At 36.2% G+C, this 71832-nt stretch overlaps 5 protein-coding genes across 5 annotated transcripts; 4 read left to right on the top strand and 1 right to left on the bottom strand.

Annotated features, from left to right (window-relative positions):
• Positions 1-21206: 21206 nt before the first annotated feature.
• Positions 21207-25478, bottom strand: LOC104107196 (probable LRR receptor-like serine/threonine-protein kinase At3g47570). Its single transcript, XM_009615932.4, has 2 exons — positions 22720-25478; positions 21207-21698 (listed from the first exon to the last, which is right to left on the bottom strand). Exons 1-2 carry the CDS (start codon positions 25394-25396, stop codon positions 21307-21309), a joined length of 3069 nt encoding a protein of 1022 aa, XP_009614227.1. The 5' UTR covers positions 25397-25478; the 3' UTR covers positions 21207-21306.
• A 4767-nt stretch (positions 25479-30245) lies between these two features.
• LOC104107197 (ubiquitin C-terminal hydrolase 12-like) lies at positions 30246-49427 on the top strand. Its single transcript, XM_009615933.4, has 32 exons — positions 30246-30426; positions 30722-30788; positions 31387-31534; positions 31630-31787; positions 34025-34290; positions 34365-34583; positions 34700-34808; positions 34918-35033; positions 35512-35610; positions 36641-36750; positions 38377-38451; positions 38765-38843; positions 38939-39085; positions 39166-39246; positions 39336-39455; positions 41072-41194; positions 43325-43402; positions 43526-43614; positions 44099-44207; positions 44307-44375; positions 44501-44611; positions 44912-44967; positions 45046-45223; positions 45350-45451; positions 45556-45627; positions 45955-46020; positions 46340-46405; positions 47494-47580; positions 47694-47810; positions 47947-48021; positions 48138-48224; positions 48756-49427. The coding sequence occupies exons 1-32, from the start codon at positions 30397-30399 to the stop codon at positions 48795-48797; spliced, it is 3351 nt and encodes a 1116-aa protein (XP_009614228.1). The 5' UTR covers positions 30246-30396; the 3' UTR covers positions 48798-49427.
• A 1285-nt stretch (positions 49428-50712) lies between these two features.
• Positions 50713-53815, top strand: LOC104107198 (protein GAMETE EXPRESSED 1). The gene is made up of 6 exons (XM_009615934.4): positions 50713-51287; positions 51561-52148; positions 52607-52733; positions 52838-53024; positions 53114-53261; positions 53467-53815. The coding sequence occupies exons 1-6, from the start codon at positions 50782-50784 to the stop codon at positions 53741-53743; spliced, it is 1833 nt and encodes a 610-aa protein (XP_009614229.1). The 5' UTR covers positions 50713-50781; the 3' UTR covers positions 53744-53815.
• Positions 53816-55368: 1553 nt separating this feature from the next.
• LOC104107199 (uncharacterized) lies at positions 55369-58264 on the top strand. The gene is made up of 2 exons (XM_009615935.4): positions 55369-55759; positions 57668-58264. The coding sequence occupies exons 1-2, from the start codon at positions 55430-55432 to the stop codon at positions 58136-58138; spliced, it is 801 nt and encodes a 266-aa protein (XP_009614230.1). The 5' UTR covers positions 55369-55429; the 3' UTR covers positions 58139-58264.
• A 1487-nt stretch (positions 58265-59751) lies between these two features.
• Positions 59752-60834, top strand: LOC104107201 (steroid 5-alpha-reductase DET2-like). The gene is made up of 2 exons (XM_009615936.4): positions 59752-60169; positions 60295-60834. Exons 1-2 carry the CDS (start codon positions 59837-59839, stop codon positions 60763-60765), a joined length of 804 nt encoding a protein of 267 aa, XP_009614231.1. The 5' UTR covers positions 59752-59836; the 3' UTR covers positions 60766-60834.
• The last annotated feature ends 10998 nt before the right edge of the window (positions 60835-71832 follow it).

The following is a 71832-nucleotide window of genomic DNA, read 5'->3' as shown; positions in this document are numbered from 1 at the left end:
GCTTGCGCGAGTTGATTCTCCAGGAGGCTCACAATTCATGGTACTCTATTCATCCGGGTGTAGCAAAGATGTATCAGTACTTGAGACATCATTATTGGTGGATGCGGATGAAGAAAGGCATAATGGAGTATGTAGCTCAGTGTCTAAATTGTCAACAGGTAAAATATGAGCATCAACGATCAGGTGGATTGTTTCAAAAGTTAGAGATTCCATAATAGAAATGGGAGAGAATCACTATGGATTTCGCTGTTGGTCTCCCACATACTCAGAGAAAGTTCGATGCAACTTGGGTGATTGTGGATAGATTAACCAAGTCAGCTCATTTCATTCCCGTGATGACTACCTACTCTTCCGAGCAGTTGGCTCAAATCTATATTCGCGAGATTGTCAGATTTCACGGTGTACCAATATCTATCATCTCTGACCGGGGTACGTAGTTTACATCTCGGTTCTGGAGGGCAGTACAACGTGAGTTGGGTACTAGGGTAGAGTTGAGTACAATATTTCACCCCAGACGGACGGGTAGTCCGAATTCACTATTCAGATATTGGAGGATATGCTTCGTGCGTGTGTGATAAATTTGGGAGGTTCTTGGGATCAGTTCTTACCACTTGCGGAGTTTCTTACAACAACAGTTATCAGTCGAGCATTCAGATAGCTCCGTATGAAGCCTTGTATGGTAGGCGGTGCTGGTCTCCAGTGGGTTGGTTCGAACCAAGGGAGGCTAGACTATTGGGTACAGACTTGGTTCAGGATGCCTTGGAAAAAGGTTAAGTTGATTCAGGATCGGCTTCGTATAGCCCAATCTAGACAGAAGAGTTATGCAGATCGGATGGTTCGTGATGTTGCATTCATGGTTGGTGAGCGGGTATTGCTCCGAGTTTCGCCTATGAAGGGTGTGATGAGGCTCGGGAAGAAGGGCAAGTTTAGCCCTAGGTATGTTGGGCCTTTTGAGATTCTTGAGAAAGTTGGAGAGGTGGCTTACATACTTGCACTATCACCTAGTCTCTCTACAGTTCATCCGGTATTTCATGTTTCTATGCTTTGGAAATATCACGGCGATCCGTCTTATGTGTTAGACTTCAGTTCGGTTCAATTAGACAAGGATCTATATTATGTTGAAGAACCAATGGCTATTTTAGATAGACAGGTTCGAAAACTGAGGTCAAAGAACATTGCTTCCGTGAAGGTTCAGTGGAGGGGTCATCTGATCGAAGAGGCGACTTGGGAGACCGAGCAACTATTATCCACACTTATTCACCAGCTCAAGTACTTTTAATAACTCCGTTCGAGGATGAACGTTTGTTTTAGAGGTGGAGAATGTGATGAGCCAAAATGTCATCTTTAAATTTAATAAATAATTATGTGTTCTAATACCTCGAAACACATTATTTAGCATTCCTCGACTTGCATGCCTAGTCCGAAAAATTTTCCAGAAAGTTTTTAGGTGAAAACAATGGATTAAAATATGAATTAGAGCTTTAAAACTCAACTGAGTTGACTTGGTCAATATTTTTAGCAAACAGACTCGGATCATTGTTTTGACAGTTCTCATAGATCCGTATCGTGATTTGGGATTTGGGTGTATGCGTGGAATCAAATTCCGAGGTCTCTAGCCCGAGATATGGAATTTTGATAAAAATTGAAAAGTTTACGTTCAAATAGTGATCGGATGTCGAATTATGTGCAAACGACCCCATAATAGAATTTTTATGATTCCAACAGCCCCGTATGGTGATTTTGGACTTAGGAGCATGATCGAAATTTTATTTGGAAGTCCGTAGTGAAATTAGGCTTGAAATGACTAAAATAGGAATTTAAGTTTGGAAGTTTCACGGGAGAGTTGACTTTTTGATATCGGGGTTGGAATCCAATTCTGAAAATTTTCACACCTCAGTTATGTTATTTATGACTTGTGTTCAAAATTTGAGGTCAATTAGACTTGATTTGATAGGTTTCGACATCGAATGTAGTAGTTGGAAATTCTTGAGTTTCATTAAGCTTGAATTGGGGTGTGATTTGTGATTTAAGCATTGTTTGATTTGATTTGAGGTTTCAAATAAGTTCGAATGATGTTTTAGGACTTATTGGTGTATTGTGTTGAGGCCCTGAGGGCCTCGGGTGAGTTTCGGATGGTTAACGTATCAAAAGTGGGACTTAGCTACTGCAAAAGCTATTACAATATTTCTGTTGGAAATGCTGTCAAAATCGTTCTGCCAGTCAAAACCGGGTTGCATGTCAAAATCGGACTCCCTGTCAAAATTGGAATCCATGTCAAAATCGGGCTCCCTCACAAATCGAGCTCCTTGACAAATTGAACTCCGTGACAAATCGGGCTCCCTGACAAATCGAGTACCGTGACAAATCGAGGTCCCTCACAAATCGGGCTCCCTGACAAATCAAGCTCCCTCACAAATCGGTCTCCCTCACAAATCTGTAAGTTATAAAAACAGGGGGCTTCGCCCCATTTGTCATTTTTGACGAATTGGAGCTTGAGGAGAGGCGACTTTGATATATTTTTCAAAGAAAAATATTGAGGTAAGTGATTATAACTCGGATTTGGTCAATATACATGAATATATCATTATTTTCACCATTTAATTAGTGTTTTGAGATAGAAATTTTGGATTTTTTTTAGAAATCTCATAAAAATAATTTTTGTGAGATTTTGATGTCGATCCGGAGTCGGATTTGATTGAAACTGGTATGGTTGGACTCGTAATTGAATGGGTTGTCGTATCGCCGGATTCCGAGATGTGGGCCCCAAGGGTAATTTTTGAACTAATTTCGGAATTTATTGAAAATGTAATATTTTCTTATGAAATTGATTCCTATAATTTTTGTTAACTGAATCGAATTAATTTTGACTAGATACGAATCGGTCGGAGTCGAAAAATCGAGGAAAAGACATAATACTTGGTTAAATTGGAGCAACTCGAGGTAAGTGACTTGTCTAACCTTGTGGTGAGGGGGGAGGGGGGGAATTTTCCCTATGATTGGTATTGATATGATTATTGGAATGTGTTGAAAGTCGTGTACACGAGGTGACAAGTGTGTACACGGGCTAAATGTGAAATATTATATTTTTAAATTGTGTAGATCACTATTGCGCATTTATTAAAAAAAGTTTTCTTGTTATATTATTCATCATTGATCTGAAATATATACATTAAGTTTGTTTGACCTTTTCGTGTTAATTGTTTAACATGTTTAGTTGAAACTTGGTTTCTTTTATTATGTGCATTATTTGAAGGTTTATTTTCTTTAAATTAAATATTATTAATATGAAGTATTTGACAAATTTTAAATTTGATATTGAAGCAACGTATTAAAGATTTTGAAATATTATTTTCCTGAATATTTTTGTAAGATTTTCGTACTCATTGTGATGGAGTCGTGAGCTCTTTATTGTAAAAAAATATTATTGGTGATTTATTTTGGCATGAGTCGTGAGCTCTTTATTGTGAAAAACTATATTGTGATATTGATACGCATGCAGTGGTATAAGGTATAGGTATTGAAACGCATGCGGTGAGATAAGGGTGGCTTGATACGCGTGGCTAGTAGGGGAAACTACTAGAAGTCATGCGGTGTGATAAGGGTGGCTAAAATGCGGGTTACTATTTCGGAAAAAATATTTTCTTTCAAATAAATTGTGAAGGCTCCCGCGGTGAGATAAGGAAATGAGATATTGTGAATTTATTTATGATTTGGGACTACGATGCGGTACCTCGGGAGTGCCCTTGTTGATATTGATTTATGGCTGCAGTTGCCTTTGATTATATGTTGTTATTTTCTTGAAGTTGAAAGGAAATTTTGTTTTGTTTCCACGAGATATTAATTGTCATTATTTGGTGTAGTTAAATGTGACATACTACTTGATTTATTTTTATTGTCATTTTATCTTATTATATTGTTTAAATATTTTACCATGTCATTATTTATTCTCTAGTAGGGCCTAACCTGACCTCATCACTATTCTACCGAGGTTAGGCTTGTCACTTACTGGGTACCGCTGTGGTGTACTCATACTACGCTTCTGCACATCTTTTTGTGCAGATCCAGGTACATCTTATCAGACCAGGCATCAGTAAACTAAATGTACGAGGAGACTTCGAGGTATATCTGCCAGCGTCTGTAGACTCCGGAGTCTCCTTCTATCATTATTATGTTGCTTTCTTATTTTTCTTTAGATCTTGATATATAGAGACATTGAGGATAAAATTCTTAGAAGCTTGTGACTTATTTCTACCGGGTTTTGGGAGTTGAAATTATTTGAATTGTGGTTTAATTATTTTAGATATTTATTATTATTCCGCATTGATAGGCTTACTTAGTCTTAGAGACTAGGTGCCATCACGACATTCTGCAGAGGGAATTTGGGATCGTGACAACTTTGTTACGCAAAATTTTGCATTTATCTTACACCTGCAACTAAAATCACAAATTGGGGTTAAATATATCAATTTAAATGAATTCAAATAAGAAAATATAAACTTATGAGTAATGAACGTGCATATATAAAAACAAAGTGGAGATAATGAAGTTTTTTTTCTAGAATAAAGATGTAAAGTTACATAGGTAGATGAATTCAAATCCGAAAAATATAAATTCTTGAGTACTAAACTTACATAGAGGAAAGAATGAATAGAAGCTTTTACCATAAATGAGAGGTATAACTACGATGTAAACGATTATGAAGATCAGTCAATTAAGAAGGTGTTTTGCTAAGTTTTCAAACGGAACGAATAATTATGAGTGTTCTTGCAATTTAATGTGATTTAAAAAGCATAATAAAAGTAGGATGGCATAAGTCAAAACAATATACTTATCAATATATAACCATAAGCACGTAGTTAAGTATGTTGGTACCAAGTAAAGTATGTTTGACTCTTCGAGCATGACTTAATTAGGTCTTTTTACTCCTTACTACTACTATTATTACCTAAACACCAAAAATAGACTCAGTCCCTTAAGAAGGTTGTCACGCCATCCATCGTTGGGAAAAGTCACCCGGTTCACACAATAACCACCCTTGGAAAGAATTGTGGCATTAAGAAAACTAAAAATTTATTATCTACTAAAACATAAAAAGAAACTACTAAATCCAAAGGAAGCTACTAAATTAAACACTAACCAATAAGAAAATAAACATAAAGAATCTACAGAGCAAAAGCTATCGAAAGCATAACGAATATACATAATGAGGTAGAAGGAGAAGATATATACATAATGAGAGAAGAAGAAAATAGTATCAAGTTATTATAAGCCAAATGTCTCAGAATCAACAAATAAGATCAAATAAATTTCACCCCCTTTAATAAAAATAAGCATTGTCCCCAATGCATAACAAAATAAGAGTAAAGGAAGGGTAAGAGTGAAGAAGAACTCCCTATGGCTCCTTGGACATCTATGTGTCCCCAGCAAATGTCACCACCCTCGGGGTTTCCCAACTGGATCTCATCATCCTCAACCCTGAGAGTGACTAGGTTGGTGAACATCTGATGCACTACCTCGGCAGTGTCGGCAATATAGTCTAGCTCCTCAGACTGGCCAGCTGGTGCAATCAATGTTGTTGGTGCTGTAGGATCTGGGCCTGGATGGTGTGGGTCAATCAGCATGTCAAATGGAATATCTCTGGATGCAGCAAGCTTGGAGGCCTGGGATTTTCTCATCTTCTTTACTTCTTTCCCAGCTCTTCGATCACTGACCCTTGTTGTACCAATGTAGCCATGATGATGTTCTGGTTCTCCAGGAGCTTCTTCAATATTTCTTCCACTGATGGGGGAATCTGAGGTGTTGGGATAGAAGATTGTGCTGCAATAGTAATGGATAAGTAAGACAACTTTACAATGGTTGTCTGCATCCAATTGTTGAGACTCGCCAATATCTTGGAGATCCAACTCGCAGCGCAGAAAGTGGAGCAGTAGGCATATGCACCAGCTTCAAAGCCGAGGTGAAACTTGTGACAGGAACTGCTGAAGGAACTGAGGATGGTGGTGGAGGCATAGCTGCGACATTAGCTGAAGGCTCGACCGAGGTGAATGGAACATCAACGACCTCTGCAACTACCACCGATGGCTCACCAGACTGGCCTGTAGTGGTAGACGGTTGACCATTTTTCTTAGGGTTGTGTGCATCCATCAGTGAGTACCATGAGAAAGGCTTCTTCGGCCGCACCATTTTATTAAAGTCCCTCGGCTCTACCTTTGCATCCGTGAGATACTCTGTAATTGTAGGACGTGTCAACTTGGCGAGCGACCACATAGATGTTTGCCTACATCATGACACCCACATTTATTAGGTACTCGGTCGTGATGGAAGCAATTAGAACTGCCCGAGGGTCAGAAGATATGTCTCATTATAGCATGGGTCTAGTCTGCTGCATACAAAAGTTTGACACCTCTTTGCCTCAAAGCTCAGAGTACTCCTATGAATAGAAACCCCTGTTGTGATCCATGGTGGTGGTGGCCCAAGAGCTACTAGGATCTCTGTTAGCCATAGACGAGCTGCATCCCCAAATGTATCAAATCCCAAGTAGGTGTTCAATGTGTGCTAATCAAATCGCACATTGATGTTTCTCACTTTCGTCACCTTTGTACCTTTCTTGATATGTGCCACATTGGCGTAGAATTTCCGGACAAGGTACTCCTTATCATCCACTACGCTCTAGGTAAACCACATCCTCCATTTGTATTCTCTATACTGTCTCAACACTGCCAGGTTATACCTCTCAAGATATTTCAACTGAAACTGTCTTTCAAGAGTGAGCGACCTTACTGGCCACCACTCACGGAAGTTGGTGAAGGCGGCCAAACTGACAAAACGGTTCTCCCATAGCTCTTTCTTCTTCGACCTCTCGAGACCGGTAATAGTAACATCTCCCCCTCTACCATCATCAGGGATGTTCTGCACTGATGTCTCTAGTGCCTCATGGGCAGGTGTATTAGATGGCTCAAAATCCTAACTAGCACTTTTCGAGCCCTCGGAAGTGCTATCAGATGTGGATGACTCGTCCGTGAGCTGATACCTCTTTGGCGACCGTGACTGGACAACCAGCTGCTAATGTACAAAGGCATAGTTGCCCTATGATGCTTCCCTAGATGGGCCATAAGAACTAGTCTCGGAAAGGTCTGCACATCTCCCTCTACTGACTGTTGTTTTCTTTCTGATTTCATGTTGTTGGGCACTAGGTAAGGGTCTCTTCCTTCGTCCCCGAGAAGGGTCACCCATTCCTTTCAAAGTGTCGCCTCTTCCTCTAGATCGTACCATTTTCTGTACCAAGCAAAGGTGATTGTTAGTTGCAGTTCAAGTTCAAACAAGCAATGAGATATGTAAGGACACATCAGAAGACACAGTGAGGAACCACAGTTGAAACTGTGGTCCACACATTTTTCATTGCGGCCGCAGATTGGGCCTTGCGAACACAAAATTTTCTCTTGCGGTCGCAGATGAGGAATGCGGTCCGCACATTTTATATTGCGGCCGCAAAGCAAAGACCTAAATTATGCCAACTCATTGATGACAGAGAATTGGATGATGTGTGGTCGCTACATGTTTTCTACGGACCGCACATTTTGGTCTTGCGGTCGCACATTGAAGTACTAACATGCACATTCTCTTAAGATAGTAAAATAGTTGCTTTGCGGCCGCAATGGAAATTCTGCGATCCGCACAATTTTCCTTGCGGCCGCAGACTCATGCTTGACTACAGGTGTAACGACCCGGCCGATTGTTTCGAGTATTATAACCACGTCTCCTCATTTACTATTCAAATTATGCTTTACATTTGTTATTTGACTTGCGAGGGTAATTAGTTCGGGTCCGGTGAGACTTGGAATGATTTGGAACACTTAGTTCTAAGGTTTAAAACTTAAGTTGAAAAAGGTGATCGGATGTTGACTTATGTGTAATGACCTCGGAAAATATTTGCTAAGGAATTAAGGTTTCGTGGTGCCGAACTAGGCTCGGACCTTTTGGGTTGAACAATACGCCGAAGAGTAAAGGAAATTTTTTGCCAAAAAAAGGTCATTTCTGCAGCCCACTATGCGGGCACATAATCACTCTGCACACCACATAATGGCCGCAGAGTGAATCGGAAGGGGGGCAAGTTTGGAGATCAGGTTTGCGGTGCATTATGCGACCGCAGACCAGTTTTACGGTGCATTATGCGACCGCATAACAAGTATGCAGGTTGCATAATGACCGCATACTAAAGCAGTGATGCCCAGTTCCAGAGGGCCTTTTGCGACCCATTATGCGGGCCACATAAACATTATGCGGTCGCATATGCGACCGCACAGTATGTTTCGGGGCTTCATTTTTCTGATTTTATAAACTCGACCATATTCTTATAAAATACTATAAGGGGTCATTTTGAAGGGTTTCATCTCATATTTTAGAGACAAAGACCTAGCGATTTTTTCATCAATTCTTGTTCAAGGCTTGAAAATTTCACAAGAATCTTGGGAGGATTTCAAAGAGGTAAGAATTGTTTCCCCCAATTCTTCAATTTCGAGTTTGGAGTAAAAGATGGGGGATTAAAAGTATGATTCTTGGGTGTAGGGGTGTTCATAAAAACTCGAAAAACCGAATCAAACCGAAAATCGAAACTTTTTAGGTTTGGTTTTGAATTTTAAAAACTGATCAAATTTGGTTTGGTTTTGGTTTTAATAAAAAAAAAACCGAAAATAACCGACTATAAAAGTAGCTATTTAAATTTACTATTACACCTATATATATATATATATATATATATATATATATATATGTGTGTGTGTGTGTGTGTGTGTGTGTGTATAAAGTTTCTAAAATTTTATGGTACATATTAGTCATTTATATTTTTAGTCTAGTTCTTTGCTATTATATTAATATAATTCTTTGCTTTTACATTCTAGTTTGATAGGTTATTTTCTTTTGCAAGTACAAGAATTTATTTCATGTTAAAAATAATTAATTTTAATTGAGTACTTAAATTATTCATCACTATTTGATTCAATTATCATCAATATATCTTGGTAAATGATAGATTTCTCAAAGAGAAATTGATTTGATAGTGTTACGTTGAGAATATAGTCGCCGGAATATGCGTTTGGTAGTGTGTCTCATATTTAAGAAAAAATCCGATAAATAACCGAAAAAGAGACAAAAACCGAATCGATAAAAAATCGACTTAATTAGTTTGGTTTGGTTCCAATATTTGAAAAATGACTTACTTAGTTTGCTTTCTTTTTAGGGGAAAAACGACCCAAGCCAAACCACGAACACCCCTACTTGGGTGTAAGAGTATTATTTATACATACACGTACCAATAAGGTTTGTGAAAAGATTGTTGAGCTCAAATGGGTAAAGATTGGGTTGGAAATGGTAGAAATCTTCAAAGATTTTAATTGAAGATTTGAGGGTCGAGTTGATGTCGGAATTTGGTGAAATTTATATGGTTAGACTCGTGGTTAAATGTGAGTTCATATTTTATAACTTTTGTCGGGTTCCGAGAGTGGTCCCCACAGGTGATGTTTGAGTACAATTTCGGATTTTTGTTGGAAAATTTGTATGTTCATATGGAATTAATTCCTATAATTCTAATTGGTTGAATCGAATTAATTGTGACTAGATTCGAGGCATTCAGAGGTTGATTCGCGAGGCAAAGGCTTATTGGAATAAACAATTGCTTGGATTGAGGTAAGTAACAACTCTAAATTTGCTCATCAGGGTATGAAAACCCGGATTCAGAGGTCATGTACATGTTGAACTATCTGCTAAATTGTTGTTTCGTACTCAGTCACAGTTTACTTATTTATTTTATCTCAGTCTCTATTGTCCATTATTGATGTATCATATCATTGTTATTTGGGCTGATTTTCATGATTATTGAGAGCCCGAGAGACCGGAGAGATTTATGACTGAGTGAGGCCGATGGCCTGATTGTGAGATATTATACTATAACATGTGAGTTTTCCGTACAGATCTATATATTATACTATAGCATGTGAGTTGTTCGTGTAGCACATAAGTTATCCGTGCAGATCCAGATATCATACTATAGCACGTGAGTTGTCTGTGCAGCACATGAGTTGTCTGTGCGGATCCATATATTGATACTATAACACGTGAGTTGTTCGTGCAGCACGTGAGTTGTCCGTGTGGATTATAGCGCTTGGGTTGTAGGAGCCCTTCCGGAGTCTGTACACACCCCCAGTGAGCGTATGTATCTACTGAGTGTGAGTGCTGAGTGCTAAGTGAATGGCTAAGTGACTGTGGTCCTGAGAGGATGCATTTGATTTCATTATTGTTGTACTTCAACTGTCATATATCACTATTTTGGAAATTTCTAAGAGATATTATCTTATGTTTCAGTTGAACTTGACATGAAATTACTGTTTTGGCCTTAAATGTTAAACTTGAAAGCATGCCTACCTTATTATGTTGGAAATTACTATAATTGGACTTAGCTACGAATCTCGTCACTACTTTTAGTTCTTTATTTAGTATTGTTACTTGCAGATTTGGTTGTACTCATACTGCACCCTGCACTTCGTGTGTAGATCCAGGTACTTCTGGACACGGCGATTGTTAGTTCTCGGAGTTTTATCTGTTGGAGTTTATCGAGGTAGTTGTTTGGTGTCCGTAGACCTTGACTCTCTTCTTTTCAGTTGTTGTACTGTTCTACATTTTTAGACAGTGTTTTTATTAGTCATACTTTGTTGTCATTTAGATGCTCATGTACTAAGTGACACTGTGTTTTGGGAATGTATTTTATGTCAATGATTTGTGAGATTTCTTTCGCTGAATTTAATTATTGTGTTTTCAAATTTAAAAGGTATGTGATTTATTTAGATTGTCGGCTTGCCTAGTATTGAGATAGGTGTCACGACGGGTGAGATTTTGGGTCGTGACAACAGGTACCTTAGACCCAACTTTTGCGGACAGCACCGTTTCTTGTGCGGACGCAGATTTCAAACAATTACAACCATGCATGCATTTTTATCTAGGGCTTGCAATTTTTGCACAAATTTGACATGAAAATAACGTACAAGCATGAAAATCTAGTTACCTAGTCCCCAATTAGCAAGTACTAGTTGACCCACTACAGATTTACCCCCACAAGTATGTACAATTAGATTCAATAGACAAGTGGCCTAAAATAAATTTAAAAACTATGAATCAAACTAAAAATTGAAAAATCTAGCAAGTAATTGAAGCATACCAGATATGAATGAGTGCAAGAAATGAGTGATCAATAATTGTTAGGCGTGTGGGCAGTTGATTTAAGAAGAGATTTCAAGTTGGTCCAAGTTTTGTGCTCATAGAGGGAAAAAGGTAACAATAGCCTTAAACTCCTCTATTTATACTTATCGATTTTGCCAAGGGAAGGGGAAGTGAGTGCGGCCGCATAATTTCAATTGCGGTCCATACTATGTTACTTGGGGCTTAGTCGCCCTTTTGTTTTGTGGTCCGGAGAATTGTGTGTGTGGCCGCAGATCCCTGTTGCGGATCGTAAATTTGTTGTTGCGTCCTTTTTCTCAACGACAAACTTCAAAGAGTTGGAATTTTTCACATTCCAGTTCTGCGGTCCGCAAGATTATTGTGCGGCCGCAGAGCACTTTTACTGCAGCAGCTGGAAATGTGCGGTCCGCATAATTTTGCACACTTAGCTAGATTTCTGTCCAGCATTCCTGAAAGACACACTCATTCCTGCAACACACTTCAAATCAAGTTAGCACAAAAATGACTCCTAACTATAAAAGAAATAAAGAAAAGAAAAAAAAACATGGGTTGCCTCCCAAGAAGCGCTTGATTTAACGTTGCGGCATGACGCAGATTACTATCATTTAAAATGAATCACCGCCACAACGTGGCCATCACCAATTTTTTCCAAATAGTGCTTTACCCAGTGACCATTGACTTAGAATTCCTCATTGTTTTTGTTCTTCAAGTCCAATGCACCAAAAGGTATCACACCCACAATTTCAAAGGGACCACTCAATTTAGACTTTAGCTTTCCGGGAAACATCCTTAACCGTGAGTTGAACAACAATACAAGATCACCCACCTTGAACTCTTTGTTCCAAATGTACTTGTCATGAAGATATTTCATCTTTTCTTTATACAAGGATGAACTTGCATAAGCATGGTACCGAAACTCATCCAATTCATTCAAATGGGCAACCCTCAAGTTAGCGGCTACATCCCAATCAAGATTCAACTTCTTTAGAGCCCACATGGCTTTGTGCTCAAGTTCCACAGGAAGATGACAAGCTTTGCCGAACACCAACCGGTATGGAGACATTCCGATAGGAGTTTTGAAAGTAGTCCGATAAGCCCATAATGCATTATCGAGCTTCTTGGACCAATCCGTACGGTTAGCATTCACTGTTTTGGACAAGATACTTTTTATCTCCCGGTAGGAGACTTCCACTTGACTGCTAGCTTGTGTATGATATGGAGTCGAAACTTTATATGTAACACCATACTTGCTAATTAAAGTGTCGAAAGACTTGTTGAAAAAATGCGACTCTCAATCGCTTATGATAGCCCACGGAGTACTAAACCTTGTGAAAATATTCTTTTTCAAGAACGCTACCACACTTCTAGCTTTATTGTTTGGTAGATCAATGGCCTCAACCCATTTAGACACATAATCAAATGCGACCAAGATGTAGGTGTTTCCACAAGAACTCACAAAAGGACCCATGAAATCAATACCCCACACATCAAAGATATCAACCTCCAAAATGGTAGTGAGAGGCATTTCATTCTTCTTCGAGATTCCTCCGGCCCGTTGACATTCATCTCATCTTTTCAACATATCACTTGCATCCTTGTAAAGAGTGGGACAATAGAAACTGCAACTTAGCACTTTGGCCGCCATTTTTGCTCCACCATGGTGACCACCATATGACGAAGAATGACAAATCCCAAGAATGTCACTTTGCTCTTTTTCCGGTACACATATTCTAATTACCCCATCCGTACAAATCCGAAAAAGGTATGGTTCATCCCAATAATAATCTTGACAATCCCGTTTAAACTTCTTCCTTTGGTTTGAAGAGAACTCATTCAGGATGATTCCACACACACGGAAATTTGCTAGAGCCGTGAACCATGGCACCTCCTTCATTGAAATAGCCAAGAGTTGCTCATCGGGGAAAGAGTCATTGATTTCAAGGCCATCATGAGGCCTCCCCTCCTCCTCCAAACAAAACAAGTGGTCTGCCACTTGATTTTCACTCCCTTTTCTATCTTGAATGTCAATATCAAACTGTTAAAACAAAAGCACCCATCTCATCAACTGAGCTTTGCAATCTTTCTTGCTCATAAGATAACAAAGTGTCGCATGATCCGTGTGGACAATAACTTCCGCACCCATCAAGTACGGGCGGAATTCTCAATTGCAAACATAATGGCAAGGAGCTCTTTATCCATAATGGTATAGTTGACTTGGGCACCATTCATGGTCTTACTAGCATAGTAGATCGGATGAAAAATCTTGTTTATGCGCTGCCCCAAAACAGCCCCAACCGCTACATCACTAGCATCGCACATGGGCTCAAAAGGAATACTCCAATTAGGAGCGGTGATAATGGGAGTGGTTGTTAATTTGAACTTTAACAATTCGAAGACTCTCATGCAATCACCATTGAAGTGAAACTTAGCATCTTTCTCTAAAAACTTGCACAACAGGTTCACCACTTTAGAGAAATCCTTGATGAAGCGCCGGTAAAACCCCGTGTGGCTTAAGAAACTCCGCACGCCTTTCACCAAAGTTGGAGGTGGAAGTTTAGAAATCACCTCAATCTTTGCCTTGTAGACTTCAATGCCATTCTTTGAGATATTGTGTCTAAGTACAATACCTTCCTCGACCATGAAATGACACTTCTCTCAATTTAGCACCAAATTCGTTTCTTCACATCTTGCCAATACTTTATCCAAATTTGCTAAGCAATCATTAAAGGAATCTCCAACCACCGAGAAGTCATCCATGAAAACTTCAAGGTAGTCCTCCACCAAGTCCGTGAAGATAGCCATCATACACCTTTGAAAAGTCGTCGGTGCATTACATAACCCAAATGGCATCCACTTGAAAGCGAAAGTACCATTGGGACATGTAAAGGTTATTTTATCTTGATCCTCCGGAGCAATAAGGGTTGGTTGTAGCCCGAATATCCAGCTAGAAAGTAATAGAAAGCAGGGTCGCCCAACCTATCAAGCATTTGGTCAAGGAAGGGAAGTGGAAAATGATCCTTACTTGTGACTTTGTTGAGCTTACGATAGTTCATACAGACTCTCCAACCGGTCACCGTTCTTGTAGGTATCAACTCATTATTGTCATTGGTGACCATCGTCATCCCCTTCTTTGAGATATATTGAACCGGAGAAGTCCACGAACTATCGAAAATGGGGTAGATAACCCCGACATTTAACCACTTGATGATCTTCTTTTTTACAGCCTCATGTATAGCCTCATCGAGTCTCATTTGATGTTCAATAAATGATTTGGCATCTTCCTCCAATTTGATCTTGTGCATGCAAAATGCGGGGCTTATTCCCCGAATATCCACCAATGTCCACCCAATGGCCTTCTTCCTCTTATGTAGCACCGCCTATGTAGAATCTACCTAAACTTCAGTCAAACAATAGGAAATAATAACCGGCAAAGTAGAACAAGGGCCAAGAAATTCATACCTAAGATGTAGAGGCAGTGGATTCAACTCCAAGGTAAGAGGCTCTTCAATGGAAGACTTTATAGGAGGAGTTTTCCTATTTTCAAGATCCAAGAATAGTTTTCGGGGTGCATAATTGTACGACCCCATTCCTTGCAAAGAGTTCACACATTCCATGAAGTCATCCATCTCGTCATCATCAAAGTTAAGCAAGACGGCCTCCAACATATCACCAACATTGATCGTGGCACTTGTATCGTCAACAATAACATCGGTCACCAAGTACACAAAAGAACACACCTCGTTGCTATTTGGTTGTCGTATGGATTTGCACACATGGAATACCATATTTTTCATCACCCACCCGGAAAGTGAGTTCTCAGACTTCCACATCACAAAGATCCTTCCCCGTATCAAGGAGAGGTCTTCCAAGAATAATAAGCATCTCATAATCTACTTTACAATCAAGAATGACAAAATCTGCCGGAAGAATGAATTTATCAACACGAACCAATACATATTCAATCACTCCCAACGGCCTCTTCATGGTACGATCGACCATTTGCAATCTCATAGAGGTGGGTTTTGGTTACACAATTCCCAACGTCTTGAAAAATGAATAGGGCATTAAGTTGATACTTGCCCCAAGATCACAAAGAGCTTTAGCAAACTCGGTACTTCCAATATTACAAGGAATTGTGAAAGCGTCGGGATCTTCTAATTTATGAGCCATTGAGTGCACAATTGCACTCACTTGATGAGTGACCTTGATAGTTTCAAAATTCATTAACCGCTTATTTGTCACAAACTTTGCATAACCGGGCATTTGTTCCAAAGCTTCCACTAATAGCACATTGATTGAGAGACTCTTCATCATTTGAATGAACTTTTTGAATCGATTCTCGCTATTTTTCTTGGCAAGCCTTTGAGGTTAAGGAGGTGGAGGTTTAGGCATTAGTGCCTTAGCCTTTTGCACTACCGGCTCCGATATGTCAATAATGTGATCCCTAGACTGGTTTACCTCCTCTTGAGTCTCTTCCACATTGTCATCAATATTAATTTGAACTTCATCATTTGATTGCATCACATTGCTCGATACCTCTTCTTCTTGTACCACTTGCTCATCATCCATAAGTTGCCTTTGACTTGAGGTGGGTGAATTCCCACCTCTTCCACTTTTTATAGTAATGGCCATGGCATACCCGGTGTTATTCCCACCCTTTGGGTTCACCACCGCGCAACTTGGTAGTGCCCCCTTAGGACGGGAATTTAGAGCTTGAGAGATTTGCCCCATTTGAACTTCTAAGTTGCGGATCGATGTGTTGTGTGAGGCAAGTTGGGCATCAGAATTGGCATTCTTGTCCATCATTTGCTTGAACATGTTTTCAATATGCCCCATTTCATTATTGGAAGAGCTGAGACCATGGGAAGGGTAAGGAGGCAGCTTTTTTGGTTGTCGATACATTAGGGGCTATTGAAAACCCAACCCCCGATTGCCTTGATTATTGTTCCATCCACCTTGACTGTTACCTCCCCAATTTCCTTGATTGTTATTGTTATGCCAATTCCCTTGATTGTTTCCACCACTTCAATTACCTTGGTTGTTAGAATTCCAATTGCCTTGATTGTTTTGAGGTCGCCATTATTGTTGATTTGGCCTTGGAAATTGTTTCGTTACCCTTGAAAGTTGTTCACATATTGCACCTCCTCTTCTTAGTCATTGTAAGAATCATCTTGATCAAACCCATTATCTTCTTGCACAAAATTGTCCACTCGTTTTTGCACTTGGGGACCTTTGGTTTCCCGTTTGTTCATCATTATGTTTACTCCCTCCATGGCATTGACTTGCTTAGAATTTTGCACTTGTTGAAGTTGAGCCTTTGCTAGTTGATTCATGGTAGTAGTCAATTAGGCTATGGCTTGCTCGTGGTCATGCAACTCTTTGTGGAGGTGAATCACGTTGGGATCACCTTGTGGAATATTAGCCAGGGATTGCCATGCAGATGATGTGTCATCCATTTTATCTAAAATCTCACACGCCTCTACATAAGGCGTAGTCATGAAGTTTCCACTGGCAAGTTGATTCACTACACATTGGTTGGTTGTGTTTATCCCACGATAGAAAGTTTGTTGAATCATGTTCTCTGTCATATCGTTGTTGGTAGGGGTGTTCAAAATCGAACCGAAACCGAAAATCGAACCGAAATCAAAGCTTAATGGCTTATTGGTATCGGTTTAACGGTTTAACGGACGGGGAACAGATTGAAATTTTTTTATTAACGGCTTATCGGTTTGGGGGCGGATAATTCAATTTTCTTAACGGATAATCCGTTAACCTGTTAAGAATATATATATATATATATATATATATATATATATATATATATATATATATATATATATTAAAGATCAAACACCCTTCCACTTCTTCCACTACTCTATCTCTAAGTTCTAACGCCTAATTCCTAAATAATCAGAATCCTTACGTACTATGCATCAGAAGATCCCAGGCTTGGCTTAGCTTAGCTTATTCTCCCACCCTACAACAAGATTGTTTAAGTTGATGTCTATGGTTCACCTCTTCTTTTGTTTTTTAAAACTAATACATGTTGTCTATGTTTAATAGAATAACAACAGTGTTGTGCCACATCCTTTTTTACTCTACAACACATGACACTACATCATTCTTATGTAGGCGTTAAAAGACATGTATGTCTGGACTCAATGTATAATTTCCTATTCTGAATTTGTATGTTAGGCGGTCAGCAAACAATTAATACACGCAATATAGATTGAATTAGGCCGATAAACCGTCCAATAACCGCCCGATAAGAGCTAAACTGATACCAATCCGCCCGATATCTTATAGGGTGGCTAGCGGATTAATACATTTAAAAATCGATAACCGTTAAGCCAAATCGTTAAGAGTAATTAACCGTCCAATCCGCCCGATAAACAGCCCTAGTTGTTGGGACATTCTTTTACCATTGTTCTATATCACTCCCATATCTCGTGTAGTGATTCATTTGGCTCTTGCTTGAATGCTAGAATATCATACCTAAGTGCAGCCATGTGCCCCGGAGAGAAGTACTTAGAAATGAACTTTTCCGCCAATTCATCCCAAGTATGAAAGAAAAGGGAAAAAGCCTTAGCCTCAAAGCATCCTCGGAGATATTTGTTTGTTTACTCCCCCAACACGTGTCCACAAACCCCTTCAAATGTTTGTATGCATTTTGACTTGGACCACTAGTGAAGAAGCCTCGTTGCTCTAGCAAAGTGAGCATCACATTAGATATTTGAAAGTTGCCCGCCCTAATACGGGGAGAAACTATTACACTTGCATATCCTTCATTGGGCAACACCCGATGTGGAGCCGCTCGTGGTGGGGGTGGGGATGGAATGGGAACATTATCATGAGGCACTCTGCCTCTTCTATTGGCTTGAGGTTCAAGAGGAACCCCATACACTTGATCATCTTCGATGTCCACATCCCCCGAAGCAATATTTTCGAGCTCATTATTTGCCATAGTTGTACCTACGATTTCTCAAACACATTAGTAGCACAGAAGGAAAAGAAGATGTTCCCAAAACACACCCAAATATATAGCTAACACCGTTTTTAACTCTCCGGCAACGACACCAAAAATTGATCGCGCCCAAATGCACACCTCTAAAAAGGTATGAAATAGTCGTGTGCAATTATAGTAACACAACGAAGAGTCGGGGTCGAATCCACAGGGAGTTAAGATGGGAGTTAAGGGTATATATCTTAATGTGCGTGATTGAATTATCTTGATTTGCACTTTCACAAAAAAGTTTTGGTTATATTTCTAATTTTATACTAAAGATTGCATAATAAAGAAAGAAGACTAGGAATAGTTATTTTTAGGATTTTTCCAATTGATAAAAAGCATAGGGTTGTGACCATTGCCTAGGTGTATGCCTAATAGGATAAAGACCTTAATGCTTGTTTTGTTGATCAGGGTGTATTATAGCTATCAACTCTCAATTACCCACCCAATACCTCTCGGTTAAAGAGTGGTTTTGCCCAATTTGACTTCCTCAAAACCAAATGGGTATCACACAAAACAATTGATAAATGCTCAAGCTGGGTTATTACTATCTCTAGTTTGAACCCTTTAATTGGGTTAATCAATCTCTCGATTGACCAAATTCCTTGTTAGCCAAGTTTTCCTAGACTAAGTCTCTCTTTCTCAAGTATAGACTAAGTCAAATAGGCATGAACTAATGTTTGCAACCATTAATTCCACAAATTAAATTATGAACTAGGCTAAATAATAAACACACAATCATAAACAAGCACTAAATTAGATACTCATAAGGCTTACACACTAGGGTTGGGTCACGACCCTAGTAAAACTCTAGCTATTCATGCTTGGGTTTAAAGAAAAAGAAGAAGAAAGACTAATTAAACTCATATTGTAAGCTTAAAATAATAAAATCTATTGTAAAATATACCAAAATATAGTAAACTTCCAAAATAGGCAAAAAAAACGACTATAGTACTTGCCGATGTAAAAACTTGACATAATTTTGTGAAACTCGTTTATTTATACAAGGCTAGAAACTTCGAACAAAAATGCCCTTCGAGAGGTTCTGCGGCCGCACAATTCCATGTGACGCACAATTCTTCATTTGGCAGAAGCTGGGATTCTGCGGTCGCACAATTATGAACTGCGGCCGCGAGGCAATATTTCTGCGGTTTGCAGATTTAGTATTGCAGCCGCAAAGCACTCTTTTGCGGTCCGCAATAGTATGAATGCAACCGCAAGATAATCTTCTGCGGTAGCACAAATCTTGTACGGACCGCAATTTGAGGAATCTCTAGACTTGACTTTTGCCATCTCTTTAATCTTGGATCCTAGCCCAGTTTTTGTGGCCGCACAATTCATGTGCGGTCCGCAATTTGCTCAAAAGTTTGTTGAGTTTTTATTCTTTGATTGTGGCCGCAGATGGAATTCTGTGAACCGCATATTGTAAGCTTTTGTGCCTTTTAATGCCTTGTGTTTAGACTACTCCTTTTTGAGTCTGATTTCATCTCGGGAGTCCAACATCCAACATTCTTGCAATTTTGCACATTTCATTAGTTTCGGGAACACAATTCAATTCTTTTAGACTAAAACAAAAGCTAAAAGGCGCTAATAAGTAGTCAAAATCCTCACTTTATCACTCATCTATACTACCCAACAAATGCCATCTCAAATCTCAGGCAAAATACTCTTACCCTATGCCCTACGGTATATTTGGCATTGCCGCAATAAAAAGATTTTTGAAAACATTGAAAGAAATCCTACCTTTCAACATATCATATCTCAAGCGGTAGAATACCACTATATAATCCAAAAGGATGCTACATGACCACAAGTTAAAACAATGTACGTCAAATGGGAACCACTCACTGGAGGAACCATTAAGCTTAATACCGATGACTCCTCCACTGGCACTCCTCCTACATATGGATTGGGATGGGTCTTCCGCAATTCAACCTACAATTGGATACTAAGGTATACTGGAAGCAGGCCAACGGGAGACTCCACTTCAATGGAACTGTGTACTTTGCTACAAGGATTATAAATTTCTTGGAGACACAAAGTAATACCACTGGAAATCAATGTGGACTCTATAGAGGTAGTATCTATGCTACAAAACCACAACATGCATTACTCATCTATATAGTTTGAATGCGGGTACTTGCTCCGCCAACTGGGTAGACCATGCATTATGCATACATACAGGGAGCAGAATCGCGTTGCTGATAGGTTAGCACAATATGGAACAACTATGGAAATGGAAGAAAACCTGAATCTACTAGTCCAACCGCCAACTTTTCAGATCAAAACGACATTGTCAACCTAAGAAAAACTATAGTTCTGCACCAATCACTCCTATTTCCTTTTTGTTTAGATGCACCATCCACTGGATGTAATAGTATGGACTCTCATATGAATCAACCCAACGACTTACTTACATCTTCTCTTTGTAACCCGCGGCAAAGCAGGCCCAATGCTCCATGTAATTTTAATGTCTTTAATATAAAGTAATTTCGTCGGTTGACCGGGAAAGAAAACTCTATCGCCAATATATGCTAAATAAACCTCGTATATATTGAATGGGTAATTGGTGATAATTTGCATTTAGTAGATGAATTTGGCTTGTATTAAATTAGCCAAATGAATTTAACATATTATTGAGTTATTCAATACAACTCCTTAAATTCTCTAGTTTTTTAAACTTTATTAGAATGTGTAGTTCCATCTTTATACAAAACAATTTACTTTAGTAGTGTTTGCTTGAAGGGTAAAGAAATTATTTAACTTTTATAGGACAATTTGGTAATTCAACATTCACTTTGGATCTTACTACTTATTATATCTTATGATATGATGATGTTTCAGAGTTGTATGAGTCAATTACTCAAATGGTCATTCAACTATTTGAAATTATCTAGTAAAGTCATGTTTCTTTTGTTTGTAACTGAAAAGTCACTTAACTATTTCTATAGTATTCAGAAGGTTACTCAACTAGATTTCTCAAACTTTCTGTGGCCAGATACATATTTTACCCTCTAAAGAAGCAGCTTGAATACATTTGCATATACTTCAAATAAAGTGCACTTAAATGATCATAATGTCCGATCACATTTAGATAAAGTTTCTTTGACTAACTGCAACTCTTTAACAACATCACTAATTCCCATTCTTTCTTTTGGTGATTCCATAGTGCAAGCAATCCCAATTTTACACATAAAAATTAAGCACTCTCTAATGTAATCTTTGGTTTTCCTTTCAGCAATAGTGTTGGTGGTCTCCTCTTCTTGCAAGTTGTGGCAAATCATTGGATCAACAATTTCCATAACTCTACCAGCAGAGAAAGCCATTTTAACATAGTTGTGAAGGTTCAATCCATTTGAAAAGGCATCGTCTGTCGGCTTTTTCCCTGTAATCATCTCCAATATGATAATGCCATAGCTGTATATGTCACCTAAAGTTGACACTTCACTTCCCATTCCAAATTCTGCAAATATTTCAGTAATGTCATATCAAAAGACAGCCTCATTGTAATTATTGCCTAAGTGCATCCAAGAAAATTAAAGGGAAACTGCAGTGTATATTAATGTACAATATACATATTTTATACGTAATTTGTGTATATTTTTTTATATTTGACTAGTAGATTTAATTATTTTTGGCCGACCAATCAACTGTGTGTTGAGTTCAGGGACGGCTCCAACCTTATGTGGAGTAAGTCGTGTGCCTCATGCCCCCAAATTTAGGGGGGGTCATTTTTAAAAAATAATAGGCTCATAGGTATTTAAAAAATAATATTTAATTTTTAATACAAAACTAGATTTTTTAATATAAAGGAAAAAAACTTTTTAGATATATATATAAAATAATAATTTGATTTACTTAAAAATGTGTAGATGAATAGTTTTCATAACTTTTAGTTTTTTATTTTTTATTCCTTCGTTAAAAAATTTGCTCATTTCCTTAATTTGTTCAAGTCAATCTTTCTTTTTTTTCAATCTCTTCGTATTTCAGAAAACCCTACATATTTTTTGTGTTTCTCTTTGATAATATTACTTGTCTTCTTTCTCCAAGATTTCACTAGTTCAAGTGTTCAGCAATACTTTTAAGCTTCTAATAGTTCTATACTTTTATTGCTTTGTAAAATCTTATCTAAGATCAACAATATCTCAAGAAAGATTAGATAAGTTGACTATATTATCAATCGAGCAAGAATTATTAGAGAAAATCGATTATAAATAAAATTATTAACAACTTTATATCTCAAAAAGTTAGAAGAATAGACTTCAAATAAAACACATATCTTATAACTTTCTTTTAAAAATTTAGGAGTACTAAACTTTGGCTTTAGGCCCAAAAGCAAGCAGAGAATCAGTTTATTCGTGAAAAGATGGGACGGGAGTTGCCCGAATCAAATACGAAACAACATATTTGGAGATTATTAGCGCTTTGAAACGCCACTCGTTGGGTTGTGTAAAATTTACAATAAGAATGATTAAAATAGTTACCTGGAGCTGCATAGCCAATTGATCCTTTAATACCAATAGTGCTAGTTTCTTTTGGTGAAGTTTGCTGAGCTGTTTCTTGGAGGAACCTTGACAAACCAAAATCGCCAACACGGGCAGTCATGTCCATGTCTAGTAAGACATTGCTCGGCTTCAAATCACAATGAACAACTGGTATTTGGCTTCCATGATGAAGATACTCTAGCGCGAAAGCGATATCCATTGCAACATTTACTCTCTGATAAAGATCTAGATGTAGTACGTGCAGACTTCCATCATTGGAAAATGAATGCAGCCAATCGTCCAGGCTACCGTTAACCATGAACTCGTAAATCAGGGCCTTAAAATCATTGCCCTGGAAATCAGTACCTGAACATGCAGTTACTAACTTGACAAGATTTCTATGCCTAAGGTTCTTTAGAACTTCACATTCTGCAATAAAGCTCTTTAAAGCTCCTCTATGCTGCAAATCAAGTACTTTGATCGCGACATTTTTCTCATCTGAACCAAGAATTCCTTTGTATACACAACCAAAACCACCCTTACCAATGAGATTTTCTGAAGAGAATCCATTGGTTGCTTTCAGCAGTTCACCATAGGAGATTTTCAAAAATGAATCATCTGGTAAATAGGGTGAAGCGCTATGTTTCTTCCTCCTTAAAATACAGAAAACTATGCCTACCAAAACTAGCATTACTCCAAATAAACTACAAGCAACAGAAATAATTATCTTTAGAGTTGGCGATAATCTTCCCTTCTTTGGCATTGGATCTTCGCATAGTGGTAGCTTTAGTACTTCAGAACCTCCACACAGATTTCTGTTTCCACTGATTATTGCTCCACTTGCATTACTGAAAACTCCCCCTTGAGGTACTTCACCCTCAAAATTATTAAACGACATGTTTAAGCTTTTCAAGGATGAGAAAGTTTCAAAGTACTTAGGAATAACACCAGAGAAATTATTACGTGAAAAGTCCAAGTATACCATCCCTTTTAAAGAGCTTAAAGACGGGGGGACAACACCTTCAAACATGTTACCTTGAACATAGAGATTTTCCAACCTAATGCAACTGCCTAAAGTGCTAGGAAGTTTTCCAGATAACTTGTTATCGGAGATATCAAGATACCCGAGATTGACTAAACTTCCTATTTCAAGGGGAAGAGTGCCACTTAACTGATTTCCGGACAGGTCTAGTTGGATTGACAAGGCTGAGATACTGAGGACCTCTTTTGGTATTGCGCCGCTGAGTCTGTTTCCAGAAAGATACAACATTTGCAACAACTGGCAATTTCCAAGAACTGAAGGAATTGTCCCTTCTAAATTGTTCTGAGCTAGATTAAGTCCATACAAGGATGTCAAGTTTCCAATGGAAGAAGGGATTTTTCCAGAAAGTTTGTTTCCATTAACATAGAAATACTTGAGCTTTTGAAGTTTGCCAAGATTAACTGGAAATTCACCAGTCAATTGGTTATACTCCAAACTTACTATTTCCATGTTGCTGAGACTTACAAATCCATCAGGTATTCGTCCGAATAGTTTGTTCCTAGCAAAACCAATAGATCTAAACTTGGTTGAGAAGTTGCCAATATTCTTAGGCAACTGGCCTCCTATATTATTCACACTCAAACTCAGTTCTCGAAAACTGGTAATGTTAACCAAGGAAGAAAAAAAATCCATGTCATCTTCTCTCCCGGTTCCAAGATTATTGAAATGCATTCCTAGTCCCCGAAGATTATGGAGATTTTCCAGAGAAGGGATTTTCCCGGACAACTGGTTTCTTGATAATGAGATAATTTCAAGTCTCGTTAAATTAGAAATGGAACTTGGAACCACTCCACTCAATAAGTTCGAGTGCAAATAAAGTAAGCGAAGACTTGGAAGAGTCGATCCAATATCTATAGGAAGACTTCCTTTAAGTTGGTTAACTGGAGCAGCAAAATGATAAAGAGATGATAAGTTGAAGAGTGAAATGGGAATATCACCAGAAATCATATTAGCACCAAGAGAAATATAGCTCAAGTTAGTCAATTGGCCTAATGAATATGGTATACTTCCTTCTAATCTATTCTCTGGTGCTGCTAAGGCAATTAGAGATGAAAGATTACCTAAAGAATATGGCAACTCTCCTGTTAAATTATTTGATCTAAGAAAAAGTACCTGAAGATTTCTTAAATACAAACCAAGCTCCACAGGGATTTTCCCGGTCAGTCTGTTACCATCCAAATCAAGATATATGAGCCTAGAACAATTTGAAAGTTCCACTGGAATTTCACCAGTAAATGAGTTGTTCGCGAGCTCTAAGTTCTGTAACCTGAATAATCTTCCGATTTCCTGTGGTATCTCACCGTTGATGGTGTTATTTCGAAGAGTTAGTTTTCTAAGAAAACTCATATTTCCTATATGAGGAACTATTGTTCCTACAAGCTGTTTGGAGCTTAAATCCAGCAAAGTCACCCTTTGATGTCGCTTGCTACATGTAACGCCTTGCCAGCTGCAATGATGGAACGAATCGTTCCAAGAATACATAACACCAAAAGGATCATAAGTTATTTGTCCTTTGATGCTGAGAAGGGCTAATCTATCAGTTTCATTTCCAGCAAGTTTGGAAGATGCAACTGTAGAAACAACACATAATAAGAAAGAAAGCATAAGACAAAGGAAAGCATTAAAAGACTTCATGCCTGCAGCAATTGGTGAGTAGGAAAATTTCAGGAGCAATTCAAGTTATAACATATAAGTATATAACAAAGCAAGAAGAGATAACTGCCGGCTTGCATGTGGGAATGCATTTTGAAGCTATGACTTTGAAAATCATAATTGGCTGATAAAAGAGGGCAAGAGCAGCCCGGTGTACTAATCTTCCGCTATGCGCTGGTCCGGAGAAGGATTGGACCACAAAGGTCTGTACGTAGCCTTACACTATATTTCTGCAAGAGTATGTTTTCACGGCTCAAACACGTGACCTCCTAGTCACATGGCAACAACTTGACTAATAAAGAGAGTAATAGTTAAATGAAAGCCGTTTAAGCCGGTAAAAACAACTTTTTAAACTATTTTCATTACAACTACAACGCGTGAAGAAATGTAAACAATTAGTAAGTTACCATAATCTAAGCTTTGATTTGGTCAACTTTGAAACTAAAACATTTCTTAATAATCTTTTCAGCGTGTTTGATGATTGCATGGACTAATAACCTGTTGGGTGGAGCAACTTATGGGTCAGAAGTCAAGCAATTATGAAAATGACTATAAATCTTAGTACATTCATCTCACTATTTTTCCTCAGAAGAAGATGAGAGGAAGAAACAAGCACTATAAACCAAACTAAGTCAAAAGCTACTGCTCAAAGTCTTCTTAGGAATGATAGTCTGTCTCATTGACAAACTTTGATTCTACTGTTGTATGTGATGTTGACAACAGGCAGGCAAAGGCGGAGCTAGAATTTGAAACTTGTGGGTTCAGTATTCTAATTCTTTTAAGTTACTGAGTTCTTAATCAATAATTTATACATAATTCAATAATTTTTTAAGACAAATAAAGGGTTTAGACAAAAATTACTGGGTTCAACCGAACCCGTATCCGAAGGGCTAACTCCGCCCCTAACAACAGGGCCGCATACAATAAAGGCGTTTCCATGATTTTAAGAGTATGAGTGCACCACCATTTAGATAAATATATGATTTGACAATATAAATTTTTTTATGGTGGGCCAAGTTGACGCCTCTAATATTCTATATAGTAAGCTAAATAGCTTTCTTTACTATTTTGGTATCTTTATTTACGATTTTTCTCGTATTTATGCTGCTAGTGCCCATTCTTTGTGATTGTCGGATTTTTAGCATTCACATTCCCTATTCTCCAACAAGGAGAGCAAGCTGTCCTAATTTGTTTCCAATCCAAGTTAAGTTAGCAGGTCTTACTTTGCTTGTGTTCCTGATATTATTGTACTCCTGAAAAGTTTGCTAGTCGATTATTCACAGACAGAATTAAAAGTAAGAAGCAAAATGAGAACTCGGATAAGTTTGATTGTGATCATCGTGACAAATTTTAAGTCTTTACTCTATACCCATTTCTCAAATGTATAAAATGAAAAAGACGACGTCAAGTGACACATGATGTGTGGATTAGGCTAATGTTTGGTATTTAAGCGAAAAAGAGTAAACGGACATATCTTTTATCCACGGAGTTTCGAACCATATGTCAATTAATGAAAAGCAGAAAGGAGAATAAACATTCATTTAACAACCTACCATTATTGCATATGTGATGTATTTAGGGTCAATTTGTTTTTTGGCTTTTTACAAATTTATTTTTAGTTTTATGACCCTACCTTTTTTTACACATAATAGATTTACTTTTACACGTAAGAGATCTAAAAAGGTTATTTTCTTAAATTCAAAATTGTAAAGGGCCATGAGATACAAATAGCACGATATATGTAACATTGGATCAAGAAATTATATAGTAATAAAAATTAAAAAGGAAAGAGGACCAAGAAGGCGAAAAAAGAAAAAAATATATGCATGAAATGGACTCTTCTGAACATCTGCCTTGTGACAAATACTGCTAAAATGACATACATATCAATAGTTAAATGCACATGGAATTTGATTAACATAAAGATAAGCTCCTTTATAATCATGTTATCGATCTCCACTCCCGCAAAAGAATTACAAGCTCCATATTCTAGTATAATGATCCTCAATTATAATACATAATAATAATATATTTTATATTTTCAAAAAAGGAAATATTATCTAATAGTATTGTCTTTAAATGTTTAAAACTTTAACATCTTGAAATTTTGAAGAATATCGCTTTTGCTTTTTGAACGAAATAGAGCATCAAATATCTAAACGTTTAATACAATAATAATTTTTTAACATCTAGTGTTTTCAAAATTAATTTAAAAATAATAATTGATTAGATATTTTTTTTTTGATAAATTAATTAGTAGAATGACATGAATAAAAAAAAGATCCTTAATGAAACAACATTGACTAATAAAATGACTTTTCCATAAATGTAATTATAAGTAAAGTCTAATAAACATATGAGAACTAGGCCCATCAAGCAAGACGAGTTCTCCAAATTTTAGTTAATACTTTTGAGTAAATCTTTTTTATTATTGAAAAAACGTACTAGTATACTAAACCATAAATTGCTGGTCATTTTTAATCCTTTTGAGAACCTTGACAATGAGTATTTTGTTTTTCTCGTTGACTTCACTTTTTAATTGAAGAGGTGATAGATTATTGTTTTGAAAAACATTTAACCGAACAGGTAAATTTACTCTTCTTATGAACGCTTAGTTAACTTGAAAATTAAAAGTTAAGTGATTGAATTGAATACTTTAGTTGTAAATGGGTGAAAATCATTTTGATACCCCAACTTCATCTTAAAAATCAAATTCCTACTCCAACATTAAACAATAGATATTCTGCTCCTTGAAACTCAATTATATTTTTAAAATGCCCATTTTATCCTCATATTTATCAGCCTTGGTTGATATTTTTTTTTTTTACCTTTTTAACATCATGATATTTTTCTTAATTTACGTTATGAATTTACTTATAGTGAAAATCATTTTTTTTTAAAATAAAAATTAAAAAATGATAATCAATCATATACTCATAATTTATTGAAATTGAATAATGAAAGAAATGGGCAGAATTAAAATATTGGAGTAAAAGCTCTTGTTAATATCAATCAAATAAAATGTGGCGCAGTAATATAAAAATAAAGTTAAATTTATAATAAATTCCTAAAATATTATATATTTATACCTTGGATGTTCTTTAAATTACAATTTAAAATATATTTAGTTAATAAAAATAATAATTCATAATTATGTATGTGTATATATATAATAAAAGAGGAAATAAAACTTAAACATATACTTAACATTAAACTAACAATAAAAAGGAGTAACGATGAATTTTGTTAAAAATTTATAAAAGTACTAGTCTAGTTAAATTTTATTGAGCTTTAATTATAAAATTCAAAACAAGATATTTAGCTAAGTGTTTTACCAATTTAAATATAACAAAAAACTTATATGCATAGAGGAGCAATTGAAAATGTCAAGGGTAAAATAAACAATGCATATGATACGGGGAGCAGAATGTTTATTGTTTAACGTTAGAGGAGGAATTTGATTTTTAAGACAAACTTGGGATCAAACTCATTTGTTTTTTTAAAGATTAAGACGTCTGAATCTAAATACACATATGAATATTAAGATGTGCATTGAGATTAAGACATCTGAATCTGAATACATATTTGAATATTTGATATGTATTAAGATGTGAATACTAAATGATTAAGACTGTTTGTTTTTTAATATATAAATGTATAAAATTTATATTTATTTAAAAATTAATAAATATAAAATTCAAATAAAATACTAATTAATCTAATATTCTATCAATAATATATATATATATATATATATATATATATATTTTAAAAATAAGGTAGTTAGTGGCGGTGATGGTTAACGGTGGTGCGTGTGAACGTTGACTAGATGTAGTGGTTGGTGGTTGTCGACAATAGTGACGGCTATGATTGAGGAGGATGAGGAGGTGCTGGTGGGTGGCATGGTAATAGTTGATAATATCAAGAGGTGGTGACAATTAATAATGAACGTGAATGATAACATCTCGATAGAATTAAGTTTTTGTTATAGATCTTAATCACAGAGACATAATAAGACCCATTAAGTGTGAAGTTAAAAAAATAAACAAACTTAATGATTAATATCTGAATGATTAAGATTTAAAATTTAAAAACAAACGTACTTAATATATGGGATCTGAATAATTAAGATTCAGACCTCAGTAAAGTATAAACAAATGAGCCGAAAATGATTTTCACCCGTTGTAATTTGAAAATGAAGATTAGCTGCTTGATTGGTTGATTGACAACTTTAACCTAACTAAGTGTGAGAATATGACACGAGTTGTCCTAAAAACAAAATGCATTCAATCACTCTAACATTGATAGAGAAAAAACTTTAACCTTGACAACAATTAATCTTTTAAGTACAAATTTTCAACGCACCCAAAGTGAAAAAGAGAATAAAACCTGAAAATACAATGCTCATTGCACATTGATTTCTTCTTAAAATACTATCTCAAACACAACAAAGACTTAATGTTTGTATAATCTAATAACTTTCGAATAAATTACTTGTTTTTATTACAGTTGCACTTTTTTATATTCTTAAATCAAATGCTCACGTCTTATATAAACAAAACAAAATAATGCATTTCTATTTTTAAAAATTAAACACGTTAACCCCTATAGGATTTAACCCATGTGATAAGCCTAATTTGTTAATATTGGAGGTAAAGTAAATGACCAACTACAATAAGATAGAACACAGTAAATTACATTGTCTAAATCCAAAAAAGTTACATTGTCTAAATCCAAAAAGATATAGGTAAAATACGCTAACAAAATACCGATTAAATCCCCAAAACTACGCTTTGCAATTTAAATCCTTTTTTTTTTAAAAATTTCATTACTAATTTCTCTTTCTCCGTCGCCTAACCCAAGGATTCGAACTCAAGAAAATCCTTGGATCGATTCGATCGTTTTTATACATTGCATTCTTCTTCTCATCTCCGATTTCTTCATCGCCGAATCGCCGATTTTCCGATCACTGTTATCCGGCAATGACTCTCATGACTCCTCCTCCAGTAGATGTACGTAATCTCTTTCTCGTCTCGCGCACTTCTTACAGCGGAAATTCACTTCCAAGTGATTTTTTTTTAAACTGTGAAAAGGAACTTCTTTTCAGTAGAGTTTCGTAGATTTTGATTGTTATTGGATTGAATAAGTGGTGAATTTTCATTTAGCTGCGATGGCGGATTGAAATTTTATATTAAAACGTCTTGATTTAAATGCGGCAATGGTGAAATTCTAGGGATTAGGTTAAATCAAAAGTGCGAGGTATTGTTAGATCAAATATTAAACTTTAGCTGTTTTTCTTTTTGGCAGCCAGAAGAGGACGAGATGCTCGTTCCTAATTCAGATTTTCCCGTTGAAGGTCCTCAGCCAATGGAAGGTATTTTTTTTTTTAACTTTTCCTACACTGATATAGGATTTAGGTTTTATGCACTGTAAAGATTGTTTTAAACTATTAGTGAATATAAACTTGTGATAGCAGGTGTTTTAAACTATCAGTGAATATAAACTTGTGATAGCAGGTTCTTTTAATGTTTATTAAGAGATTTACCTGTAATTATCTAATGAGTTTAACTAATATCTAGCGACAGTGTACATTTATTTTTGCGCTATTAGATCATATTGGAGCAGGTAGCATGCCTTATTTTCGAGATAGTGAATCCCACCTTTTATGGAGGTTACCTATAGATATCGTCATATCTTTTGGGTGACCTGATAGTGTGAATATTTCTATACACTTTGGTTGATATTAGTTAAAATCCTACCTATTAAGTAACCTGGTTGTGTTAATATTTTTTAAACTGTCAATACATAGAACTTAAACTCACTTATATATTACAGTAGTTTTGGTGGATTGTAGTTATCTGAATCCACTTTTCTTTTGTTTTTTCCCCCTACTAGCATGTTTCTGGATGATTATTGTGAACTTTGTGGATTTTGAGATTTCCGTTTGAACTTGCACTTTTTATTGTTGGCAGTTGCGACTGCGGATACAGCTAGTACGGTGGATGGACCGCCAGTGGATGATCCGCCATCTGCTCGGTTCACATGGACAATAGAGAACTTTTCAAGGTTGAATTCAAAGAAGCTATACTCGGATGTTTTCCATGTGGGAGGATATAAATGGTAATCTTTTAAGTATCTAGATTTTTTGATGGATTGCTTTATCGTTTGAATACATAGGTGATTCGATGTACTTAATGGTACAATATGTGTGGCAGGAGGATATTGATATTTCCTAAAGGGAACAACGTGGACCATTTGTCAATGTATTTAGATGTTGCAGATTCGCCGGCATTGCCTTACGGGTGGAGTAGACATGCTCAGTTTAGCTTAGCTGTTCTCAACCGAGTCCATAACAAGTTTACAGTGAGAAAAGGTCAGAAATCTTGCTTATTGAACTAGAGATGTGAATTTCTGAAAAATTTGACTGAGTCAAGTAGGAGAAAATATTAACTGCTGGTTTAAGAAGTGATATATATTTGGGCCTTTTGAGACGTCGCTTTTTACTTGGAGAGAAGTTGTGAAATAATAGATTCTCCTGGTTTACTTGTTTCAGGTGGTATCATGTGCATAACTGTTAGCTTTTTGATGATAAAGAACTGAGTGATTAATGAATGTCCACCCAACTTGAATTAGGACTTTTATTTTTAACTAATTGTGAAATGTGCCAGCTGCTGGGTCAGAAAAGGATTGAGCAAATAACAGAGAGAATTGGGAACACTGTACTACCCTGCATTTAGTGGACATTGCCGAAAGAGAGAATCAAGATATGTTTTGAAGGAAAACCCGGGTGTATTTCAAGCTTAAATTTATACTGTTCTCTAGTTTTGATGTTGAATGGAATATGTAAATGAGGCAAAAACTTTAACAGATTTCATTAGTTCCATACTGGAATAATGAAATTCCTCTTTCAATTTTGATGTACGTATTTCATCACTTTCCTAGTGCTCCCATTCTGAATGGAATTTTCTTTACTGATTAAAAAACCGAAATATGCTTCCAACTATAATAAGTGAGGGGAAAATTGAGATTGCATGAGCTGTCTTGTTGGTATAGGCATGTGTAAATGCAAATTGTAAGATGTGCTTCATCTTATTGGAGGAAAACTTAGTAGCAGGTTCACCTTTAGCATCGTTCTGTGCTCTTCTGGTACTTCTTAGAAAGGCCTGTTTTATATTGGACCACTGGACTTCGTGGGATGATGTTGATGAAAGGAGATTCATTAGTTCTTACAATATCTGATTATTAGGCCGCCCCTTGTTAGTCATTTTAGGATGTTGACTAAGGCTTTATTAATCAGTCATCTAGTAGTGTTTCCAGATATAATTATTTTGTGTCCATAGAAGAGATTATTCATTGTGAAGAATATATGCTGTCTTTCTTATTATTTTTTTTCTACTTGGTGTTCATTCTGCAATATCCTATTGGATGCTCTGAAAAATTCTCTGTATTAGCTCAACGAATCAGTGTTTCTTGGTATGGGTTTACAGTTAGCAAGCATTGTGCATGTAGCACCTTTTTTTTAATAACCGTTGTGTCTGGGCTAGCTTGCTCGCACCTTGGCTAATTTCATGAGGTACCTGCTGTCTCCTACCAGCACAGGGACCGGGTAACTCAACCCACTTATTGACCACTAGGCCATACCCTTGGATGCATGCACACAACACCTTCTTGGTGCAAGTACTGAAACTCATCTTACTTGGCCGAAAAAATAAAAATAAAAGGAGTGGACAAAATAAAAAAGAAGCAAGGATTTGAGTCTTGCACTAGTACAAGAAGTTCAGGCTCTTTCTTCAATGATTTACATTAGAAGTGAAGGGAAATTTTATTTGACTATTTTTTTTAAAGATAAATAATCATAGTCTATAATCATCTGTTTTTCTGTTTTCTTCCAATTTGCTGCTTGATGTGCTTACACAAGCAGATTTAGTTGATTCTCTGAGTTTTCATTCCTTTTCGGATAGCAGATTAAATATCCCCTTATTCTTTCTTTTTGATCAGTAAATATCCGCTTATTTTGAAACTATTGTTGTGATATGGATGACTGCATGAAGGATGTGGATGGTCTATGTTTCTCTTTTTGGGAAATGATCTGACTGGAATATTGTTGGCTATATTTTTACTCTATGATGTTTCCTGAAGTCGAATGCGAAACTGCTATAAATGTTATTGAGCTGAAGCTTTAAAGCTCTAATGATAAAGGATTTTGAAACAGCTTATTAGAGAAACTTAGACGATGCCAAGATTTACAAACCCTTGCAACAGAAAGATAGAATGAAATCATAATTGGGAAATAAATTGGAAGGACAATATTAATTGTATTGGCATCTTCTCTTGAGAATATCCTTGATCTCCTCCTTTTCAATTTACAATAAGCTTGTGCGACTCCGTGCGTTCTCTAGTCTCTTCAGCTTTTTATTCCTTATAGATGCTATTTTTGGCGTTCTCTCCTCTTTGAGGGGTCTAATTATGTCAAATAAATATTATGATTTGGTAAGTAGACTGCTGATTTTTCGTTAATGTATGATTCTTGTGGCTGGTATTTCTGTATATATTGGCACCTTCTTGGTGCAATCTCGGAAACTTATTTCCAAAAGATGATTATTGTGGCAGATACTCAACACCAGTTTAATGCAAGAGAGAGTGACTGGGGTTTCACGTCCTTCATGCCTCTTAGTGAATTATATGATCCTATCAGAGGTTATCTTGTGGATGATACAGTAATAGTTGAAGCTGATGTTGCTGTGCGTAGGGTCATTGATTACTGGTCTCACGACTCGAAGAAGGAGACGGGTTGTGTTGGCCTTAAGAATCAGGGAGCTACTTGTTATATGAACTCTCTCCTCCAAACATTGTACCATATTCCTTACTTTAGAAAGGTTAGCCTTGAAAGGCATGACAACTTTCTTTGATAATTAATTTTCCTGAGATGACTAGTTTATACATGTTTCAGGCTGTGTATCATATGCCAACAACTGAGAATGACAATCCATCCGGGAGCATCCCTTTGGCTCTTCAGAGTTTGTTTTATAAGCTACAATACAGTGACACTAGTGTAGCAACAAAAGAATTGACAAAGTCCTTTGGATGGGATACCTATGATTCTTTCATGCAGCATGATGTACAAGAACTTAACAGGGTTCTTTGTGAAAAACTTGAAGATAAGATGAAGGTAATTTGTAATAATGATTACAAACATGAACCCTAAGAACAAATAGGATCTTGGATGGTATGTTTATTTAGAAGTGAGATAATTGTTTACAGATTATTTTGGTTTCTTTGGCTCAGGGAACCGTTGTAGAGGGCACAATACAACAATTATTCGAGGGGCATCATATGAATTATATTGAATGTATCAATGTGGACTATAAATCAACAAGAAAAGAATCTTTTTATGGTATCTATGGAACCAGTATTTAATTTCTCATGGGGTTCTTTTTTTTTTCTTTGTAAAATACGAGATGCCTCAGTATCAATTTAACTTGCAATCATGTCTCTTTTGACAGATTTGCAGCTTGATGTCAAAGGGTGTCGTGATGTCTATGCTTCTTTTGACAAGTATGTTGAATTAGAACGCCTTGAGGGTGATAATAAGTACCATGCAGAAAAATATGGTTTACAGGTCAAATCCCATCCCTGATTTTGTATGACGGTTTGCAGGCTTTTTAGATATAAAATTTGTAACTTTACTTTGAACCACAAAAGGGAAGGTTATAACTGGAACTTGAAATTAAGTGTATGGAGAGGACAAAAAGATACTAATGGGTTACTCACCAGAGAACAAAAATCAAAGAGAGAAAATTTGGCAAACTCACCTGATAGGTGTTTTGTGTTTCTTACTTAGGTTTCCCCTCCTATCAAATAAAAGAGGCTTGTTGTACATGTGAGGGACCACCTTAGCTCACTTTCTCTAAGACACCTTTCGAAAATTCTTGCTGCCAACGCGGGTTCAAATCCCACAAGCAGCACTTCTTTACCTTCCTTTGTATTCATCCAAAAAAGGAAAAAGAAAGAAAGAAAATGAGGCTGTAGTTGGTTGGGTGTTAGTGTAGTGGTATCTGTTATCTTTATTGCTATTTACCCGAATTTCCATTTTTCAGGATGCTCGAAAAGGTGTGCTTTTCATTGATTTCCCCCCTGTTCTTCAGCTTCAGTTAAAACGATTTGAATATGATTTTGTTCGGGATACTATGGTCAAGGTATTTATTCTATTCCTCTCATATGATTAAGTATAAAATTGACTCGGCACGTGATTGTATAGGCCTAACCAAGAAGGGTAAATGCTTTATTTTGTTCAGTTGAATGTTACTGTTTTCTAAACCATATGCAAGCTTGTTTATGATAGATTTTTTTTTTTTTTTGTGATGACTCTGGTGTTCGGGCCAATGAGTGTGCATTTTGACTAATTCACCTGGTAGGTACTACTTTCACCGGTACAAATACCGGGTAACTCTGTGAAACAAGACTTAGAGTCTTAGACTAATGAGAATAAGTCACTGATTCTTTTTCTGCCTCTACTGAGATTTGAAAACTTATCTCCCATAGTTCATCCTAAGCTTTATTGACCTTTATGCCACATCCTTGGATGCTTATAAAACGTCTGAAATATGTCACAATGTCAGTAATTCTATTTTATGTGGTTTTCCCATTTCATTGCTACCTTAATCATTAGCAACCTAGAATTATCAGTCAATGACTTAAGAAGGTAAATGTATGTGATTAAATTCATTAACTCTTTATGCCAATATCTCCAAATAGGCTTAAAACAAAAAGAGATGGAAATGAATGTGAGAGTCTCCTTGTCAGTCTGAAGCTAAGAATTATTCCTAACTTTTCAGCTTATTCTGTTAAGACAGAAACTAAAGAAAGAAAAAGATTGAAAAGACTGGAGCTCATAAAATACCCTAATTGTTAAGAATGAAATGAATAATTACTGCGGGTGCTGAAAGTAGGGGTAGGACAATATTGGAAGTCTTGTTTTTACTAGGTCGACACTTCTTTTACCATCTACCTGACATCTGGTCTTTACTTTATCTCTTTTTGATATTGAGGTTAAGGAATTAACTCATCTCTGGATCACTCTTTTAGTAGCTTTAAACGGATCTGACCTATATCTTCCTCCGGCTTGCTGATTAATGCAGTATGCTTTCCTTGTGATAATAATTGCTGAATCTCTTTCCTCAAAAAAATAAATAAATTACTGAATCTATTTTTGAATTGCTTAAATAGATAAACGACAGATATGAGTTTCCTTTAGAACTCGATCTTGATAGAGAGAATGGCAAATACTTATCTCCTGATGCAGATCGAAGTGTTCGCAATCTCTATACGCTTCACAGGTATCAACTTTTTTTCTTCTCAGATGAAGCATAAATGTTTTTTTATTCTCTTAATGCTCCTTTTCTTGCCATTTGGGATGTGATCTTACATCATGGCATGTAGTTGTATTGAGAGAATTCCTTGGTCATCTCACATTTGTCATGTTAACAAATTTCTTTTTTGGTAAATTTACTTACTTTATGCTTGTGAATTGTGATTAGTTGAGCTGGTCAGATCTTCCTGTTTTTGCATACAAATTTGAATCATCTAATCATAACAGCCTCAATATCCGAATCAATTTTATCACTCTTTTTATTTCTTCCTTTTCTACCTACAGTTATGCATAATTCTGTGCTGTTCACCTTGGCCAATAAACATTTACTTGACAATGTGGCTTGTTTAGACTAGATGTTCCGGAGGTTCTTTAGTTTCTGAGACATAATAAGAATGCTTCTAACAACATGATTTCCCACTCGTTAAGCTGTGCAAAATCAGCCATCTGTCGAGAAATATAATCTTTTTGTAACTCCCTTTATCAAATTGGGCTTAAATTATTTCATCTTTTGAGAACTTTCCTATTTGAAACTCTAACAACACTGCATTGGTAGCAATAGGTAAGACTCTTACTTTCGCATTCCATCAATTTGAGTTCCACTCCAAACATTTTACAGCAGAACGCTGGTAAACATGTAAATTGGGAAACAGAGGTCCTTATACAGAGAACCAAGGTTGTTTTTTTTGTCCCAAGCAAGTTTTGTGTGTTGGTTCATGAGGTGTGACCCCTACCTATTGTGCATCTTCTGTTTCCAAGTTAATTTACTTTGATTGTGTAAATTTGTTTTCTTTTCAATGCTGACTTCTGTTGTCCGCTATAGCATCCTAGTGTCAGAAATCATGCATCAGCATGATGCTAGGGATATGCTAATGTGGACATGAATTGCTTTTGCCCGAAGGATAGCCGGATTTAGAAACTTGGTGTTGGACTTATGTTGTCTACTCTACCTCCATTTTTTACCTTATTTTAATGCCCACAAACTTTATCATAGAACTTTGAAGTCACTTCTACCTTATGGTTTGACACATGCTTATTTGATCAAAGCGTTTCTGCACTTCCTAGTACTCCTTTCAAATTTTTAGCGGTGGTTAATCTTGAACGTCATCTTGCCTATATTGTGCTACACACTTAAAAGTTTAGTAGCACGATTGCTCATAGGTGAGTCCACTCCCTCCTAATAGGAGATTACACAGCTGGAGTTCTTAGTCTCCTATCCATGTAAGGAGGATTCTAATCTTAAAATGTTCTTTACCTTTTTTGCTTAATCAGGTACCATTATAATTGGATGATGCTGTCCATATTGAAACTTAGCACCCTCCTTTTTTCTCTTGCTCCCCCACTTCCTCTCTCTCTTTCCCTCGTCCTCTACTAGCTGCATTTGCGATTGGGAATGTTGTTTTCATCTATCCCTCCTCCATTATGTGTTCTAGTTTGATAAATTCTTCTTGCGTTGTGAAAAGAATGATATATGGGTTTGCTTTTGCAGTCTAGACCATGATATCTTTGGATTCTTAATCTTTGTATACCTGACATAGATTTCTGAATGACAGGATGACTAGGTGATGATCTTTTGTTCTTTTTTTGTTTTCAGTGTTCTGGTTCACAGTGGTGGGGTCCACGGGGGACACTATTATGCTTATATCAGGCCAACACTCTCTGATCAATGGTATGTAGAGTATGTTGCAGTCAGTAGACTTGTTTCATTGTCCTTCAATTCTTTGATTTTTCTGTGCCATGTATTTGTTTTAGCATTCTCTCAGTTACTCTGGGTCGTCAGAAAGAAAATTCAATCATCTTTAAGGCAACGGAAATTATCCTGCTGTTCTTTTTTCTTTTCGAAATAGAAAGATGCATGATCAATTTTGGGAAGCTGTCGCTCTTCGAGCATTGTTTATAGCTATTTCACTTCCTTGGCATAATCTTTCTAGTTTCTACTGCTCATCTTGATTAAGATTCACTTACTTGCTTATTACTTTTAGGTTTAAATTTGATGATGAGCGTGTGACAAAAGAAGATTCGAAGAGGGCTTTGGAAGAACAATATGGTGGTGAGGAAGAGGTATTTGTCCAATTTTTGTTGTCCTTTAAGTTATATGCATGTCCATTATTTTTCGTGTATTGTAGTTGATGTTCATTCTCCGCTTCTTGTAACAGTTACCTCATGCAAACCCTGGGTTCAACAATTCACCGTTCAAATTTACAAAGTATTCAAATGCATATATGCTTGTTTATATACGTGAAAGTGACAAAGAAAAGATTATATGCAATGTGGACGAAAAGGACATAGCAGAGCATCTCAGGGTGGGTGTACGATAGACCTCTGTCCATTTAATTCCTGATATTATGGTTGAGTTGTGTCATCTTCTATTTACATTTTGCAGGTAAGGCTGAAGAAAGAGCAAGGTGAAAAGGAGCAAAAGAGAAAGGAAAAAGCAGAGGCTCACCTTTATACAATAATCAAGGTTTCCTTCAAAACCTAGTCCCTGCCCCTTACTGCTTGCATCTTTGTAATTTGGAAACCTTACTGAAAACGCTCGTGTTATATACTTAGGTTGCTCGCGATGAAGACCTTGGTGAACAAATTGGAAAGGATATTTATTTTGATCTCGTAGATCATGACAAAGTCCGTAGTTTCCGTATCCAGAAACAGATGGCATTTACACAATTCAAGGTATTATTCGTCATTGTTTTGCATTTTGTATTTGTACAGACTTACTTACAAAATATTAAATTTTGTATGGATTTTGAAAATTTACATCGTCATTGCTGTTTTGGTTACTCTTATGAAGCATAATATGTACATACTGTGTAAAATTTGGAATTTTTAGTCAAAATTGTCCCTTATCTTTTGGGGTAAGTCTAACTTTGTCCTTTATCTATTACCCCGAGCACTTATTGTCCTTTAAGTTTGCTAAAGTTGAGCAGGTTTAGCCCATTTAACAAAAGACCGAAAGGGAGACCTAAAAACTAACAGTGATTTCACTGAGTCAACTGGGTAAAGAAACTTTCAGTACTCAAATTTTGCAGAACCGATGTAGTGAACCATAAGAATTCTTTTTTGTGTCATTTTGTTTCACAATTTCTAAACACGGGTGAGGTGAGTTTTCAAAGTTAGGTTGGGTTAATAGGTGTAGACATGTAGTTTATAGGCAGGAGCAGTTCCAAAGTATATATACAGCATATCCTCATTGATAAAATTCACTGGAGATCGATTCATTGTTAATCTGGAGATGGAAAAACGTAGTTTTCTTTAGTTCCTTCCTTTGTCCCTATTCTATTCTCTTTCAATCTCAAAACTTAGAAAAACAAAATGATAGAAGGCAAGTTAAAGTTGATGCTAAAGGCAAAGGGCATGTATAGCCGCAAAACAAGGAAAAGGTGGCTCTGATGAGGTTAAACAAATTGGGGGAAAATGGAATTGGGATTTCAAAGAACATGAACAGTCCGGTCAAAATCTCTTTTTTACCCATTGACGACAATGACCCATGCATCTTCCGTTTATATTAGGACTCTCCATTTGAAATTTTTTAGGTAGACTAAACCTGCTTAACTTTAGTAAACTTAAAGGACAATAAGTGCTTAGGGTAATAGATATAGGACAAAGTTAGACCTACCCTTAAAGACAAGGGACAATTTTGGTTAAAAACTCTAAAATTTGCTTCAGAACTACAAACACAAGAGAAATGTCTCCTCTTAAACAACTTTGTTTTTTGATTGGGTAGTTACATAATTCAATATGGTATTTTAGCAGACAAGTTCTGATTTTAAGTCGCACATATACCCTTGAACAAAATATCTCCATGTGCTTCGCTCAAGAAAAAAATTGGGTCCTCTTCATCAAAAAGAAAAAATTGGGTCCTATAAAAACAATTAGGTCCACATGTGAGGGGGCATGTTGCATCCATAAAACAATAGATAAAAGTGTCCCATCTCAAACAATATAAGCTTTTAGATGATTTGGTAACATAATTTTACAAGATCATATAGATTCTTGGAGTCCAAGTCCCAATAATGGAGTGTCATGTGCAACTTTTATGACTTCTCAAATATGGTGTAATGGGAATTAGATTTTGATATTCAGATTTTAATGTCTAGCCTTGAGTGATGAGATAATTCTGATTGCCAAATTAGGTGAATGATTCTTAGAAAATGGAATCTCATGGCTGGGATATGATGGTTCAGCTTTTTGTATGCTAAGTCAAACAGTTAGATAGCCTATTTTTGTCTATTTTGGTCAATCCTTGTATCTCTTATATTTGTTGTTATCTAATGTAAGCCTTTCTTCAGGAGGAAGTTGCTAAGGAGTTGGGTATACCGGTGCAATTTCAGCGTTATTGGCTATGGGCAAAACGACAAAACCACACTTATCGGCCTAATCGGCCATTGACACCTCAAGAGGAAACTCAATCTGTAAGTTGTCTGACTGTCTACCTTTCTGTTGTGTTCTGTGGAGCTGAATTGGGAGTGCACCACGGTTGTATCCAGGTTCTAGAAAGTGTCCTCCTTTTCTAAGTAGTGAGCAACTGCCAAATATAAACCACACAAGTGTTCCAATCACTTCTACTATTCTGCTTGCACCGACATACTGATCCAAAGATTCCAGGACAAATTTCATATTTACTATCTGTCAGTACAATTTGATTGACATTTAGTCGGAATAAAGCTTTGGTCAAAATAGATTTTTGTTGTTAAAAACAGACGAAGAGAGAAAATAATGAATCAATACTTTCAATACATCTGCAGATCATTCGAGGGAATGTCCAGTATTAGACAAGCAAAGAATGTCATGCTAAGATCAAGCATGAAGTATTTGATTTGTTAGTGCAGTGATTTGTTATCTGTTGCTGCTGCATTATAGTAGGTGTAAATGGAACGTCTAGGAAAGCAACAATTAGGGATAACTGTTTGAGGGGCATGCTATAACCATTTATACCGAATAATGCAAATCATTTTTGTTTTTGCTTCTTTTGTTTCTCTGTGAAATGCATCTTTCGTTATGTGGGAGACCTTTTTATCTTCCTTCTGCATATTGATGAGTTTTGTATTCATATTTTTGTACTCGTATCTTGTACTGCCTTAATTTGTAACACAAAAAGGTAATATGCTTCCTCGAGTCAGTCAGTAACAGATGTATTTTCATGGCTGATCTTAAATCTGTATCTTCAAATGGATTACGATCTCATCCAAAAATAGAGCATCTAGACAGAGTTTATTGCTGAGTAACTGGATACACTTTGCTGTTTATTTTTGTTCACAGCTGATTTTTTCCCTCTTCCCCAGCCCTCCCCTTCTCAAGAAAAAGGGACTAAAAACATGATTTTCTGGATATTTAGCATTTGGAACTTCTTAAAAGTGCTTCCCTTTTAGAGTATGTTTGATTTGCGTGATGATGAGACATTAGGATGAGTCGTATCTCATCATGTCTTTGGATGTGAGATGGGAAGCAACAAATTGAGTTATCCTCTTTTTTTTTTTTTTTTTGATAAATAAGATGACCCGTCCTATTTGGATGTGGAAAAATTACCATAGTTTGTGGTAGTGTATCCCACATCAGTTGATGGTATGGGCCGTTGTCTTCTATATGGTCTTGGGCCATCCTTACTTTATGAGCTAGCTTTTGAAGTTGAGTTAGATCTAAGGTCCATTTTCTTTACATGGTATCAGACCCATTGGTTTACCCAATATTGGGTTCCATTTTATGTTGTCCACGCTCTAAATATCCAACCTTGGGTGTGCAGAGCACGGGGTTGTCAGAGTGCCTACGTTGGTTGAGGATATGGACTGTTGTCTTCTTATACAGTCTTGGACAATTTCGTCTTATGAGCTAACATTTGTTGTTAAGTTAGGCTCAAGGTCTATTTCTTTGCGTGATGACCGGGGATGAGGAGGCATCAAGATGTGTCATCATCTCATCCCGTCTTTGGATGTGGGATGGGGACATTGGGGAGGCCTTAAGATGATTGATCTTCTTTTTTTTGTTGATAAATAAGGTGACTAATCCTCTTGGGATGTGGAAAATTGCCAGGATTAGCATCCTAATACTCCTTTTTTTGATGAAGTAAGATAATTTCATTAAATGACATCAAGAAGATGCATAGCAAAAATATACAGCAAAAGTGTGTCTGCTCATATACAAAAACTTACTGAATAACTAAGGAGCATACACAATCCAAAAAAGATTTAAAGCAAGTTACAGGGGCCTGGTTGAACCAAGTAAATTGATTGATTAGACAAGTTGCTTTAAGAGAGTGATTAGGAGTTGAGATCCCATCAAAACATCTGCAATTTCTCTCTAGCATCCTAATACTCCTTTTTAACCCAATATAAGAGATTTAATCTTGGGGAGAGGAGGAATTAGTCAACCCAGGATGATATGTTAATTTGTGCATGACTCATCCCACCTTATCCAGTCCACAAATCACATATGCACTGATTGTCTAACAATTACTCCAGTTATTTTAGTCACTTATGTTCAGCATTGTATTACTAGATTGTTTCTTGATTAACTTGGTGCTAATGATCTTTCTCAATGTGTTTCAGGTTGGACAACTGAGAGAGGTCTCTAATAAAGCAAATAACGCTGAGCTAAAACTTTATTTGGAAGTTGAATTTGGCCTGGTAATGGATTATTGCTACTCATCTTCCTGTTTCGCGTTCGGAAATTTTGTTTGGGGAAGGTGCTGTACTTTTGTGCATGTCAAGTTTTATCTTTTGCAATTTTTTGGTTTGTGTATTCTGCAGGATTTGCGACCGTGTCCTCCACCTGAGAAGACCAAAGAAGATATTCTTCTATTTTTCAAACTGTATGACCCTCTGAAAGAGGAGATGAGGTATTTCTTCCTGCCTCTCTATTGTTTGAGATCCTTGTCTTAAAAGAGCAGTTATTTCCATGTTTGTCTAATTTGTGATCTCTAAATATCATTTCTAAATGAAAAGTGCATCATCTTCTTCTCACTCTTAGAGCCTGCAGACATGGTAGAGATGTGAAGCGTGACAATTTAGGTAACTTGAGATTACTGTGGGAAAAAGATTACTTCAGTTTCAATACAGTCTGTAGTTTATTGTAGTTGATGTAGACATTAAACAAAGTCTGTTAAGAGGTCTTATAGTCATGAGAAGTATTAGTTAATTGTTGAACCTCAATCTGTTAATTCAATGTCGTAGGAACATTAAACTACAGGGACAATTCTAACTTTTAATGTATTTGAGATCTTGAAACTTGTGTTGTCAGTGTCCACATATTTTGGTGTCTGTTTATAAGTGGCCACACAATGGATGGGGATTTGTCAATTCCTTGGTTTTCCTTGTTATCAGGTATGTTGGGCGGCTCTTTGTAAAAGGTAGTGGCAAGCCATTGGAGATATTGACCAAGCTAAATGAACTGGCTGGCTTTTCGCCTGACGAAGAGATTGAACTCTTTGAGGTAATTGTTTTTCTTCTTATATTGCTCCCAGTTTGTTAAATCTCAATAGTAATATAGATGACTTTTCAGGTTATGCTTAATATCATGTTTTATTGACAGGAAATAAAATTTGATCCCAACGTGATGTGTGAACCCATTGACTGGAAGCTAACATTTCGCGGCAGTCAGGTATGTGCTATCACTTGCCATAGGTATACTGTTATGCCTTCGCCGGCATGGCCAATTGCTTTCAATTATTCTGGTTATCGTTTCTTCTACTGGAATGGTTTTATGATACTCCTTTGCTTTTGCAGCTTGAAGATGGGGACATTATTTGCATTCAGAAACCCCTTCGAAGTCAAACTAGTGAACAATATCGATTTCCTGACGTTCCTTCATTTTTAGAGTACGTGCACAATCGCCAGGTATGTGTTGCACCTTGATATGTCATATGCCTCTTGGAGCTAGATCGGTAGTTACCTCTCTGAAATAAAAAAATTCCCTTTGATGAAGGCAGTCCCTTTGGTAGTACTCCTGCCTTTACTCCATTGTACTCACTTTAATTCAATTTTAGGTGACACTGTTTCATTGGTGTCAAGTTTCAAAAGAACTCTGAATATTTTTTGTGGCTTGATAGTTAAGATAGTACTTTTCCTTGATTGTCTTGTAAATCTCAAAATGTTGATCTTTGTCGTGGTTATGAGTTTTCCATGTGATGTCTCCAGGTTGTTCGCTTCCGCTCATTGGAGAAACCCAAGGAGGATGATTTCAGTCTTGAGTTGTATGTATCTGTTTCAGTAAGTTCAGTGAGAAGCTTTTTCCTGTATTTTTTGACTCATTGATGATAAACAAACTCCAGGTCGAAGCAGAACAACTATGATGAAGTAGTTGAAAGATTGGCTCGCCATCTTGGCTTGGATGATCCATCAAAAATAAGGCTTACGTCACATAACTGCTACTCACAGCAGCCAAAACCTCAGCCAATAAAGTATCAAGGAGTGGACCGTCTTACAGAAATGCTTGTTCACTATAATCAGGTAATTGTAGGAACAGTGTCTACTCTGGTTAGGGCTGCTTGGCATTTTTTTGTGTAACTAAAATTTTATGTGTCTTAGTTATTTACAACTGATTACGTTTTCTTACCATCCCTCCTCTTTGGATAGACTTCAGACATTTTGTATTATGAAGTCCTCGATATTCCGTTACCAGAGCTGCAGTGCTTAAAAACTCTCAAAGTCGCCTTCTATAATTCTGCAAAAGATGAAGTAGGTGCAACACATACTTTATACTTTTTATACAGAGTCTCTTTTGATAAGGGTTTATACAGTCTCCTACGCTCTAATATATAATCTTGGGCTGTTCATTTCAGGTTACAATCCATACTATTAGATTGCCGAAACAAAGTACTGTAGATGATGTCCTTAATCATCTCAAGACAAAGGTACTTTTGAATTAAATTGCTATAAAATGTGATGCCTTGATAAAAAAAATGTGATGCCTTCTTTAAATAGTTTTTACCACAAACTTTTAAACCTGAAAGTAGAAACTAGGAAGAAATGTAGGGAAAACCTTTTGTGTCTTGCCCCCGACATACAATGCCACTGTTCATTTAGAGAGAACTACCTCATGTGCATACTGAATGTAATGTCATGTAATTAACTTATTTTATTGGATGGTTCTCTGATCAGTACACTTCTAGAAATTCATTTCTTTAAGATCTATTTCTGTAAGGTCAAGTTTACTGATCTTGTCTCGTGTTATGGAATAGGTTGAGTTGTCACATCCAGATGCTGAACTGAGATTGCTGGAAGTTTTCTACCACAAAATATATAAGGTACCATTTATGTTGCATAACTTCCTTCTGCTGTAGTTTTGTATCTTCTGAAAGTGCTTCAATGCTCAGATAAACCTTTTTTTGTTTTCTAAATGATCTTCCAATCTTATAAGGTTCTGTGCATGTGTACGCGCCTATACATACAGACCTATATTACAGTTCAACACACATAATACACATAAAAACACACATACAACAAACACAAACAGTTCAATGCATTTTGAATAGATAAAAATTCATGAAAGAACATGCAGTATCGTGCTTCTCAGTTCTGCTTCTTGGTAGCATTTCCGACATATCCCCCATATTTATTTTGCAGATTTTTCCACCAACTGAGAGAATTGAGAACATAAATGATCAATACTGGACCTTGCGTGCAGAGGAGGTACGCCGGATATTCTGTTGTTGGTTTCCTTTATTTTATGCAGAAGAGCATTTCTGATTTTGCTGGGATATGCAGTTAGGGGTGACTGTGCATCTATTTGAATGTTTCAGTGAAATCTTTTTGATTGTCTCGTTTCTTGCCAACTAGATCATCCAGTATACTTTGATAAAATAATTATATGGGCTCTCGCTCTCTTTGCTTTAAATCTGTTCAAACCATTCTTAGATGTCGTTGATTTGCTGTAGGTGTGTTTCGCTTGCTATAATTGCTATACCCAATGCAAAAGGTGGCTAGTGTGAGATACACATTTTCATTCTGATAATCGGAAACTTATCTTTTGCTATTTTGGGTATGGAAGAGTTTATCTAATTTTGGTTTGGGAATTTAGTTATAGGTTTTATTATTCCGTAAACCCAATGTAGATATCAAATTCAAAGTCCTGGGTGGAAATTTGCAGTTCAGTTGCCTCAAAAAATGCACAAAGAATGGTTTTTGCTGTCAAAGATATCTGCAGAATCATGTGCCAGTTGATTTTCTTATGTGTCATTACCAGAAACTTATGTGAACATCATGAAGAAAAATTTGCAATTAAGTGCGACAATGTGCTAATGAAGTAGCTTATATTCAACTACACAAAAGTCTTTCTGGAGAGCTAGTCCCCTGTTAATCATTAATAGGCAGCTGTACTTTGGGGAGATTAATGTATTGATTGAGGGAAGCAGGGGTGATTAGGGGGTTGTAGTCAGAACTCTTTGTGGCTGGAGAAGCCAAGAGTCCTGCGGATGGACTTAACTTTGAATTTTACTGACACGAATGATGAGGTTTTTGTTGTTAGTTGTTGCTTTCGTATTTTGCAAATAAAGTGTGTGTACTGGTGGATGACTGCACTTCTTTCCCTTAATGTTGTGGTGCTGCTGTGCGGGCAGGGTTGAGTATCTGCGGTCCAGCTGGTCCATTAGGCTTTGATTAGATCACTGGTGTTGTCCTGTTTATTTAAGTTTATAGCCTTCAGTTAGAGTTGCAATCTATAATAGTTGAAGGACGTCTTAGATGGTTATCTAATTGATGACAAACTTTTCTTATCACAGATCCCCGAAGAGGAGAAAAACCTGGGTCCTCATGATCGCTTGATTCATGTTTACCATTTTATGAAGGACACGACTCAAAATCAAGCAGTAAGTACATGTGTAGAAATTGAAAAGTGCTTATATAGCTATAGTTACAATCAGTGTATACAGCTGGAAGTTCTTTTCTCAATTAACTATTTCTAATTTCATTCCCTTTGCAGCACGTACAAAACTTTGGGGAGCCCTTTTTCCTGGTTATTCATGAGGGTGAGACACTGACTGAAATTAAAGCGCGCATCCAGAAAAAATTGCAGGTTCCAGATGAGGAGTTTTCGAAGGTACTCAATCTTTCTTGCTTTGCATTCTTGTTTCTATACTGAGTAATCTTGGAAAATTCTCTGCTCACTTTTAGTAAAGAAGATACATGTGTTTTATTTATTATACTTATTTACACGTTCTACTTTCACCATGCAGTGGAAGTTTGCGTTTTTGTCCATGGGCCGTCCTGACTACCTCCAGGATTCAGATGTTGTGTCCAATCGCTTTCAGGTATTTGCCCCTTTTCTTTCCATATCTCTCTCCCTCCCTACCTGCACTCTCTCTCTCTCTCTCTCTCGTCCATGTGTATAATGTTGGGTTATTTTGTTCTCCTAACTGGGTTCCAGAGGAGAGATGTTTATGGTGCTTGGGAGCAGTATCTTGGATTAGAGCATGCTGACAATGCTCCTAAAAGGTCATATGCTAGCAACCAGGTATGCTACTTTTCCTGTTATGCTGGGGGCGTGGGCATAGAAGACCAACTATCCAAGTCTTCTAATCATTGAAATGCAAAAATGTAACAGCTAAATTTTTTTGAGGTCTTTTGGTGAGATGTCTTTTAACGCTGGTTGAGCAACAACTACCCCATCCTCAACTTAAGGAAACACTTTAGATTTCAACATGCCGTTGGACAAGAGAATACTTTTGTATTCGTGAATATATGCTAAGCAGCTAAGACTATAAAAGTACTTCACGATTCTTGGTTGCTTGAAATTGGTTTCTCTTAATCTTTTACCTGTGGGCTCAATGGTATTCTTGTATCGAAATATATCACGTAAGATTAACCTGTTCAGAGATCATTAACATATTGTTTGACTTACCTTTTACAACGAGAAATAATTCTGAACGTGTCCTTATTTAGTAAGCCAACAGACAGCTAATTTGATCATGTTTACTAGTAATTCATAAGTGATATTACCAGCTTTTAATTGTTGGTGCATAACTGGCTCATATTGGTACTGCAGAACCGACATACTTTTGAGAAGCCTGTTCGGATCTACAACTAATCTTCTAAATGGCTGACCAATTTCTTCGGCGGGGCATGTAAAATCTCGCAAAGAAGCAGCATTAGGTTCAGCAGAAGATATCAGCGTGGCAGTTGATGCAGGGATGTCTCCGTGGTGGTAATTTAACTTTTGCCCTCCGAACGTGGTTAAGCATATGAGCTTACATTCTATTTGGGCAAGCAACACAATATTCGATTCAAGTAGGTTTAGGTGGCAGAAATCGTTGATTCAACTGTAATTTTAGGCGATACACATGATTTTTGGGTGGGCCCATGTATAGAGGGTATAGATGTTCGTTTTGACATTGCCCTGTTTTCTCGTTTCTATTCCTCCCTTTTGACTTTCTCAGTTCTCCCATAATTAGATGTCTATGGAAAAAATAACGATCTAGAGGAACACAAGGCTGGGATATTCTATAGTGACGTTGTAGAACAATTGAAAAGGATTTATCGAAATTCGATAGTGTCTTTATTTGCAAAATGTCTCACTTATAGGTAGTTAGAGATTAGATTTGTATGATTAATTTAGGTTAATACAAATCTATTGTGGTTGTCATTTATCAGAACAATTGTACTTCTACTTTTTCTGTTTAATTTTAGATGAAATAGAAGTAGCAGAATGCTTATATTCTCTCCCGGTATTCATTTTGCTTCCTATGTATTTACATCTGCTATAATACGACGACCCTCTTAAAATAATTCTCCAGATTTCGAAAATGTACTCTTGGTTGAATTCTTTAATTCCTCGCAGTCAATCGTTATATTAATATGCTTAAAATGCTATATCATTTATTTTGATATAATGTGCAAAATTCAAACTGTAGTATTATTTCATGCTTGTACAAATTATAATCGTAATTGCGCCCAAATATTTTCACTTTTTCTGATTAAGTTAAATTTTTTAAGTTGACGGGGGCATAAAGAAGGCCGAGCTTCGAGGATTTTGATTTGTTTTTATTTTTTATCTTTGCGACTAGACACTCCCCAGCATCTAAATCGTCATATGCAAAATGAGAAGGAAAAAGAAAAAGAAAAAAAAGACCGAAAGAAACACCGCTTAATATTTAGCATTTGTGTATCTTCTTACAAAGAAAGAGAAAGAAAAAACCCGGTAAGAGAGAAACGGACACACCCGATTCTGAAAGGGTGCGAAACTCAAAACGGTCTTACATTTTATTATGATTATAATCAAAGACACCTATTATTAGATTCATTGTCTGATGGATTAGCCCAGGTACACGTTGTCTTCCCGTTTCTGTTTTTTGCTCTATATTAATGTTTTAATAATTATTTCAATACCAATTCTACACTTAAAAAGTTAATGTTTATGCTTTGCTATTTGTTTTAATTGAAAAATAATTCAATGAATTTCCTTTTCTTCAATCTTTTTATCCCTTTATGATAGCAAAGTTTTGTTTCTTTTTTCTAATCTTACTAACTAGGCAATTGTTCACTTGGAAATGCATTAATTAAATGCTGATGCTTGGTTATTTAATTAGTTTTACCACATCAAGTGTAAATGTAAAATAATCTAAACATCTGTAGATTCGCATATTTAATTCTTTCTGTCCCTTTCTTTTCACTGTAAAACATCATGCATGCATATTTAATTCTTTAATAATTCTCCTTTTTATGCCGTAACGACTGTTTTATTGGACTCTTCGGCAGCCATATACGAAGAGTTTTTACTTATAATGTTAATTGCGACCCAAGTTTAAGTATAAAATATTATACTTTTAAGCAAATTTATTTTAAAAAAAAGCCATGATACTTTCTCTCCAAGCAGTTGCCGCCATTTTCCCAACTATTTTATCAGTTGTCCTCATCATCAATTCACGTTACTTCTGCTTGTAGTTTTGTGGAGTTTCAAGCTATCTATAATAACTATTTATATAAGCTTTTTTATTTTATAAAAAAAGATAATTACAAGCTCTTTACTTTTGGCTTCTGAATTGCAGAGATTTTTTACCAGATTGAGAACAAAAATGGGTCGACTTCATATACAAAAATGGTTGCTTGTGTTATTGGTTTTGCTATCACAAAGTTCATCATCACAGGGTTGGTTCTTTTCATCTACAACTAATAACAAGAATGATAATAAACAAGAAAACAGTAATTCAGGCAAATACTCTTCGAAAAGCAGAATGGTTAAGTTGGTGTCTGAATTCTCAATGGAAGTTTATAAAAATGAAAAGGGACTTAAACTCATCGAAAACGCTAAACAAAAGATGTTAGTCCCTGATTCTTGTTGGCAAAGAGCTTATCAAAGTGTATTTGCTGTATGTTCAAAAGCTCTTCCTGATGAAGAATTAAGGTCTAGACTTTCTTGGAATTTATGTGATTGTTTTCAGCAGCATACTGGAAGATCACCTTTGCCTTATTGTGATGCAAAATCACCAATGACAAATTGTCTCAAGAAAATAGATACTGATGTTCTGAAAATTTACTTGGAGTTCCTTCTTGAAATTGGTGCAATTTGCCATCAATTGCAGTAAGTTTTTACTATTTTTCCACCTTGAATATAAAGGGCAGTCAGGTGCACTAAGCTCCTGCTATGTGCGGGGTCGGTGAAGGGCCGGACCACCCTGCATTTATGCAAGAAGTGGCTGTTTCTACAGCTCGAACCCGTGACCTTTTGGTCATATGACAGCAACTTTACCAGTTACGCCGAGGCTCCCCTTCTTTTTTCCACCTTGAATATCTTCTCCTTTTTTGCTTTAGTGAAAGTTAATATTGAGGTCTTATGCTTTTTCAATAATTTCAGGATGGAGGCATGGAAGTTTTCAATAGAGAGTTTGGTGAACAATTTGCAAATATCTGCTGAATTTGCTGAAGAAAAACTAGAGAACATGTTACTAGTAGGGGAATTGCTATTAGAAAACTCGAAAAATGTACAAGAATCTTTAGCCTCGATTGATGTTCGAACTCAACGAGTAGTAGAGACTTCCAAGAATATTGAAGACAGTGTAAACTCTGTGTCAAGGCAGTCAGAAGAAATTTTGGAGCAATCGAAAGGAATAGCAGCTTCACAGTTAGAGTTGAGCGAAGGGCAGGCGAAAATGAAGGAGACTTTGCAGGAAAACATGGCAATTGTTCATGAATCTTATACTAGTTTAGACCATGGGATTAATAGATTAGTTAATGGAACTGAGGAAATTGAGTATAAGATTGTGAAAGTTGGTGAGGAAATGACTTCTAGGATGGATAAATTACAGACTAAAGCTGATGATATTGGAAATATTGCTGGCCAAGCTTTGGATAAACAGAAACAACTTTTGGATGGTCAATCTGAAGCTATTAATGGCCTTGAACTTCTCACTAAAACTCAGTCTCAAGCAATGGAAGAGAGCAGGTAATACCATCGACGATAACTTGTAAAAAAAGCAGCTCGGTGCATAAAACATCCCGCGTTCATGCAGGGTCCGCGGAAGGGGCGCACCCCAAGAGGGTGTGATGTAGGCAGCCTACCCTGACGCTAGAACTTGTGCAATTCTTACATATACACTAATTACGCTGTCAGTGCAATATAACTGGTTATAGCAAGTTATTACTCTATATTTTCTAGGTACTATATCACAGTTGGGAAGACAAGCCTTGGAGCCGCGTGACCTATAGATCACGGGTTCAAGTCATGGAATTAGCTATTGATACTTGCATCAGGGTAGACTGCTTATACGACATCCCTTAGGGTGCGACCCTTCCTTGGATCCTGCGTGAACGCCGGATGCTGCCCTTTTATATCACTGTTGATATGTAGGTTACTTGTTGTTGGCCAAATTTGTAGGCTGATGTATTGCAATACTTTTACAGAGGAACTCTGCAACAGTTGGCTCAATTCGGGCACGAGCAACAAGAGGAGCTTCTTAGACGGCAAAAACAACTCCAACAAACACATGATCATCTTGTTGAGAAATCAAAAACTATATTAGCTGCTCAGGTTTGTTAATTCATATTAAGGAAAGAAACTTTAAGTTAGTGTAACATCACCATTGTCTTAGATTTCTAGTACTAGTACATGAATTTCTTTAATTGTGTCAATAGGAAACCTTTGAGTCTAAACAAGCAAGCATGTTCCTTGCCATAGACAAACTGTTCGCTTTGCACAACGCCATGCTTCTTGAATCAAGATTGATCAAAGCTTTCTTGATCTATTCATTGTCAATCTTTCTTCTCTACATGTTCACTAGCACGAAGCAGACGTATAATGTGAGACCTAGGCTTTACATCGGTAAGTACCACTTTTTTTTCCAAAATATATTCTCTTCTTCTAAATCCTCTTGTGCTAATTACTTCGTTATCATTTCTGGTTTGTTGTAGGGTTATGCCTCGCATTCTTGATTGAAGTAGCCATACTTCGATATGGAACAAATGAAATCAATGATCAAGCTTGGACTGTGAGCATAGTTAGGTCTCTATTTGTGATACTCGCGTCATGCCAACTTCTATATTCTATTTGGACATACAGGTATAAACAACATAACAAAATCTACATATCTTCTTATTATGCAATTTCTTGTGTTTCTTGAGCTGACGGTCTGTCAGAAACAACCTCTTTACCTTCACAAGGTAGAGGTAACGTCTGCGTACATACTGCACTCCTCAGACCCCCACTTGTGGGACCGCAATGCATATGTTGTTGTTTATCTTGTTATTGTGCAAACATCTTGCAGAGATTATGAAGTGTTGAATCATCAAATGTTACTAACATTAGTGGAAAAAGTTAATGGAATTCAGAAACAAAAGAAGTACTTGACATGGGAAATGGAGAATGATGATTCAGAGGATGATGTCGATTGGTCTTCTTGGATTGAAGCTGAATTACCAGAAGATGTTGACAAATTGAAGGATCCTGACTTTGTATATCCTGAGGAAGTTGTTGAGAATTCAGTTGGAAACATGTCATTTACAAGAAGATACAACCTGAGGAATCACCTTTTGACAAATTGAAGTTATTAACAATTTTTTTTCAACCATCTTACATTTTTGTACTCATAGGAAAACCGTACAAACTGTTGATTCAGTGTTTTCTTTATAGAAGTTATATGTATTACTAGTAAATCTGGGACTTGATTATTCAATTTAACTTATTCTCATAGTGGAAATATGTGTTAATTACTTGTGTAGTGTGAATCCTCCAACCAATGACGGTTTTTGTGTTGTAGCCTAAAATCTATGGGAAAATGACATTGTATAACTGCTTTCAATATTGGTAAAATAGATAATTTACAATGAATATAATTTACCAACATTGATAAATTATATTCACTGTATTATATTAAATTGGTAATTTATTGAAAATTCATGATAATTTAATAATATTAAGTAATAGATAGTACAATTAGATAAACAAGGAACAAAAAAGAATTGTGAAAAAATATAAAAATATAAGACTTATAATTAGAATTATGATGAGAAAAGTGATACATATACACATAACTAAAATTATAATAAACAAATAGTTATAGAGAAAGAATACTAAAAAAAATAATTTCAAGCGATAGCGTAAAAATGTATATACTAATTAAATTCTCATGTAGGAAACTTTAGTTAATAAATCAAACTCTTAATTTCATAATACAAAATACAAAATATAAAGATACTGTTAGGATATTATACATAAGATAAGTATATATATAATTAATAATTAATAATTATTAAAAATATTTGGTCGGTTTTTTATAAAAATACTAAAAGGCTTATCTCTTTATACTTTTGATGAATTTAAAATTATAATTTAGTAAAAATAATTTACATTATTTAAATTTTCAGTAAACTATAAAATGAGAAAACTAATCAAATATTATAGTAGAAAAGAGGGAGATAAAGATAATTTTATGGTAATTATATTTTGAATTAATTGAAAAATAAAATATAAATAAATAACATTCAAAAAAATTATTGATAAATTTAGACAATTGAGGAATTTTGAACAGTATAACATAAGTTTAAAAAATAATATATATATCTATATTATATTAAAAGAGAAGTAATACCAAAATATTAAGCTAAGTGACAAGTTAATAAAAAGTCACATTAGTAAATGTACAATACTAAGTACTTACTAATTTAATAAAGAATAAATAAGAAAAAACTAATTTATTTGATTATTATATGATGTGTATCCTTTGATTTTGTACAAATTTTATTATATTTCTGCACACATCATTAAATAACAAAAGAATAACTAATATTTATTAAAATAATATACTAATACATTATATCATAATTTTATAAGATTGATATAATTGATTGTTAAATTATTCGTGCATAGTACATGTTCTTAACACTAGTACTAGAATAATACTAGTAGCCCCTTTGGACCCTTGACACTAGCCAACCTACAAATTTTTACTGGCAAAATTTGTGACCACGTAGGTCTTTGGACTGTCCAAATTCCAGTCATAACTTTAAATGTATATCTCCTTTTCATCTTTTTCTGAAATTTTGTTACTACCACATAATTGTGGCTCTTAAAATTCTGCTCTTCCAACTAGTGAAATCCACCATATATTCTTGTCAAACACCTAAATCCAAGAAGAGTACAAATAGCACAAAAACTAGGTAGTTTGTTGCTTCTTCTATACACAATATTTCCCTAAAAACACAAAATATTACAGAACAAGAAGTAGAAAAATGGTGATGTCTACATTGCTGAAATTTCTATACCCTCCACCACCTTCTCTTTTCATTACTACAATGTCTGTTATAAGTGTTGCTTCTTTAGCAAATGCTGGATTTTCTGAAATTAAAGGAAAGCATATGCAGTATTCCAAGTTCTTTGTATCAACTAAAAGTGAAAATGAGAAGAAGGCAAGAATTGGGAGTAAAAAAGGCATGCTTTTGTTGTATAGCCCTGCATTTCTTGCTGGTCTTGCTTCTTTTGCCATTTTCCCAAATGAGGATCTTAGATTTGCTTTGGTTTCTTCTGCTTTAACCATACATTTCTTCAAGAGAGTCTTAGAGGTACTGTTCAAAAAGTTTCTTTTAATATTACTTTTGATATTTTTAATTTGCTCTTTTCAGTTAGGTGTTTGAACTGATTTTGATATAAAAATTCTTTATATTGTCACTACATAAAAGCCATTAAACTCTAAGGGGTTGTTTGGTGCAGAGGCGGATGCAATGTATCGGCACCATGTTTAATTGAACCCATTATTTTTGACGCGAAACATAAATTTATGTGTAAAAATTCATTAATATCGCAATAAATAGCAATTTGAACCCATAATTTAAAAAAATAATGGATTCGATGCTAAAAACCTTAAAGGTTCAACCCATAAAATTTAAATCTTAGATCCGCTTCTGGTTTGGTAGGATGTATTAGGGCAAAATAATATATGTATTAGCTTTGATATTATTAATCCCTTGTTTGATAGTGTTTTTCAACCTATGTATAATTAATACATGTATTAGTTATACACCCTATTTGGTATTAATTTAGAATAACTAATACATAGCACACTATGACATTAGTAATACCATGATTTTTAATACAATAAGCATGTATACCCCGTATACAATGCATGTTATTTTAATACACCAAATCAAACAGTAGATAAAAAATAATCACAACATAACTAATTCCAACATTACTAATACACTATATATAGTATTATTCTAATATACCCTGCCAATGGCCCATTACAGTTTGAGAACAAACGAGGTCTACCGTGTGTTTTGGTATTGTGAATGAATGTAGCCTTTTGGAAAATTTAGACTAGTTTAATTTTCATGTAGCTAGAATGTGCATTTATGATTTAGAGTATGTGGCTCAAGAATGAGTGTGATCTTATTATATATATATATATATATATATATATACTTGGTAGGGGTGTACAAATGAAACCAACAAATCGTACCAACTCGATAATTCGAGTCAAACCGAGAAAATAAACCCGACTATGATTTGGTTTGGTGTTGAAAAACAAAACTCGACCATATTTGGTTTGGTTTTGTTTTAACTAAAAAAAGTCAAACCGAAACCAAACCAACCCGACATTATATGTATAGAAGTTTTAAATATATTTAATACATAAAAATATTTATAGTAGTGTAGTTTATAAATATTCTTAACCTTTTTCATAGTTTTATCTTTTAATGTATTATTTCAAGTTTGGGCTTATAATTTTTGGATGCTCCAATAAGTTTTATAGTCCATAAATATTAGTAACTCAAATAAATTTTAAACCAAAATCAAATTAATACTAATGCTAATAAAAGACATTCAATCCAATTGTACTATGAATGAAAATAGTATTGGATATCTATTTTTTAGTTTTTTTCATGGTTTAGATAAAATGTATAACTTACTTTTCTTTTAGTGGTTAGTCATGTAAATAATAGTACTTATTAGTCATAATTTTAAATTATGTTTGTTTTCGTTATGACTTATTAATAATATTTATTTTATGCGATTTTATTATCTTTATTGTTGAATATTTTAATACAATGCCATGACTCATCTCATATTTATGTTATTTTATTGAAAAATATCTTATATAGTTCTCTCTTACTAGGATTAAAGAAATATTTGGAGCACAAATTTTATGTTTTGTGCTATGAAGACTTTATGGGAAAAAAATTGAAAAAATCTTAAAACCCGAAAAATCCGAGATTAAAAAATCCGACTTTTATTGGTTTGGTTTGGTATTTAGATTTAATAACCCGATATAATTGATTTGGTTTGGTAATTAGAAAATCCGAACCAACCCGACCCATGTACACCCCTAATACTTGGAGCGAAAGGATGGTACAGTTGAGCCAACAGAACCTGCTCTGAGTCTTCCTCTGCGTTGTTATAATAGCTATTTCAAGATTAAAGCTTTATATTATCTTGAACAAATTCTAATGTCTTTGCTTTGTTGATACTAGGTCCTATTTGTTCACAAATACAGTGGTTCAATGGATGTTGAGGCTACAGCAGTAATATCATTTAGTTATTTCCTCTCAACAGTTACCATGATTTATGGTCAACACCTTAGTCAAGGTTTGCCTGAGCCATCCATTGATCTCAAATACAGTGGATTCATAATATTTTTGGTTGGTATAATTGGTAATTTTTACCATCATTATTTGCTCTCAAATTTGAGAAACAAGGGTGAAAAAGAGTATAAAATTCCTCAGGGTGGTCTATTCAATTTTGTCATATGCCCACATTACCTCTTTGAGATTCTTGTTTTTGTTGGAGTTTCTTGCATTTCTCAAACATTATATTCAATTTCCTTCACTTTGGGCACAATGTTATACTTGATGGGGAGGAGCATTGCTACAAGAAGATGGTACCAGTCCAAGTTTGATGATTTTCCTAAGAATATCAAGGCACTCATTCCTTACATATTTTAGTCTACTTTATAAGGACCATCAATTTTTGTTAATGTACCTATGTCAAACAAGCACATGATTATGCTATTTTTTGTGCAGTTACTTCAAAATATATTGCATTTTAATATAAATTGAGCGATTTTTGGCGGATACTTCTTCCTCGGTATGTTGTTGCGTTGAATTCAATATGTTCTTCCGTAAAGTTTAAGTGTGTAAATAGTTCGGGCCAATCTTAGGAGGCAAACGATGAATTTTTCTTGTATATGTAGTTCACTATTACAACAACAACACACCCAATGTAATTTTACAAGTGAGGTCTAAAAAGAATAGGTTATACACAAACCTTAGCATTGTAGTTCACTATTGAGAAAAACATCAACCAATCCACCTTCAACGGATCTCAGATATGGAAAATATAAGTTTATAGGCTCTTAGCTAATTGGATGTTATACTTTTGGGAAAGAATTGTGAAAAGATTGACTTTTGACCAATTACGAGAATCATTTTTAGCCACTATAGTTCACAATTAAAATACGAACAAAATTATTTCTTAAATCATCTTAAATCAACTATTATTGTCAACTTATTTGATATTCTCTGACTTCCAAATTAACTATCCTTATCTAAATTTTTGGTTCGAAAAATAAAAAAAATTGGGTTGTCACGGAATTGTGCCCACTTCTCTCGAAGTAAAGGTTAATCTTTATACCCTTTATACTTTTCAAAATTCTACTGTCAAAATAGTATTTTGTATCACACTTTATTTTAAAGAATGTTCAGTTTTTACAAAAATAAAATAGCTTTATCTTTACTTCTGGACTCAATTTCTTTGAAATAAAAAAGAAATTCTCAATTTCGCGGGGCTTATTTTTAAATGGAACCCCTAAATCAGAAGGGAGGGAGGTATCAATACCATTTTGAACCAGTTCAGGGAACAAAACCTGTTTGTCTATAATTTTTTTAATTAAAAAAAACGTGTTTGTACATAAAATTTTATAAGTTTTTGAATTTTTTTGAAAATGAGTTTTTCAAAATCTTTTTCAATTTTTTTTCACACTTACAAAGCTGCAATATTTTTTCATGTGACATGCATGTCCAAATATAATTTGAAATTTCAAATATTATTTTTCGACTTAACTCTAAAAATTACTTATTTTCAAAAATTACTATAATTTTTATGTCCAAACGCTAATTAATAACGTAATGAGAAAATGGGGACCAAATTTAAATGTGGTGCGTGGTGCGTGGCAAATGGGTAGCTACATTCTCGTTTTTCCCCCTTACCTTTTGTTGGCCCGTTAAAAGGGGAAAATATGTTATCCACAAAGTCAGTCCAACATTATTTATCGTTTTGTGTCTTATTGCATGGAATCTTGGATCTATAATAAAGTTGTATGCGTATGATTTATATGTTATGAGTTCGAACAATGAAAATATTCATTAATACTTGTATTGGGGTAAATTGTCTACATTACACTCTTTGAGTGCGACCCTTCTCCGAACCCTTCTTTTTGTCTTTTTGTGTCTTATTTCTTTACATAGTAAGTATTTCACATTTTCTTATTGGTCAGCCATTTGTAAGATGCTCTTGGCCTAACTACTTCAGTACCCATACATTTCACTCTGTCCTTTTGTTCCCCTAATCCAATAAAAATACATCCACACATCCTCCTAAAGAGAAAACAATAGAAACATAGGAAAAATACCAGAGAGGAAGTGATGGCCATGACACAAATATTTAGAGAAATATTATTTCAAGAACCAAGTTCAATTTTCAACAAAATCATGGAAGTGATGAATTTAGTATTTTCTGCAATATTGGGTATTTCAGAAACTTTTGGAAAACAGAATCTTGAATATTCAAAGTTTTGGAATTTGAATTCTAAGAAGCAAGTCAAAGCTAAGGTCCCAAGTAGAATGGGAATGCTTATAGCTTATACCCCTAGTCTAATAGCATGTCTAAGTTTCTTTTGGATCTTCCCAAATGGCGGAATCAGATTTTTCATGCTCAACTCTGCTATTGCCCTGCATTTCTTCAAAAGAGTTCTTGAGGTAAATTACCCTTTTCTTTCCTTTCCTTACTATCATTATTAAAGAATTTAAGTTATATATACTGATAATGTAAATAAATAATTTTTACAATATCAATTCAATCGAATATTTATATATTTTTGCAGGTTCTGTTTGTGCACAAGTATAGTGGTGCCATGGCTATGAACTCTGCAATTACTATTTCCTCATCCTACTTGATGGCCTTTTCAAGCCTAATATATATTCAACATTTGACTGAAGGATCATCAGAGCCAAATATTGACTTGAAGTACCTTGGTTTTATTGTATTTATGGTGGGAATTATTGGCAATTTTTATTACCATTTTCTCCTTTCTAATATGAGAAAAAAGGGTGAAAATGGTTATAAGATTCCCAAAGGTGGCCTATTTAACTTAGTTATATGCCCTCATTACCTTTTTGAGATTGTAACATTTCTTGGGTTTTCTCTTATTAGTCAAACTTTGTTTTCTTTTTCTTCTACCATAGGCACATTATTTTATTTGATGGGGAGGAGTTATGCTACTAGGAAATGGTACCTATCCAAATTTGAAGATTTCCCTAGAACTGTCAAGGCTTTAATACCTTTTGTATTTTAAATAAATTTACTGTATATCAAAACTGCTATGATCAATTAAGATATCTTGAATTCTTGAGCTTGAGCCAAATCGAGTTGAGCCCATTAATTAAACGAGCTATGTAATATTGAGCAGAGTTGTATACGAGCTTAATCGAGCTTGGCTACAGACCAGGTCGAGCCGAGCCTTCTCTTTAAAGTTTGTGTTCGCGTATGCGATTAAACTTTTAGAAAAAAAAATTCAAGAAAAAACCATGATATAGAAAAATATACTGAATTATATAAGTAATTAGTTTATATGTGTATTAGATTTGATTGCGGTTAAACTGAATATAGAACATATCATTGAAAAAATAATTAAGCCAAAAACAATATAACAATAAATAAAAACTTTGTAGTTAATTAAACTACATTAATAATTTGAATTATTAAACAAAAAATTATTTATATTTCATATCACTATGAGTATAGCTTAAGTTTCAATCTGATTATTGAAAATGTAATTATATCGCGTAGCGAAACATATATATAATTACTTTCAATAATATTAAATGATTATGGGGACAAAAAATTAATTATTAAATTTATGTTATAAATAAAATTATATTTAAGATGAATGTCTATATTTTAGAGAGATCTTAAAGTTTGTTAGTTGGTGGCTAAGTCACTTTTTCCCTATAAATAGAGGAGTCCTATTCCATTGTAATTCATCTCAAAATCAATAAGAATTCTCTCTCTACTTTTCTCTGCAATACTTTTCTTCTTCTTTTATTAATTTATTTCACGTTATCAGCACGAGATTCTACCGTCTCAAGAAGCTCTTTGAGAAGATTAAGGTATAACTTTTCTCCTCTTTTAATTATGACTGATATTATGAAAAGAAAGTTTGTTGCCCTTGAAATTTCGAGCAAGAAATATATGACATGGGTGTTGGATGCTGAAATCCATTTAGATGCAACAGGTCTTGGAGACGCCATTAAAGATAAAAATAAAGCATCTACCCAAGACTGTGCTAAGGCCTTGATTTTCTTGCATCATCACCTTGATGAAGGGTTGAAAATAGAATATCTCACGGTCAAAAGTAGACTTTAAGTCTGTTTCTGAATATAATTCTGCGATGTTCAGAATTACTTCTAAATCGAAACTCTATGGAGATAGTATCATTGACTATGATATGCTTGAAAAAACATTCACAAAGTTTCATGCCTCCAATATGGTCCTGCAACAACAGTACCGAGAGAAAAGTTTCAATAAGTACTCCGAGTTAATTTCTCTTATCCTTGTGGCTAAATGAAACAACGACTTGCTCATGAGAAATCACGAAAATCGACCCACTTGGTCTACATTTGTAACGACCCGGCCGGTCGTTTTGAGTATTACAACTCCGTTCCCCATTTACTACTCAACTTATGCTTTACAGTTGTTTTATAACTTACCAGATTAGTTGGTTCGGGTCCGGAAGGATTTCAGAGTGAAATGAGACACTTAGTCTCATAATTGAAAACTTAAGTTAGAAAAGTTGACCGGATGTTGACTTATGTGTAAACGACTTCGGATTTGAATTATGTTGATTCCAATAGCTCCGTATGATGATTTTGGACTTAGGAGTGTGTCCGAAAAATTATTCGGAGCTCAGTAGTGGAATTGGGCTTGAAATGGTAAAAATAGAATTTTTGGGAAGTTTGACAGGGGGATTGACTTTTTGATATCGGGTTCAGAATCCAATTCTGAAAACTGGAATAGGTCCGTAATGTGAATTATGACTTGTGTGCAAAATTTGAAGTCATTCCGAATTGATTTGACGCATTTCGGCACAAGATATAGAATTTAAAAGTTCAAAGTTCATAAATTTTGATTTGAGGTGCAATTCGTCGTTTCGATGTTGTTTGATGTGATTTGAGGCCTCGAGTAGGTCCGTGGTATATTTTAGGACTTGTTGGTGTATTTGATTGAGGTCCCGGAGGCCTCGGGCGAGTTCCGGATGATTAACGGATCAAAAATTTGAGTTGTGAGGTTGCTGAAGCTGTGGCCCTTCTGGTGTGATTGCACCTGCGAGGGTCTTGGCCGCAAGTGCGATGCCGCAGGTGCGGCAGCTAGAGCACAGGTGCAGAGTTGGAGGGTGTCATTAGCAGAGATCGCAGGTGCGATGAGATTTCCGCACCTGCGATTGCGCAGATGTGGGCAGGGATGCGCAGAAGCGAAAAATGGTTTGGAAGCCGGGCAGCGCAGGTGCGGCATTTTTTCGCAGAAGCGGGTGCGCAGGTGCGAGCCTAGGCTCCGCAGGTGCAAAAAGGCTGGGCAGAACCCTTAAAGTTCAAGGGTTCGACAATTTCATCCATATTTGGATTTTGGAGCTCGGTTTGGGCGATTTTGGAGAGGAATATTTTCACACAATTTGAGGTAAGTATTCCTGACTCCCTTGTGATTATATTTCATGAATTAATCTTCATTTTTGGTGTAAGATTATCGAATCTTCAAGAGAAATCGAAGGAAATTCCTATTATTTCAAAAAATGAATTTTTGAGTTTTGAACATCGATTCGGAGTCGGAATTGAGTGAAATTAGTATGGTTGAACTTATAATTGGATGGGTTCTCGGATTTTGTGAGTTTCGTCGGATTCCGAGATGTGGGCCCCAAGGGCGATTTTTGGAGTGTAATTTCGGATTTTTTGGAAAAATATTAGTATTTTGATATGGAATTAATTCCTATAAATTGTGTGGACTGAACCTAATTTATTGTGGCTAGGTTCGAGCCGTTCAGGAGTTGGTACACGTAGAATTGAATTTCTGAAGCATTGTTTAGCTTGCTTGACATTGGATTCGTCTTGTTCGAAATAAGTAACTCTTTTAATCTTGGAGCTGAGGGTGTGAACCCCGAATATACGTATTATGTGAATTGTTTGAAGGTGACGCACATGCTAGGTGATGGGCGTGTGGGCGTGCACCATAGAAATTGTGACGTAATTGTTTCTATGGAGTTTTGTAGTCAAATAATCTTGGCATTTTCTATGTAGTTTTATGCGTTAAAGAAATTGAGCTGAGAATCATATTAAAAATCATGTTGAGGCTATGTGCCAGTATTATTGAGACTCACAGAGGTTATATTCCTGTGAATTATTTATTTAAATTAAAAATTTATGCTCAGTCATATTCATTTTATTGCATATCATCTCTCAGTCTCTATTATTATTTATTGATACATCATGTCATCATTTTCGGGCTATTTTCATGACATTGTGAGTCCATGAGATAGAGACTGATGACTGAGGGAGGCCGAGGGCCTGATTGTGAGGATATTTTGGGATCAGACTGCACGCCACAACAGACCATATTAGCTTTATATACTTTATTATTATGGGATCGAGCTGCACGCCGCAGTAGGCCAAATTGGCTTATTATAGCACGTGAGTTATCCGTGCAACACGTGAGTTGTCCGTGCGATTTATAGCGATTGGGATGAAGGTGCCCCTCTGGAGTCTGCACACACCCCCAGTGAGCGTGGTTGAATTATTGAGGGATGGATCTTCCCTGGACATGGATCTTGTCCGAAGTATTATATACCTGGAGATGGATCTTCTTCACGGGCTGGATTGGCCCTACTCGGTACTGAGTGACTGATGATCCATTGATGTGTATATTCCGGGTTGGATCTTCCCTGGCCCAGATTGGCCATATACAGTACCGAGTGATTGGGCATGATGAGTGAAATATGTGAGAAAGTGAGACTGAGTACTCTGAGAGTGTGAGTACATGAGTTCATCTCTGAGATATATTGCATTGACATGCACACATGACATACATGCATAAAGATGTATTTTTCTGATGCTGTACGATATCACATCATTCGTGATTTCTCACACATATTGGTAAATGGGCATAGTGATGCATTTGTTTTACACTGGTTATCTGGAAAGAAAATAAAATATCTTATTTATTATTGAAAGGATTTTAGGAAAATTATTATTTTCAAACTTATTCATATTTTTGGCAACTCCAGTAAACGATTTGGATTTTCATTGATGTACTTGAAAGGCAGAACTATTTTCAGAAATCATGTTTTTGTTGAGCATTTGATTGTTGAGTTACTTCTGGTATTACTTGTTATGTTGTTATGAACTATTGTTGGTTACTGAAGTTGGGACCCGACCTTGGTACAAGCTCGTTACTACTTTCAACCTAAGCTTAGGTTTGTTACTTATTAGGTACATGGGGTCGGTTGTACTCATACTACACTTCTGCACCTTTCGTGCAGATATTGGCTGTTGCTGTTGCTATATTCGGTAGGAGCTGGATCTGAAGATGTACTTGTGTTCCGGTTGTAGCTGCCTCTTGTTCATGGTAGCCTTAGATTCATAAAACTCTGTTTATGTACTTTTGAAACAGATGATGTATTTACTTCATATCGGCTTTGTAAACTCTATTCTTAGAAGCTCATGATTTGTATTACCAGTTCTAGGAGAATGTATAAGATTAAGATTTTTCTTTACTTAAATTGCTTTAATAATTATTATTAGAATTGGTTAGTGGTTAATTGGCTTACCTAGTGGGTTGGGTTAGGTGTCATCACGAGTAGACGGATTTGGGTCGTGACAAGGTTGTATCAGAGCTCTAGGTTCATAGGTTGTACAAGTCATGAGCAAGTGTCTAGTAGAATTTTGTGGATCGGTATGATGACGTCCATACTTATCTTTGAGAGGCTACAGAGCATTTAGGATATATACTTCCCATCTTTCTTTCCTTATCGTGCGAAATTGATTCAGCTTGAGATTTAACTCTTTGAATTCCTTTCACATATTCGTATGCGCACATGAGAGCTCAGTATCAGCTGTGCATTGCGGGCTTGTGATTCTATAAACAAGGTTCGAGATGTGTATTCTGTGTTTTGGTGATGGGCTAGTCTGGAGGACTTGAGGCCATGGTTAGACCGCAGCTTAAGCTCGGTATCTTTAGTTGTAACTTGTATATTTGGACTCATATGTCCGGTAATGTCCCTACGAGTGAAATTTGTGGCTCGATGAGCGATGGAATTGCTTTGTGATGAGTGTGATGTAACTGCGGGATGTGTTAAGACGATTTGAATGTGACGAGAAGTGTTTCCTTGAAATGTAAATGAAGGCCATTTGGTGCTTGATTTTCGTTTTGATATGATGTACAGTCTCAAGTGGGAATGTTTTGAAGGATCTTTCACGTTGTTAAATTTTGGGACAAATTAAATTTTCATGTCTTGTTAATGAGTTTGGAATCAGAAAGATTAACTGATTTCATAGTAATTATAATTGCAAAAGCGTATAACAAGATACCAATTTGAGGCTAAGCAGGTAGGTTATCCCTTGCGGAGTAATCTACGTAGGTGTGTTCCTTATTGTTAGTTTACAGATATGTATAGTGTAGTCTTGTCCCACATTGGAAGATGAGTAATATCTCCTTGTAGTGTATAGCTATAAATATGGACCTCTTGTATTGTATTTATTATCTAATATCAATCATATATTTTCTCCCGTGCCTTCTCACATGGTATCAGAGCATTAGTGAGAAACCCATCGCTGTGCATCATTCCAGCGACTTCCAGGAAGAAAGACCTCTTCACCGTGCAATTTTTTGGTGACTTAGAAGGTTTTTCGTAAGCAAATCACTTTCTGTTGGTGTTGAGCAAAAACCAACACCACCACAAGACTCCTCAGGCTCCAGCGACCAAACCCCAGTCAACCCCACCGGAAAATACACGTCCACGTGCCCTCACGCGCCTGGAAAAGAAAAGAATTTTCAAGGAGATCTGACCCACGCGCTGGCACTTGAGCACTGTTCCGACCAGATTTTGAAAACGTTCCAGTTGAACAGTAGGATTGCCTGGTAATTCCGATCCTACCCTCACTGGTTTTGTTTCATTCCAACCACTTTGAGTTTTTCCCGTCAGCTACAGTAGATTCCGGCGTGAACATTGTTCCGTCGCAAAATAATGTTTTGGTTTTCATGTTGTAAACAATGTTTTTCAAGATATTTCTTTAATTTTCTCACCGCTGTTACTTATTTCCACTATTTCAAGTTAACCTTACTGCTACAAATTGTAGCGACATGGGAACCGATGCTTTGAATAGTCGGATGGTTTCTTTAGCAGATTATATTGAGTTTCTTCGGTACAAAGCATGTAAGCAGACATCTTCTGATATAGCTTCTGTTGTTCAAACAGGTAATAGCGTGACTTGTTTCTCCCAATCTTCATCCTCTGAGTCTTGGGTCATTGAGTGCATCAGATCATATTTCTGGTAACAAATCTCTTTTCACTACTATTTCGTATTCTCAATCTCTTCAAAAAGTCACAATTGCCAATGGGTCTCAAACCATGGCAACTGCAATAGGTCAAGCAAGCCCACTTCCTTAATTACCTATAGATTCAGTCCTCTATGTTCCTAATAGTCCTTTTAATCTCATAGCTGTTAGTCGCTTAGCCAAATCACTTAAATGCGTTGTTTTATTTCTTGATGACCATGTTTTTATACAAGAACGCAGTACGGGGCGGATCATTGGTACCGGGCGTGAATCAAACGGACTTTATTACCTTATCCTTGCTAAATCACATGGACTCACATCTTGTCTTCCTTCTACAACTTGTCCTGTTACTGATTCACCAGATTTATTACATAAACGGTTGGGACATCCCAGTTTGTCAAAACTTCAGAAAATGGTATCTGGTTTATCTCACTTGTCAGCTCTAGAGTGTGAGTCATGTCAGCTCGGTAAGCATACTCGCTCCCATTTCCCTCTGCGTCTTGATAATCAAGCAGAGTCACCTTTTACTTTAGTCCATTAAGATGTTTAGGGTCCTAGTCGGGTCAGTTCCACCTTGGGATTCCGCCACTTTGTCAGTTTCATTGATGATTATTCCAGGTGCACTTGGATATTTTTGATAAAAAATTGATCTGAGTTGTTTTCTATTTTCCATACCTTCCACGCTGAAATTCAAAATCAATTTGGGGTTTCTATTCGCACATTTCGTAGTGATAATGCCCGAGAGTATTTGTCTTCCCTATTTCAGTAGTTTATGAAATCTCATGGGATTATTCATCAAACATCTTGTCCGTACACATCTCAACAAAATGGGGTAGCTGAAAGAAAGAATCAACATCTTATTGAAACTGCTCGTACCCTACTCATACAATCCCATGCTCCGTTGGGTTTTTGGGGGGATGCAGTTCTTACATCTTGCTATCTTATTAGTCGTATTCCATCTTCAGCTATCCAGAACCAACTTCCATTATATGTCATGTTTTCCCACTTACCTTTGTTCTCTCCTCCACCTCGTATCTTTGGAAGAACTTGTTTTGTCCATAACCTTATTCCAGGAACAAATAAGTTAGCTCCTCGTGCTCTTCAGTGCGTATTTCTTGGTTTCTCGAGAACACAAAAGGGGTATCGATGCTCCAACGGTACCTTATGTCCGCTGATGTTACCTTCTTTGAAACCCAATCATACTTTACAAGTTCAGGTCATCACTTAGATATTTCTGAGGTACTACTAGTTTCATCACTTAGATATTTCTGAGGTACTACCAGTTTCATCTTTTGGATATTCAGTTACTCCAGCTCCACCACCTACATCTCCAATTATAGCTCCACCACTTATAGCTCCAGTTGTAGCTCCACCACCTATAGCTCCACTTCCACCACCTACAGCTCCAGTTATAGCTCCACCACCTATAGCTCCAGTTCCTCTACATAATCCAGTTCAACCTTCTGCAGCTCCACCACTCTTGACTTATCATCGTCATCCACATCCAGAATCGGGCCCAGGTGATTCATGCCCCGTATTAGATTCTTCACCTACTACAGACTTGTCTCCTCTTAGTCAATCAATTGCACTCCGCAAAGGTGTACGATCCACACTTAATCCTAATCCCCACTATGTCGGTTTAAGTTATCATCGCCTACCGTCACCTCCTCATGCTTTTATATCTTCCTTGTCCACTGTTTCTATCCCTAAGTCTACAGGTGAGGTGCTATCTCATCTAGGATGGCGACATACTATGATTGACGAGATGTCTACTTTACATACGAGTGACACTTGTGAGCTTGTTCCTCTTCCTGCAGGTAAGTCTACTGTTGGTTGTCGTTGGGTTTATGCAGTCAAAGTCGGCCTGGATGGCCAGGTTGATCGGCTTAAGGCTCGTCTTGTTTCAAAAGGATATACTCAGATTTTTGTGCTTGATTATAGTGATACTTTATCTCCCGTGGCTAAAGTAGCATCTGTTCGTCTCTTTTTGTCCATGGTTGTTGTACGTCATTGGCCTCTTTATTAGTTAGACATTAAGAATGCTTTTCTCCATGGTGATTTTGAGGAAGAAGTTTATATAGAGAAACCACCTGATTTTGTTGCTCAAGGGGAGTTTAATGGTTGTGTATGCAGATTGCGCAGGTCACTATATGGTTTGAAACAGTCCCCTCGAGCTTGGTTTGGTAAGTTCAGCATAATTATTCAGGAGTTCGGCTTGACTCGTAGTGAGGCTGATCACTCTGTGTTTTATCGGCATTCTGCTCATAATCTGTGTATTAATCTAGTGGTTTATGTTGATGATATTGTTATTACTAGCAATGGTCAGGATGGTATTACTAATCTGAAGCAACATCTCCTTCAACACTTCCAGACTAAGGATCTGGGCAGATTAAATTATTTTTTAGGTATTGAGGTCGCTCAGTCTAGCTCAGGTATTGTTATTTCACAGCGGAAGTATGCCTTAGACATTCTTGAGGAGGCTGGAATGATGAGTTGTAGACCTATTGACTCTCTTATGGATCCGAATGCTAAGCTTTTTCCTGGACAGAGGGAGCCTCTTAGGGACCCTACGAGATATAGGAGGTTGGTTGGCAAATTGAATTACCTCACAGTGACTAGACCTGACATTTCTTTTTCGGTGAGTGTTGTAAGTCAGTTTATGGATTCTCCATGTGATAGTCACGGGGATGAAGTTGTTTGCATTATTCGGTATATAAAGTCGGCTCCAGGCAAAAGATTACTATTCGAGGATCAAGGCCACGAGCAGATTATTGGGTACACAGATGCTGATTGGGCAAGATCACCTTTTGATAGACGTTCTACGTCTGGATATTGTGTTCTAGTAGGAGGTAACTTGGTCTCGTGGAAGTGCAAGAAACAGAATGTAGTTGCTCGATCTAGCGCCGAAGCCGAATATCGCGATGGCTATGGCGACGTTTGAGTTAGTTTAGGTCAAGTAGTTGCTCAAGGAGTTAAAGTTTGGAGAAATCAGTAAGATGGAACTAGTGTGTGATAACCAAGCTGCTCTTCATATTGCGTCAAATCCGGTGTTCCATGAGAGGACTAAACACATTGAGATCGACTATCACTTTGTCAGAGAAAAAATACTTTCAGGTGATATTGTTACCAAGTTTGTAAAGTCGAATGATCAACTAGCAGATATTTTCACTAAGTCTCTTACTGGTTCTCGTATTAGCTACATGTGTAACAAGCTCGGTACATATGATGTGTATGCACCGCCTTGGGGGGGGGGTGTTAGTTTACATGTATGTATAGTGTAGTCTTGTCCCATATTGAAAGAGGAGTAATATCTCCTTGTAGTGTATAACTATAAATAGGGACCTCTTGTATTGTATCTATTATCTAATATCAGTAACATATTTTCTCCCGTGCCTTCTCACACTTATAATGTGAATGGAGAGTTTCTTTTCTGCCAGCAGAGTGTATGCGATGATATTTGAATTGAATATGGCCGAGAAAGTCGACTTGAGTGTTAAGATAATGAATGCGAGAGAAAACGATTGAGGTATTTTTATGGTTGACGTTGTATGAGCTTGAGGAGAATTTTTGTTGTACTGACTGCAATATTATGATAGTAATAGAGTATGGATATTGTGAGCTATCGAGTGTTTAAATTTATGGCTTTGAGCCAAGTGGGGGAGTTAGCTATTGACAATTTAATTCATGGTTATGTGTCAAATTTTTGTTTTGGTCTGAGGTATACTCGGGAATCAGTGATGACTTGCAGAGGTGGAGTTCGCGAATAACTCGAGTACTAAAATTCCCGAATAAGGGTTATATTGCACTTTATAAGTATATGAAAATCATGGGATGAGTGAGTTATTTTTTGTGAATGATGTAGTGCACATAGAGTATGAATTTGATCGGTGGTATTAAAGTAGAGTTACTTCTTTGAGTGTTGTTGTGCTAATGGGGAACGTGTCTTTTGTACTATTTGGGAGGTGTAATTGGGATTTCAACAATGTGGGTGACTCTCGAGAAAGTTCCAATAGGTTCGAGGTTTATATATAACAATTGAGAATTTCTCCGGACTTGTGTATGGATAAAATCTGAGATTTGTATTTGATGGTTCCTGGACTTGCGAAAATTCTGTATGACTATGGATTCTACATTTTAGTATAAGGAAGGAAATAAGAACAATTGTAAATCCACATAAGGTATTTTCAGAGTGAGTGTTACAGTTGTGGCAATTATGGAGGTGCTTAAGAAAAATATAGTTGCTTATGGCTCGTAGGGCGTTGTGGTTCTATGCTAAGGTTTGTGGGGTGACTTGTGGTTAAAGATTGTGGTGTTTTAGCAAAAAGAAGTATCAATCTGAAGACAAGTTCGTAAGGGACTCGGAGAAATAGGACAACTTGGTAGTAGGTTGGATCAGTATGGTAATGAACATGATCGGTTTTTTGGGTGCTTATGATGCGAGGGTTTTCTACAGGTACTTTGTGACAATATTCTTGGGTTTGGTGATCTGCGTGGCTTGGTTGAGTTAGAGAGATTCAGTTCTGATGGCTTGATTATGTGCAAATGGATTCCAAAGCATTCTCGAGGATTTCTAACACAATTTGAGATGGATATTTTCCTACCGGCCCGAGGAGCATGTTGAGTATTGTGATTTTCTACCAGATGGGATCTAATGGAAGGCTTCTGGCGGATCGGATATGTATTCTACTTGTGACTCAGAATGATTATGAGGTTCTCGTATTTTTCATATGATGGCATGATATATGCGGTGTGTTGTGTGGGATTAAGGTTGGCGTGTGCAAGGTCACAGTTTAGTTTTGAAAGGGAAGTCATAAATTCTTAG

The sequence above is a fragment of the Nicotiana tomentosiformis genome, chromosome 5 (assembly GCF_000390325.3).
Source record: "Nicotiana tomentosiformis chromosome 5, ASM39032v3, whole genome shotgun sequence".
Taxonomy (NCBI): Eukaryota; Viridiplantae; Streptophyta; class Magnoliopsida; order Solanales; family Solanaceae; genus Nicotiana; species Nicotiana tomentosiformis.
Note: the sequence above shows the minus strand (reverse complement) of the source record. Positions and strands in the feature narration are given on the sequence as shown.

What these genes read in the sequence shown, in the direction of transcription:
- LOC104107196 (XM_009615932.4), bottom strand. Translation starts at nt 25,396, where the DNA reads ATGAAGTCTTTTAATGCTTTCCTTTGTCTTATGCTTTCTTTCTTATTA. An exon ending in AATTGGCTATGCAGCTCCAG is followed by an intron (nt 21,699 to 22,719) that starts GTAACTATTTTA and finishes AAATATTTGCAG; the next exon opens with AATTTGGAATGGGAAGTGAA.
- LOC104107197 (XM_009615933.4), top strand. Translation starts at nt 30,397, where the DNA reads ATGACTCTCATGACTCCTCCTCCAGTAGAT. An exon ending in AAGAAAAGAATCTTTTTATG is followed by an intron (nt 34,809 to 34,917) that starts GTATCTATGGAA and finishes CTCTTTTGACAG; the next exon opens with ATTTGCAGCTTGATGTCAAA. An exon ending in AATCTCTATACGCTTCACAG is followed by an intron (nt 36,751 to 38,376) that starts GTATCAACTTTT and finishes TTTTGTTTTCAG; the next exon opens with TGTTCTGGTTCACAGTGGTG.
- LOC104107198 (XM_009615934.4), top strand. Translation starts at nt 50,782, where the DNA reads ATGGGTCGACTTCATATACAAAAATGGTTGCTTGTGTTATTGGTTTTG. An exon ending in CAAGCAATGGAAGAGAGCAG is followed by an intron (nt 52,149 to 52,606) that starts GTAATACCATCG and finishes ATACTTTTACAG; the next exon opens with AGGAACTCTGCAACAGTTGG. An exon ending in GAGACCTAGGCTTTACATCG is followed by an intron (nt 53,025 to 53,113) that starts GTAAGTACCACT and finishes GGTTTGTTGTAG; the next exon opens with GGTTATGCCTCGCATTCTTG.
- LOC104107199 (XM_009615935.4), top strand. Translation starts at nt 55,430, where the DNA reads ATGGTGATGTCTACATTGCTGAAATTTCTATACCCTCCACCACCTTCT. An exon ending in TCTTCAAGAGAGTCTTAGAG is followed by an intron (nt 55,760 to 57,667) that starts GTACTGTTCAAA and finishes TGTTGATACTAG; the next exon opens with GTCCTATTTGTTCACAAATA.
- LOC104107201 (XM_009615936.4), top strand. Translation starts at nt 59,837, where the DNA reads ATGGCCATGACACAAATATTTAGAGAAATATTATTTCAAGAACCAAGT. An exon ending in TCTTCAAAAGAGTTCTTGAG is followed by an intron (nt 60,170 to 60,294) that starts GTAAATTACCCT and finishes ATATTTTTGCAG; the next exon opens with GTTCTGTTTGTGCACAAGTA.